This window comes from Leptosomus discolor, chromosome 1 (assembly GCF_034619465.1).
Source record: "Leptosomus discolor isolate bLepDis1 chromosome 1, bLepDis1.hap2, whole genome shotgun sequence".
In the NCBI taxonomy this organism is placed as follows: Eukaryota; Metazoa; Chordata; class Aves; order Leptosomiformes; family Leptosomidae; genus Leptosomus; species Leptosomus discolor.
Window position 1 is genome coordinate 132,777,262 of NC_141391.1, and position 55,806 is coordinate 132,833,067.

Genomic DNA, 55,806 nt, shown 5'->3' on the forward strand with positions numbered 1-55,806 from the left:
ACGACAACAGGCCAATGTGTTTCAGACAAAAAAAACTCAGAACAGATTAGACCCATGATTTTGAAGTTCGAAGGATCAGTACGTCAAAGATGGGCCAAAATATCCTCTGTTGCTTTTGCAAATGCAGGGTCTCACATGGTGTCAGAGTTCACAGAATATCATCTTGCTTGGAAAAAAGCAGAATGTACATCAACATCATGCTGTTGCCACAAATGCACACATCATATCTGTTTGTATGGCTAGAAGGATAGCCTGTAGGTCAGATGAAATAAGCTGTCAGATCAACTCTGTACTACTGTGACTTCAGCACTCACAGCACTGAGTGATGCAGGACCGAGTGTCCAGTTTGGGTACCATGCTGCTACAAAATAGGCAAATGTAAGGGAGTGAACCCACAGAGGGGAGCAACTCACCTGGGCCATCCAAGCAGGAGGACTGAAAAAATTGCAGCGTGTAGTCTAGAGAGAAGAAGGAATTGAGGGAGACGTGGCAACTGACTCCAAGTACAAAGATAGATACAAAGAGGAAGTGAATAATTACCTTATCTGTGGTGCGAAGAGAAGAACTATCAGCCCATCAATAGTGCCTGTCACTGCATGGGCAGTGAGGGGAAGACTGATAAAAGGATTTGCCTTCTGGTCAGTGAAATGGAAAATCAACCAAAGATACCAAGAAGTTGCAACTATTTTTCACTTGTCTTCGCTGTGATGGTGACTAGGTGAATACCTTAAATAGCACCCATGACAAGTGGTAAAATGTCATTCTAGATTTCTGAGTGCTTAGGCAAAGTCAATGCTCTCAGATCAGTGAAGCTTGATTAAATTAGTCCTGTGATGGTTGGAGAACGGGCTGAAGAAATGTCAAGCCCACTGGCAGTTATCACTGAGATCTCTGGTGAATGGAGATGTTCAGAAGACTGGAAAAGGCCAAATATATTGGCTATTAAAAAAAAAAAAAAAAAAGGATCTGAGGAAGTCAGTGTTACTTTAGTTACTTTACTACCTCCTTCTGTGATACCAGAACAATCAAACATTAAGTAGACAACTCACATTTTCCATTTGCCAAAAAAAGAAATCAAGTCAAACCAATCTTTTGTGGTAGACTAACAGGCCTTGTGGATAAGGAAGTAACAATAGATGTTATGTATTTTGACTTCAGTAAGGATTTTTATTCTGTTTCATTTGACAGTTTTGCAAATAAGCTAGGAAACATGGGAAACTGGATCTAGTGAAGTCACTGATAGGAGAGTCTGATGCTGATTAGAAAACTCTAGGACTGGTTTTCATTGGTACGCTGTCTATCTGGAGAAAAGTATCACAAAGGAGTCCTGCAGAGATCTGTTGTCAGTGTGGTATTAATAGTTTCTTCAGTGATTTATACAGTGTACTAGAAAGTGTGCCTGTTAAATTTGCAGATGACACTAATCTGAGAGGGGCTGCAATGTATTTGGAAGACAAAATTAGTATTCAAATGATCTTGATCAGTGGGAGAAATGGCCTGAAAGAGTAGAATGCCATTTAATAAAAGCATGTGCAAAGCTTGGCACTTGGAAAGAAATAATGAATTTCAGAAAGTTAGAGTAGGGAATAGCTAGGCAGAGACCTCCATTTTGTCACTGGTCCCCATCAGGCCCAGGATCTTCAGCAGAGTACTGTCTACCATCAAACTCAGCCTACCTGAAGGATGCAGAGCCTGGAATAGCCTTCTCAGGAACTGTATGATTTGCTTTTCTCAGGTCTCCAAGCGTTATTGAGGGCCCTTGATATTTCAGTTCTTACTGCCAAAATATTTACACTTCACATGCAAGGGTCCATTGACTTTATTCCTTTTCCTGCTGATTTTAGGTCAGACTCTTTGATTTCTACCTACAAACAGGAATATTTATGGCTTCAGCAGGATACTTATCCGCCAACACCTATAGCTGTGGTTGTCTTGGATGCTCTGCCACCGCTGCCACTTCTGATTCCTTTAGCTGCATCACAGTCTTTCGGGACCATAAGGGATAAGTAGGGCCATCCAACTTTTCCTTCTGTCTCCTTTCCTCTAGTTCTAAGACCTAGAGAGTCTCACTCTGCAAGGTCTCTTTCTGTACCTTCAGGTGGAGGGGCACCCATGCTTCCCTCTTAAGCAATGGCAAACTGTTACTGAGCCATGGAAGATGCTTTTTTAAGGCCTCCTACAGGCTGTCTTCAAACTGATGCAAAAGATACCGTGACATTTTCAGTAGGGTAAAGGATTGCATAATGTTGGAACTGGTTCAATGACGAGTGCTGCTTTGCAAGAGCTGTGGTGAGCCTGAAGACAGCCAAGAGCCAGGGAAAAGAAACTGTCTTCCCAGGACAAGGGAAAGAGGGGGAAAGAAAAGAAGAGAGGATATGTTTTTCTTTAGTGTGTCTTGTCCCTGCAGATAGCAGTGATGACCCCAGGTGTGTTCCCTATGGGGGGGCCTGTTATTGCTGCTCAGACTGAAAAACGGAGGCTGTGGGGACTTTTTTTACTCTCACTCTTTCAGAGTCCCTGTCCTGAACCAGTAGGCCAGGCTGGACTGGTATCATAGGCTGGTGTCATGGGCATACCCCAAGACCCTGATACAAATGTGTATAAATCAAAACTGCTTCATCTTGACTTGTTCACTGCTCAGTCTCTGATGGCTTTTGGATTTCTGTCCATGCCTTATCTTGATGCCTACACTCCCCTTCTCCATGTCTTTGTGCAGTCTATTGTTTTTCCTAGGAGCAGCACTGACCATCTGTTCTTGAAAGTAATTCAGGATTCTGCCCAAAAGACTCCTCTCTCTCTCTTCAAGTGCTTTTGCTAACCCTCAATCACACTGAGCATATACAGGATTGGCATTTGGTTATAGCAGGTGGGTCTTGTTTGTCATTCCAAGGGCTTCATTCTGGAAGTGTTGGGTTAGTGCACTCATAGTCCTAAGATGACTACAATTTACGGGCAAGTAGGGAGTAATATCATAAGGCAGACACCCAGAAGAGTGGAATGTATTGTGCCAGTGCTACATAGTGTGTGCAGCCTCGGTCTCCATGTGTAAGAGTGGTTCTGTAAATGCATTGTCGAGTGTTGCCATGTTAACGCAGCTGCCTGCCAGATGTAGGGCACGTCTGCATCAGTGCCCGAATGGATGTCTGAAGTGTGCTTTCAAAGTGAACCTTCCGGTAATCCCTGCTTGCTGGGCTTTGTTTTGTGCTGCAGAACAGTCTCGGTGTGCAAACTAGATTCCTTTCATGTGGCTCTAAGCTAGTAGGTGTGTCCTAAAGAGGAGCACACCTTATGCATTTCAGCTGCTAATTGGTGTGCAGTGCATGGGACCAGGGAAGGTATAATCCAAAGTAAAGCTCCCTCAACATGTTTGGTGTGGGTGTTGGATTTCCAGCCCCAACAATATGACTCTAAAGGTTTGTTCCTGTTGAGCCATACTACTTCCTGGCACAGAACTGGCTGTAGATGTCATATGCATTTCAAAGCTATAAGGAGACCAGTCAAGAAGACTTACTTCCAAAGAATAGTGTCTAAAACAGAACTCAACATCAGTTTTTGGATGGATGAATTGCGTCTGGGAAGTCTGGAGAGGACCCTGCAGAGGAGCATATTCCTTTTGAAGAGGAGATGGAATTTGATTCTGAAAACAATTTATTTATAGTACGCTAATGTCACAGGAGGCAGTACACATCATGCAACCCCCTCTTTGTGCTTTTCCCATTCTTTTAGAGGCTATACAGGAACGAGCTCTGATTTTCCAAGTGGTTTGCTCTTCCTTTGGAATCACATGTGTGGAAGGCTGAAAACTGTAAAGAAGCTGACGTTTCTATGGCTTATCTGAAGCCATTGCATACTTTTCAGCTAAATGCAGGCACTTTTAACCTGTTAACCACCAGCTGCACCATTTTAGCAATCCCAAAGCAAATAATAAGATAGTAGTCCGTCAGACGGATGAACACATGCTATTCACAAACACGTACTTATTGACTCTGTGACATAGTTTTAATGATATAACACTACGGGTATTTGTGCAGTGTATGGACATACCACACACACCGCTTCGCTCCGGCGGCTGGCAGCGGGGACCGGCAGAGCCCGTGCTGCTATGCGCGCCCTCTCCACCACCGGTGCTGGGCCAGCGCGGGAGCGACGACCTCGGGAACCGGCCCGGGAACCGTGGAAGAAGGGCGGGGCGAGGCTGGCTGCCACGCAGCCACCGGGGGGACGGCGCCCGGTGGTGACACAGAGAAGCGCCGGTGCCTCCCCCCTGGCCACACCTGAAGAGCTGAAGCCGCCCGGGCGCTGCTCCAGCTACATCGCCATGTCGCCTGCTGCCGGGAGGCGGCCTGCCGCTGCCCCTGCCCCGCGGGCAGCGGGAGAGACCCGAACGGTCCTGCAAGCACTAGTAGCCTGCGGGACTCTGGGTCTGTATGGCGCTGTGGTGCGGTACTTGCCGGGTACCTGGCCCTTTAAGAGCTGGCCTGGCCCCGCCCCCCACCCCGTGAGCCCTGCGAACCCCGGCAGCCCCAGGTACGGTGCCGGGCGGGGGAACCCCGCCGCGCCGTTCCGTCCCCTCCTGTTCCGTCGCCTCCGCCCGCGCGGGGCGGGGAGAGCCGGGTTGGGGCGGGGGTCCTGCCGCCCGGGCGGCTGGCGGGATGGCGGCGCGGGGCTTGCTGGGGAGGCCGCGGCCTTGCCGTCCTGGCGAGCGGGTGTCCTTTCCTGGGCCGGCCCGGCGGCGGGCTGGGGCTGGGGCTGGGGCAGGGGCAGGGGCAGGGCGGACGGAGCTGGGGGTGAGGGTGCCGGTCCTGGCCCGTGGGGTACCGCTCCCCGGGGCGGAGGTTCTTCCTGGTGATGGCAGCTGTGCCCGCCCAAGTTGCCCTCGTCTGCGCCGGGAGCCGGGACGGGAGATGGCGCCGTGGCGGCATGCCTCTGAGCCCGGCCCCTGCTTGTGCGGGCTCTGGCCCGACCTCGGGGTTTCCCCACCCGGGGGGGGGGGGGCGGCCGGCCTACCCCCGCGGGCTCCTGGGCCCCCAGGGGAGGGAGGGGCTGTTGGGTGGCAGCTGGGTCGGGGCCTGGGGCCCGGCCCTCCCGGCAGCCAGTCGCTCCGCCTGGTGTTCACCCCGTGTCTGTGCCGCCCCGGGGCTAGGTGCAGGCCCGGTGGGGTTTGGTGCCTACCCTCCCTCCCTCCTTCTCTGGCGCCATGGCCATGAGGGAGCTGGTGGAACCGGAGTGCGGGGGCTCCAACCCCCTCATGAAGCTGGCCGGCCACTTCACCCAGGACAAAGCCTTGCGGCAGGAAGGACTTCAGTGCCCGCTGACCTGGCCCCCTGGGGCGTCCGGAGCTGCAGCCGTGAGTGTTGCCGGTGGTTGCTGAGCTGGAGCTCGATGTGGGGCCTGCCCGCAACTGAGTCAGTCATATCATCATGGGATAGGGGTGTGCTGACTGAAGGGGGTGTGGGGTGAGCAGTATGAGGGGACTGTTGGTACAGATAGGTGCAGTGTTGCTTTTTTTCTGGGGAATTAAGCCACGGGGTCACCCGACTTGTGCAGGGTTGTGGGGTGAGGGCCTGTTTGTGGAAGCTGCATTTATGGGCACTCAGAAGATACTGGTGGCTATGGTGAGCTGTATGCCTTACTGTCACAGACCCTATCCCAGAAAGTGGTGGGAGGGGGGTTGGACAGTATCACTTAAGGTATTCCTGCTCCTTTGGCTTCCACATAACCAGGCAGATTGTGCAAGGAAATGCTGAGAGCCTACACTCAAGGAAGAGGAAGATGTAAACTAGTTGGGTCACAGGGTGTATGTGGAGAGGGGTATGGGGTCAGAGCTGTTGGGATAATTGCCCACTGTTCCCTGTAGGTATCCAAACCACTGGGAGTGGCCACCGAAGATGAGGTAAGAACAGACTGATGCATCTCCTTACTGCTTTTCTCATCAACACTGTTTGCTATTTTTCCTCTTACATGATAGTAATCTTTTTTTTCTGAAAAGCCCATTTCTTTCTGTCATGCTCCATGGCTCTGCCTGTTCATTTTCTATGCTGTGATTGTAATCCATCTGTCTTTGGCAGCTGGTTGGAGAGTTCCTGCAAGAGCAGAATGCCCCTTTACTGTCCCGTGCACCCCAGACCTTTAAAATGGATGACCTGTTGGCTGAGATGCAAGAGATTGAGCAGTCAAGTTTCCGGCAGGCCCCTCAGCGAGGTAAGGGGAGCTAGAGTAGGTGGAGAACTGGAAAAGATCTTGTGTTACGGTTAAGCTCCTAGCAGAGTGGTTCCCATTTAGTCAGTGCTTGTGAGATTGTATCTGGGATGTTGTTTCCAGATTTGGGCTTCCTAGTACACTGACGTACTGGAACAAGTTCAGTGGAGATCAGTAAAGGGTTTGGGGACTGGAATACATGGCCTAAGAGGAAAGGCTGAAGGAACTGGGTTTGTACAGCGTGGGGAAGAGGAGTCTAAGGGGCAGGGGAGTAGGGGGCTGGAGCATCTAGTTGCTGTCTTCAGCAGCCATGCCAGGATCTTCACAGTGATACACAGCAAAAGGACAAGGGGCAATGGACACAACTTGTGGAAAGCAGAACTCACTAGATGTAAAGAAACATTTCTGCCCTTGGAGGGTGGTTCAGTACTGGAACAGGTGCTTAGGGAGGCTGGGGGATTGCCAGTCTTGGATGAGTTCAGAAGTTACCTGATGAATGCCTGAGCAATCTAATTTCTAGCTTTAGTCTTAACCTGCTATGAGAACACTAGCAACCTCCAGTGATTCCTTCCAGGTGGAATCTTGCTGTGATTTTATTCTAACAAAGAGAAAGGGAGAGATCAGACATGATGAGGGCTAGCCTGGAACACTTAAATGATGTCTTTGAGTCTTTCAATCCTTACTTCTGTTTTTCTCTTCTCGTAGCTCCAGGTGTGGCAGCCCTGGCACTGTCTGAAAACTGGACCCAGGAATTCTTGGCTGCAGCAGATAGTGCTGGTGATGTCCTTTCAGATTACAATGAGGCTGACTGGTCACAGGAGTTCATTGCTGAAGTGACAGGTGAAGGGTCCCTTTTGGAGTTACTGTCAAGATGTTGCCCAGTCACATGCCTGTGTATAGTGGAAAGTTACTGAATATGAAATTGGAGTAATGCTTTGGGCATTTACTGTAGCAGTTTTAACGGGTTGGGGGGAAGCTGCTTTGCGATGGCTTAACCAAATTGTGAACAATGTGGTGTGGAAAATTTTGTTCAGGTGTAAAGGTCTTCTGTTTTTAGCTTAAGTTACCTGAAGAACTTAGGAGAACCAGACTATTCAAACTGCTTTTATAAAAATAATATGATTCAACTGATGCATATTCTGGAGATGTTCTGGTACTGCTTCTTGCTTACATATTTTCTAATTCCCTCTCTTAAGACTAAATTTGCCTTTGTTACAAATGCTTTGGCCAAATACTTTTTGTCAGTTTCATGGAGGTAGAGGGATGTTGCACCTTGGAAATATGCAAAGTGAACGTTTCTGGACCAAAGGTTAAGCTTTCTGTTTCAAGCAAGCCAGTAGTTTATCTGAAAAACCATCCTGCATTGTGTATAGAGCTGGGACTGGAATAGGATACTGTTACCATCCATGACCTAATCTGGAAGTTATGAGTAAGATTTAAATAGATGCTAGTCTCTTCTCCAGGAGTGGCCCCTGCAGAGAGCCAGGTAGTCCCATTCTTTGACCTTCACTCTTTATACTTCTGGGAATATAAATCAGCATTTACAAAGGTCTTTGAGAAAGTTCTGATTAAGTGCTTTGTAGGTTGTGCTTTTGACAGAGATTTGTAATGCATTGCTAATTTTCTTGACCTGTATAGTATTCCACATGGAGCAGACGAGTAAGTTGTGAAATTAAAGCAGAAAATCATAAGGTTATTTGCGCCACAACGACATCTGTATTAATACACAGTCTGAACCGAAGGGCTTGATTTTTAGATCAGAATAAACAAAGTTAGAAGAAACAAGCATAAAGAATCTTTCTTTGAAGAGGTCTTCTCTGTATGTTAGCTAACAGTGTGTAAAGTGGAGAGAGTAAAATCTGAAGTTAAGATGAGCTATGGTCTGCTTGCCTTACTCTTCTCCCTGTTCTTCCTGATGTCCTATGCAGATCCGCTGTCTGTGTCTCCTGCCAAGTGGGCAGAAGAATACCTAGAGCAGTCGGAGGAGAAATTGTGGCTTGGGGAATCGGAAGACCAGTCTTTGGTGGATAAATGGTAAGTCTGTCTTCTCAAGACTAGTTACTGCTGCTAGGCACTTGGGTGGGTGAAGTTTGGATAGGTGATGGAAATCTGCTATGGCCTGAATGCTTTTGCGTCATTTAACCTAGATTGATGTTCTCAGGCCTTTGGTTTTAGCGAAAGGAGGAAACAGTGCTTGGAGACTAGAGTTTTTAAGAGATCCTAGCTTTTCTGTTTTCTGGTTCCAGGAAGATACTGTGATCATGTAGGCCAAGTGAATCTCATGCCTAATGCAGAGCTCCTTCAGAAAATCCTGATCAGGCAGAACTTTTTTTCCACAACAGATGCTTTTTTAGATTTAGAGATCTCAAGTACTAGACTCTACTATTTGTAAACTTTCATCACTTTATTCTCCCTATCTGACAAACCACATCTGGCCTTTCCTCTGCATATTTCTAGATTCAGCCTTCCAGACATTATTTTCATGTGTTTTTGTGTGGTAGATTAAAGAACAGTCTACTACTACGGATCTTCTCTGTATAGGTACCTGTTGACTACCGTCAAGTTTTTCAATTAAAGAAGTGAAACACAAGCAAGCAATTTGGGGTTCTTAGATCTTTCCCTAAAAGAAATTTTGCGTATTTTGGTTCTTCCACCTGGCTCTTGCCTTTTCTGATACCTTTCTGCAAACATGGACGTTCCTGAGTATTGTCGCCAATTCCAAAGACTTCACCAAGACTGAATGTGGTGGTAACACCTGGAACTGGCCCTATCCTGCTGTAAGCCAGACAACATATTGAGTTGTGTGCTTGTTATGAGCCCTCAATCCTCTGCAGAGTTGATGCTTTTCCAAGACACTGCTCCTCTTCCATGAGCATGACCTACTTTCTTTGTTCCTAGATGTATGACCTTGTTTTTGGTAGTGCTAAAACTTGCAATGTGTGATAGCGTGTGGGCTTGCCAAGGAATCCAGACTGTTCTGCAGAACTGTGCTGTCACTGTAATTGTTTAAATTCTGCTGCTGGTTGTGACAGTCACTCGCACAGTTAGCCTACTAGTAATTTTGAATTTTTACAGATGGATAAATGTACTGAATTACTTAGGAGAACCCCAGAGTCTTTGAGGAAGGGTTGCATCCCTCAGTACTGTTGTCTGGCCTGTAGTGTAGACTGTTGTTAGTGAAAGAGTTAACTGTTGCCTGGTATCAGACTGTCTCTTTCCCTTTTACTGCCTCTGAACACAGGTATGAGGAATATCAACCTGAGGATGATCTTAAGAAAACTGTTGGTGATTTCCTCTCTAAAGTGGATGATCCAAAACTCAAGAATTCTGAGGTAAGAAATTCCCTGACTGGGGCTGACAGATACCTAGTGGGAATAAGGGGTGTGGGGAATTGAGAAGGGGGAAGACAGTAAAGGAATAAAGCCTCCTGCTGTCCTCTGTTTCCGTTTTGTCCCTGATTCCTAGAAGTTGAACCCTACAGTCCACTCTAGATATTATCCATCCTACCACATGACTGGTGAAGTCCTGTCCTCCCCACCTTTTCGGGCCTTTTGTGCTCACTTTGCAGAGAGAAGTCCTTTTAGTGAAGGAGGGGGGCATGGGCAAGAGGGCTTGCTGGCAAAGCATCTGCCCAGCTCCACGCTTGTTTCATTTCTCTGTCACAGTTCCTAAAGTTTGTCCGCCAGATTGGAGATGGGAGGGTATCGATTGAAGCTAATCATGTGACCCACAGAGACCAAGATCAGGCAGAGCAATGGGCAGCTGAGTTTATACAGCAGCAGGTAGGAGGCCCAGCCCTATGCGCTCTGAAGGAGAAAAGCTTTTTGCCACAGTGCCCAGTCTGGGAGGAAGGGAGAATGGCAAGTGCAACTCTCAGCAATGCTCTAGTAATGACTAGGCTGGGGGAGGTGAGGGAGGGGCTATTGGGTTCTTTTCAGTGGAGTCTAGCCAGAAGCTGGGAAGGTATTTGGGCAGCGTGAGTTTTCTCATCTCTTGTAGCACCTGGGAGGGGAAGGGGGTATCCGAATGAACTCTTTTCCACTTTACAGGCCATCAGTTCTTGCTGATGGGGAAGAAGGGTCATCATAGACCCTCCTGCTGTTTTGGGATGTGCCCTGAGGTTGCTAAATTCTAAAAAGAAAGGTGTGTTTCTGTTTCCAAACTCCCAGGGGACATCTGATGCCTGGGTGGATCAATTTGCACGATCTGGGAACATGTCAGCTCTTGATACGGAATTTGAGCAGGCAAAGACTGCTGTGGAGGTAAAGCTGATGGAGGAGGAGGGCTGGGGTACCCGCTGAGAGCCCATGGTAGGGTTACCTCCCTCCTTTGCGTGCTGTGAGGAGGGCTAGAAACATTTAAGAGGGTGTTCTCTGGGGTGTCTGTAGAGCTCAGTTTATGGTTGAGGTATTCTAGTGACATTCTGTTCTCCCTTCAGTCAGATGTGGACTTCTGGGACAAACTCCAGGCAGAATGGGAGGAGATGGCAAAGAGAGATGCAGAGGCTCACCCTTGGCTCTCTGATTATGAAGACCTCAGCTCCTCATCATATGACAAGGTAATAGAGAACTGGGTCTCTGAGCCATAGCACTGTGATGGACTGCCTTGAGGAGACTGGCAGTATGTTTGCCTTGCAGGTGAACTCTGCAGACCTCAAATGCTGCTAGGATTCCTTCTCACACTGGTCTTTTGCTGTCACTTGCTCCCTCATACCAGATCAGCTAGGGGTTAAATTAATACTATTTTCACTTGTGCTTGTTTGCAACTACTGTCTAGTTCTTGTCCAACACCAAATACCAGTTAAAGCTGGGATTCTTCGCCATGAGTGCAAGTGTTGTTGCCCGCCGCCCCAGGCAGATAGGGCGCACACCAGATGTTTAGTCTTTGTGGCAACTTATTCCAGGTCTGTTTTGGGAAATTTTTCAGCACAGAGCAGGCAGGCAGAAGAGCCATTTTTCTCTGATCTGCTACAAATTAGCAGAGAGGAGGAGGTGCAGGCTGGTCTCTAGTTTGCATGTTTCTGATGCAGTAAGACTAGACTGTGCTGTACTGTACAGAGTGCTTCTCTCTCTAAGCCTGTCTCCTTGCATTAGCCCCGTCTGTCTTCCCTGCTAGGGTTACCAGTTTGAGGAAGATAATCCCATGAGAGATCACCCGGATGCTTTTGAAGAGGGGCGGAAGCGCTTGGAGGAAGGTGACCTTCCCAATGCTGTCTTGCTCTTCGAGGCTGCAGTGCAACAGAAGCCAGATCATATGGAGGTGAGTGAGAGCAGAGATAACAGGCCTTGGCCAGGTGTCCTGTTACTTGGATCCTTGCCTTGTAAGGTGTCGAGGTGTGTGTAGAAAACTCACTTCAGTGTTAGGAGCTCTGCAGGGTGTATGAAAACATACCGTTTTTCTGTGGCTCTGGGTTTGTAGCTGATGTATGTGAATCCCCAGGCAGGCTGTGGGCAAGGAGGTTTTGATTACAAAAAGCACAAAGGCTCTGGCCCAGAGCTGTATAAAAGCTTTGGAGCACATGAGACTATGCATGAAGCCAAGACAAGGAGTTCTTATCTCTTAAATTGCTTCTGTGGAAATCTTTGTCATTGCACGTTTATAGGTGCTTATGGCAGATGAAGAACTGCTTTCAATGTCTGTCTTAAAGACTAATTCTGAACAGCTCATTAGACTAGGGGTCCTAGTTAGGACTTCCATCTAGATGCCAGGAGAAGATGTAACCCAAAAGCGTTGAGAGAGATGGCTTGGGTGTCTTCGCAGTCTTCATTTGAAGCTGTGGGCCAGAGGATGTTTTTTGTACTGAAGAGAAGTTTCCAGCTCCTAATCTAGTGAATACGTATTTCTATGAAGCACTTCAGCTTCTGCAGGATGGATTGAGAAATGGAATAGTCTGTATGCCTTTTTTCAGAGGTAGAGGACGTGGATATTCTCAGGAGGAATAGGAAGGATGTAAATACACCCATGTTGTCTGTTTCTGGAGTGCCTGCCTCAAGGATCTGGGGATGCTGAATTCTCAGTGTGTCTGATTCAAGCCCTGCTAGTTGTATATGACTGGAAACACCTAATTTGTTAATCCTGAGGCTTAGATGAGAGTGACTTCTTGGAATAGACGTTCTTGGCCTCTGGGACTACAGGCAGCTAACTTTCTAGGGTACTGGGAGTAGGTGAAAAATAAGCAGAGGTTTTGGAGATCTACATTAGCTTTAAAATGATCAAAAGATGTTGCTAATATTCCTTTAGAATTGGCACTCTCTTCTCCTAGGCAGTGTGGGCTCCAGGCTGAGCATAAAGGTAGTTGAGGTAGAGAGGTAGTTGAAACCTTAGGGGAAGAAATGTTGGGCCAGATCTGGCTAGCTGTATTGAAAACATTCTGAATTCTTCTACTGTGACTCTGCAGAAAGTACAGGAAAAGTCAAGACTTCACAAATAGTACAGTGATCAAATAGACTTAACAATTGCTCTGAAGGAAATGTCATGGTTGCTTTGGTCCAAATCACAGCTTCACCTTGAATCTTGCCTTTTCTGCCTACAGAACACTAGGCAGTCATCACTGGTCAGCACTTCTTGAGTTGTGGTTAGCTGTATGGTGAGGCACTAGAGATTTGAGACAGTAGATTGCCTCTTGCTTGTGGTGGCATGTGCAGTGTGTCTAGGTCTTTGCTAATGAAACAGTTGCCTTCCTTGAGACAGTGGATACTGCATTTTGTGACTTATGTTCAAAAAGCGGGTACTTTATGCTGACAGTCCCGCCAAATGTCTAACCTGTTTTTGAGCAAGAGGTGTGGTTATCAACATAAAGTGAACAGATACTTTGGATTTAGTGCCTTAATTAAATATTCCCTATGCCAACAGCCTGGAGATGGAAGTGGTTTTCATGTACTGGTGTCATGATGATTGAAGATTCAGTAAAGTAACAGCGCTTCTGCTCTCAGGTCTGATGGTCCCAAGATTATCACTTACTAGTGGACCACTGCACAAGTATATACAGCTGCCTGCCTTGGGGGTCTCATTATTAGCACTGCTAATTTTGTTCTTGGGAAATAAGAGATCTGCTTTTTCCTCCTTCCTCTGCAGTTTGACCACAGTTAGAAGTGGAGGTTCTGTGACTTGAAAGTGTAAAACTGCCAACAGTTGCTTTATGATAGTTCTCCAGGTAGATGTTCACTTTTTTAACTATAACAACACCAGTTTTATTGGCCTTGAGAACCTACGTGCCCTAAAGTCTACATGTCTTTTGAGAGAAACTTATACCTCTGGCTAGTGTGTATACTTGCATATATTTGGTCTCACTCTAAAAATGTGTGGGATAATATGGTGGATTTAGTCTCTGCGTTAGTGGTTTATCGGCTCATCTTTTCTCTGGGTCTGAAGAAGTCTGACTTTGTGCATCTTTATCTTCTCCAGGCCTGGCAGTACCTGGGAACCACCCAAGCAGAGAATGAACAGGAGCTTTTGGCAATCAGTGCCCTCAGACAGTGAGTGTTGCAGAAGGGTTTCTGAGCATGGCTCCTTGTCTAGTGCATAGTGCCACAAGGACCATATGGCTACCATAGTGTGCTCTGCCTTGATTGTGTTAGCTCCTGTATGTGGGCGTCTCCCAGACTGATTTAATACTGTATTCACTTCTCTTTCTTTGACCTGTAGGTGCTTGGAACTGCAGCCTGGGAACCTCACGGCACTTATGGCTTTAGCGGTCAGCTTCACCAATGAGTCCTTGCAGAAGCAGGCATGTGAGACCCTGCGGGATTGGCTACGCCATAAACCAGACTATGCCCACTTGCTGGAGAAGGAACCGGAGGAGAGCGTCTCAGGGACAAACCTGGGGCCTTCCAAACGTGTCCTAGGTTCCCTGCTGTCTGAGTGAGTTAGGGATACGAGTTTCAGCCTTCAGCTGAAAGGCTTCTTGGAGGGTTGGGAGTGGTCCAAGGCAGGAGCAGAGGGAGTAATCCAAGGCCAGCTCTCTGCACAGTACACTAATATCCTTGCTCTGTGCTTTTCCAGCTCGCTGTTCATGGAGGTGAAAGAGCTGTTCTTATCAGCTGTGCGCAGCAACCCCTCAACTGTGGATCCTGATGTTCAGTGTGGCCTGGGTGTCCTTTTCAACCTTAGTGGCGAGTATGAGAAGGCTGTGGATTGCTTCAGTGCTGCGCTCAGTGTGCGCCCAAATGTAAGAAAGGGCAGACTGGATGCTGGAGGTAGCTGGAGGTTAATGGGTGAAGGTTGGGTGGAGGTGCTGCTTGTATGAGAGGCACATTTTTGGAGTGGAGGAATAAGACAGACGTGGGGAAGGGAGAGTTGGCTTGAAGCTTAAAAAGATCCAGTTTATTTCAGCCCTTTCTCTCTGCCCCCTCCTCCAGGACCATCTTCTGTGGAACAAGCTTGGTGCCACCCTGGCCAATGGGAATCGAAGTGAGGAAGCTGTGGCTGCATATCGTAGGGCACTGGAGCTCCAGCCAGGATACATCCGCTCTCGCTACAACTTGGGCATCAGTTGCATCAACTTAGGCGCCCATCGGTGAGCACAGGATGGGCAGATCTGCTGTGATCCATGAGTGTTCGTGTGTTTGTGGGAGAGAGACTGCAATAGGTTACTAGGGCAGTGCCACACTGCCTGCAGCCTTCCCTTGGCATAGGAGAGCAGAGCAAGTGTGTGGACTCTACCTGAAAATGGTGTCATGCAGATGCAGTTGGAGTAGGGGCCATCAGGACTTCTGTTTCTGTTAAGAGGGAAAAGGGGGATCTCCAATGGTTCTGGAGCAGGGCAGGATCTGGTGAAGAGGAGGAAACTGTATTGGAGGGGAAGTACTTTAGAAGCAAATGGGGGAGGGAGTACGAGATGTACCATCTTCTCCAGTAAACGTGTGTATGTTCTCATGTTGACAGTGAAGCTGTGGAGCACTTCTTAGAGGCTTTGCACATGCAGCAGAAGAGCCGAGGTCCACGGGGGCAGCAAGGCGCTATGTCTGACAACATCTGGAGCACCCTCCGCATGGCCCTCTCCATGCTGGGGCAGAGTGACCTGTATGGGGCAGCTGATGCTCATGATCTTCCCACACTGCTTCAGGCATTTGGCCTCCAGCAGTGACTCTGGGATGGGCTCCCCTGCAGGTGCAGGGCTGGCCCAGCCCAGCAGTGACCTTCCTTAGAGAGAAAATGTTCGCTAGGGTTCACGCCCGTCTTTGCTCTGGTAGGACAGATTATCGGCAACTGTTTTTTTGGAGGACCTCCTGCTGAAGCGTGCAACTTCCCCTGCCTGTCCGTTGTGGCCTGAGCATCTCTGAGCAGTTCACGTTACCACCTCCATGACTTGGCTGACACTCAGCTGGCAGGCAGGTGATCAAAGTGGGGAAGACAGCAGCATACCAGCCCTCTTGCCAGACTGCACTTGCAGTAATGGCCGGATTGGCTGTGAGGCCTGACGATAGCCATTCTGCAGAGACTACCTGCTGGGTGCATCTTGACTGCAGGTTGCTTTGGTGGGGTGGGATTGCTGTTTGGTGAAAGGGTGAAAAGTTCTGGGTTTTGAGCATGCTTCCCCCATGTATGTGCTTGCATGTGTGTATATGTGGGTTGCTAGGGAAAAGTGGGGGCAGTAGTTCCCTTTTCTGGGTACTGGTAACTTCATGGTACAGCCAGATACACTGTATTTTCATGAACCTTTTAAGAGCAGAGTATTGTACTTATGCTTGGGACGCAGGTGGAGGCCCTTACCCTATCAGGGTGAGGGGAGATCCCAGAGTTTAGACTTGAGGGAATATAATAGAAATGAAAGTCTAAAATGTAACTTCCCCTCCCAGAATATGGTGGGGAAAGGGTCAAGTCTTAATTTTCAATTGATCATCACGTGTTTTCCTTTGTGCAGAAGTTCCTCATCTTGTGTGTAACGGAATCTTGTTAATTATAAATATCTGTATATTGATTCTATTGGGGAAAATGTTTTTTAATTGTAAAGTATTTTGTATAATAAAGGGGGGAGAATTAAAATTGCCAAAATGACATCTTTCTTTGTGCCTCTGTTGAAGCTGCATGCAGTGGGTGGTATAGATCTCTGAGGGTATAATTCCACTGGTTTTCAAAAGAGATCAGAGTCTCTCTTGTTGCTGTCTCCACTATTGACCCAGGTTTTGTTTTATTGATAGCTCATATGTAAATGAAGCTTAAAGGACCTCATTTTGCTGTAGCCTCAGGCTTGAGTTCTGTGAGCCAGCAGAAGACCTTCCTTGTGCCAAAAGCGCTCTCTTTTTTCCTTGCTTAGGTTTAGGGGTCAGTGAAGAATTTTTTTTTTTTTTTTTTTCCTTGCCATCTGCAGCGAGGAAAGTTGTGTTACATTTTATTAGCTCTTTGAGGAACCTGACTGCTGCCATAGTCAAGACTGGGGGCTTAGGCAAGGAGCACTTCTCCGTCTACCAGGCACCTGTTTCTTCATACCTCTACCTCACAGGCTTGCTTTTCTCTCGCTACTGCAACAACCAGGAGTAGAAAGTGTGTGCAGAGAATGGTTCTTGCTGTGTATTTTCTGAGCTCTAGCTTCCCCTGTGTCTCCCATCCAGTCCTGTGGCACTGAAACAGAAATGACTGTTCTGAAATTGCTGTAATGCATGCAAAATGCTTTGCTGCTTTTGCTGTCTAAAAGGAAGGGAAACACTGCTTTTGCGTCCTGCTCACACACACTGCTCCTGGTCAGAGAGGTACCTTCTGTTTTTTACCAGTCTCAGTCCTTCTGTCAAATTCTTCTCTGCTCAGCAAAATAAAACATTAGTGCCTATACTGTTCCTCACCTGCTCTCCCTCTCACCACTGATTTCTTTGCTGCACCACATTTCTCTCTGTTCACACTCCTGTTGTCACTGCTTGGCATTCCCTTTTTCTCATCCTCAAGTGCCATTAATGCTTCTCCTCGGCTTCCTAGTTGTCTCAATTTCCCTTGCCATTTGGCTTAATCTCTTGACTTCGTGCTTGGTGTGTTTCCCTGTCACGCATGCCCTGCTGTCACTGCAGCTGGAGTGGACTGTCAGCATTTGTTCTGTTTCCCTGTAAATTATGCTCACTTTCTTCCCTCCCTCCCACCTTAACCATCTCACAGAATCTGTGCTACCTTTGCTGAGGCCAGATCTTCATCTAGACACTAGTCCCAGGGCTGAGTAAAAATTGAGCTGCCTCTGTCCAGACCATGTTTAACCTTGTCCTGTTAAGAACTGTCTTCTGAAACAGAGTGTTGGTGCAGGGAACAGCAGCTGGCTGATTGTATCTGCATTCTGGTTCCAGCTCACACCTTTTGCAACCCTGTCTCTGTCCACCTCCAAACAAGGCACGTGCTGGGGCTCTGTAAGAATCTTGATCCTAGTTTGCATTTCCAGCTACATCCACATCTTCTGTTGCCAAGCCCCGCTCTACAGCAGGGGTGGGTAGCAGGTACTGAGCGTTTTAGAATGACAGAAAGGTGAAGGCAGTGAGGGATGTTTGGAGGTCCCTAATCCAACCTCCTGCTCACAACAGCCCTGACTTGAATGCTAGATCATGTAGCTGAGGGTCTCATAAATGATCGTGCTCTGCAATTTTCATACTTTCTGTACTTTCTCCTCTTGTAATTTCTCTAATGTACAGAACAGTGGCAGGGCCTGTCATCACTAAAAGCATGTGAGGGATCCCAGCAGGCGCTTCTTTGTTCTTTACCAAATCCATGGGCATCACAGGACACAAACTACTTTTTTCATAGGGCACTGGTTGTATGGTCGAAGGGGATGGTTCAGTACATGTTCTTCCACCCACGCTTCTTGCTATGTTTCTGCCGTATTTCTTCTTTCATTGTTTTATTTATTTGCTGCTTAAGGCCCCAAGAAGTCTTAGAATCTTTTTGTCTATTCATGTCGGCCTTACTCCACACCCAGCTGGTAGGTACCAGCACATGAAAATGTGTGTTTTGGGATCCTTATACAGCTAGCCACAGTGCTCCTCATTAGCTTCCGTACTAGTCAAGAAGGTGGGTGTACTGCTATTGTAATACTCTGGTTTACCACTGCAGTTTCCTCATCTTGAGCTGCTGAGCATCATCATGATCCTGGGTTTTCTTGAGTTACAACCCCCTGATCTCTTGTTTTGGGTCCCAGGCTCCTACCACCTTTGCCTGTGTATGCTGAAGTCCTTCCAGTCTGGAAGGGGCTCAGACCAATCCTTCTCTAGAGGAAGTTCATGGAAAAGAGTGGGTGTTTATGGAAAGAGTGTAAGGGCAAGCATCTAGTGGGTACTCTCATACTCTAGGAATCAACTGCTTTAAAACTACCTGATTGTCTTGGTTTGAAAGACGGGTGTCTGCAGAGGAAGGCAGGAGCCTCCCTTGAAACGGAAAATGCAACCCCCTTCCCTCCAAATTATTATAATTTTGAAATTAACGGGCCTTCAGGCAAAGATATGGGGAATAGGAATAACAGTTCTTTACTAATATATATATATAACACAAGGCAGGGAAAAAAACCAACCCACTGGTTTACACTGACAGAGTCAGGAACACAACCTGACACCCTGTTAGGGTGGCAGTAGCAGTCCGATAAGATGCTGGCTGCAGTCCTCCTGAAGTGATGGATGTAGTTCTGTTGAAGCAGCGATCTTGTAAAAGGGTCTGGTCTTCCTCCGAAGGTCCAGTGGTAGGTAGGTAGCTCTTGTCCTCTGGAACTCCAGTGGGGGGAAAAACTCCTCTGGGAATCCAGTGGAAGAAGGCTGCTAGGGTGTTCGAGCTCTCAGTTTTTATTTGGCATGGACTGCTTGGCTCCTTCCCCCCGGGCGGAGCGTCTCACAATGGGATGGGGAGTCGTGAGGCAGTTCCTTGATGGGCCATTAACAGGAGATAGCCCAGGAGCGAGTTATCGATGGGTCAGGCGATAAGGCATTGTTGTGCCCATTGACAGAAGATAGTCCAGAGGGGGGAGGCAGGGAGCACCGCCCCACCTGGTCTCAACAGCTCCTGAAGATGGTAATAGAATACTTTTTTTGGGGCACATTTTACACTATAACCTAGGACACTGACTCAGAAGGTGCATCAGTATGTTTCTTTAATAGCCTTTGGTGAATTTATTCTCTGCCTGTGTCTTGTTGATTTTTAAACCAGGTGGCGCTTTTGGTCTCTACAATGTCTTGTTGGATGCACAGAACTGTATTTAGATATCCAAAGTATTTTCTTTTGTTTTAAGCATGCTACCTCTTCCTTTGTGGTCTCCTACTTCTGGTGCTAATAATACATAATGAGACATGACAAATAATATTGTTCTAGTACAGTCCATGTGTCCTCAGGGGAAGCCTTTTCCTACCTCTGTACCCCACGCTTCTTATCTTTTCTACTTTTACTGTATTATTGCCAGTGTCTTGCTTATGCCCTCACCTGCCTCGGGGCCCTGACCACACACACCGTGCCCCTTTCTCCTCCTCTGGGTCAGTCACTGATGCTCAGAAATCTTTTGTCAGGCAAGTCTGCTACTGAGGAAGGACTGAAAGCAGCACAGCAGCCACAGAGACAGGCCCGTAAGACAGACCACTTTGTCACAGCAGGCTCTGGCAGCTTCTCCATATGGTAGTCCCTTGTTCACGTAGGCGTGTGTTTCCTTGCTCCCACAAAAGATAAGAAGAGAAACCTTTCACAAGCCACTGTTATGCTTAGTATGCCAAAGCATTGTCTGGTATTTTCTGATGCTTTTGGATGCCTGATTTGAGACGTGTGAAACTTTAAAACTCTGTAACTGTCCGTGAGTTTAAGAAGAGTTCACCTGAAACTCTGGTGCTGCATGGGTAGGTTTTTTTTGAGACTTTACAATTTCAATGTTGCATTTCTTAAGCAGAAGTGACACCTAGTGTTGAGTCGAGGGCAGGTCAGTGTCATTCATACTTGTTTGGACCAGGCCACTAAGGATTTAGGAGCATAATCTGCTAATAAAACATAAGAGGAACAAAATGCTGGATGCATTTTCTGAACGTGTGGCTTCTGTGAGCTGGAGAGGCTTTCCCAGCCAAATGTGGTGCTGTGAAGCTAGGACCTTTTGTGGGTCTGTAACACCTCTTTTTTTGTTTGTTTGTTTGTTTTGTTTCTCCTCTGGTACTAAGCATCTAATTAGCCTGGGCCTTTGTGTTTGCAGAGTGCACATTTATAAAACAGCAAAGACTAAAAGAGGGATGATAGCACCAAAACAAAGAAACCAGCATCCTGCTGCCTTGAGTCCACAACTACCAGACAAAATAGCAACCAGAAACTGGGGCGATACAGTTCGGGTGTGATTTTATTATTTTTTTAACCCTGTTATTTTAGAGTAAGGATAAAAAGAAATGAGTAATTATTGAGATGCAAACTAAGGTATTTAGGGTGGTGGTGGTGAAGGGTGGGACCACAAGAGGATCTGGAGGGGGAAGGAGTTCATTGTTAATTTGATTTTTCTACAGTTTTACCTTTTCCAGCATTGTGAAGTGGGTGCATATGTGACATGCACAGCTTCAACTGAAGTTGTTTTATCACCCTGCAATCTAGTGGAAAATAGACTCTGACATTGCTATGATGATGAAGCCAACCACAAAGGAAACAAAAGTAAATAAATACATAAGAGTATTAATGTATTTATGTATTTGGAAATGATTCTAGGAGAGAACAAAAAAATAAGCTCACTATAAAGCCTTGTCCCCAAAAAAAGAAAAAAAGAGAGAAAACCAGTTTTATGAGAAAGATAAAAATATTTAGTAATTTTTGCTCCAAATCAGAATAAGTCTTCATTTGTTCAAGTGGTTTTTTGCATAATGTAGTTCTGCACATTTTCACAGACTCTTTGTTCATCATTAGTCTTGCTTGTTCTTTTGCTTGTTGTCTGCTGAGGCTAATAGAGGAAGAGGGCCTTATCCTTTTCTTCTTTGAGTTTTCTTCTTTTCACTTTTGTCACACACTTTCTTTTCTGGATTTTGAGATACTGCTATTTCCGTAGGAGGGGGGTGGGGGTGAAGTTTGGGAAACATAATTTCCCCTAAGAAAAAAACACACACCCCCCAAAAAAAACCCCACGTCACCCCCCAAGCTATGAATATTTCCAGTCTCAAACTTCTAGCTGCACCCTGTGGTATTCTGCTTTATTCAGTGGCTTACTTCCTTGTGCATAAAGCGCCATATAAATGAGACGAGTGACAGGGAAATCCATTTAGCATTTAATCCCAATAACACTAGGAAAGATGGTCATTAGAACCAGGAGCTCATTTCTTTCTGTGAGCTTGGGCATGTTTATACAGAGATCCTTTGCCAAGTTTTTGTGTCAACACATCCCACCGTGAACATCTTTCAATTTTTCTCGGCGCCATGAAAAGCCTCACTGCCAGCATTGGATATGGGGGCTTAAGAGTTCATTGTTTGCCTGCATCACTCTAATGCAGTTGAGACACACTCAGAGTCACTCTTTGTGTTGCCTTCGTGGCTCGTACATTTGTCCAAAGGGCTTTTCTGTGTCTGCAGGTGCTGAGAAAGATGGGAATGTTTAGTTTGTGATGAATTGTGTCATTATATATATATATATATTATTTTTTTTTCAGAAACACTACTAAGTGATTTAATGAGTAAAATATACTAGCAAGCTAAGAAGAATGAATGTTGTTCAATGGCAGCATAAATCCATCTTATTCTAGGCTGTTTTAATCCCACTTCCAAACATTCCTTCCATTGGTGTGCTCATTCTCCCTTCTTTTACCAGGTGGTGGACACCGTGGTTCAGGAGCGGAATATGGCCTTCCCCTGTCCAGCAGCACTGTAGGGTGAGCTTACTGCAACACACGAAACCATGCCATAAAAGTGCAATTTGGCAGTACAGCAAAGCTGATTTCACATCTAGCTGCTGCTAGAAAGTGAGATCCTGCTTCTCTCCTCCAAATCCCAGAATACAAATTTCAGTTGTTCTGTTTTCAGCCTCTGCAGAGCAGCAGAAGAATGAACTATGTGGAAAAAAACACATATAATTTTGTGCTGGCTTAGTTCTGTGATCTTTCACACCATGAGCTCAGCCAAGCACCAGTGAAAGAGATGCAGCAGGAGGATTTGGCTGGAGCTAGCGTCCGGGCTGCCTGTGTTGGCAGGGGTGAACTCTCTCCCTTCCCAGCTCCCCATCTTCTCCAGTAACATCCTATCTGACAGAGCAGGGGTCACAGAAGCATGCTGCAGCTGGGCCCGTTGTGACAGCGACCTTGAAAGAAGCCCGGGTCAAATGTTGCCCCTTGAGGTCATTATGTTTAATGGCAGCCTAGAGCAGCACCTGCTTTGTAGCTCTAAGCACAACTACATATTTTCTCTCAGGAGTTCTGGTGTATGAAAAACTGGCCAGTATCCCCTGCCTCCTTGGTTTCTCTCAGGGGATTGCATGTAGTGCCCACCCAGTCTGTCCATATCTAAGGTGTATTTGAGGTCTACTACTCCTGAGCTTGTGGGTATTTGATTTGCTTGCTCCAGTAACCACTAAACCGCCTCTGGGTCCTTATTGCAAGCTTTCTCACGCCTGGTGGTAAAGGAGGAATACTTTCTTCTGAGAGTGGTTCAGCACGCAGAGAGGCTAGGCAATTTCCAGCCTTGGAGATATTCAGGAGTCACCTGGGCAAGGTGCTGAGCAGCCCCAGGTAGGTTTATATTCAGTCCAGCTATGAGGAGCGGGGGTTGACTCAAGACTTCCATAAGTCCCTTCCCACCTATATCTTTCTGTGAAGCTAAACAGTCACTCATTTGATTTCACTGGCAGCGCAGCTTGTTCTTTTTCTTTCTTTTTTTTTTTTTTTTTTTACATGGGTGTTACCGTTCATCAGACTGTTGCTTGATTTCAAAATTTCGAGATGGCTAAGGCAAAATAAGCCTTTAAAGGAAGTCTCTTCTTTTTGTTCCTGTGGGTATTTGCAGGATCTGAATTGCTCTTGAACTGACAAAGATAACATTGTTTTCTCCCACTGTAGTACATCTTGCCAACATGCTGGCCAATTAATGTGGCTAAAAATATATTACAGAGTAAATCTACAGTATGAAAATGAGCAAAAATACTGCAACTGCAGCCTTGCCTTGCCCTGCTTTATCACCTCTGTATCCCTGGGCCTGCTCAAATAGCTATGTAGGTGAGAAGAGGGAAAATGAATCTAGAAAAGAGTGACTTAAATGCCACCTCTGTCACCTGAGTATCTCATATAGAAACGTTTTGGAGAACTAATGTTGTGTATTAGACGTGCTTCCCTGCTAAGCAAAAACGTAAACCGCAACAAGCGAAAAAATTCTACAGCCCATGTGTCACGAAATACTTTGATGTGTTTTCATTGCTGTGATTCAGCTGGCTTCTGGAGACTAAAGACAAACAATAATCAAAGCTCTCAGGTTTATCAAGATGCTCACTCTTCAATGGACTTTTGAACCGGAGCAACGAGATGGCTGGTTAGAGGAAGATAAAAACCAAAATAAAATAGTTAATAATTTTTGATCCCTGAGGGTAACATTAGGCAGTTCCTCAGTCTGTTGAATGGGGTGTTTCACAAGACTTCTGTGCAAGATATAAATGTAGGTGAGTTGCCTCTTGTAAAGAGCAGCACGGGGCTGGAGGAAGTGCCATCAGCTCTCACCATCCGAGAAGCTGACATCAAGGTGAGGTGCATACTTTTCACATGGAAACTTTCAATGGCTTCTTGGGCAGCTACTGTGAAATGCACTTGAAGAGAAAGAGGTTTGAATGTCGGGATGAAAGCTGCAACGAGTATGCGAGGATCTGATGTCTGTATTTGCAGAAACATAACACGTCTTTCAGGCGATGAGAAGACAGATGCAGGATAAACATACCTTACAAAGGGAGAGGGTGGAGAGAGCTATTGCTACTAAATTCCAAGGGATGAAAATGAGAGTATTTTACAAATCAATGTTAGGCATAGTATCTTTATGTGGTGTCAGCAAAATTAACTGGCTTATTATTATTATTACTTTTTCTACAAGCAGAAGATCATTATACTAGTGCTCGATCAATCAGTAAATTAAAGTTCAGGTAGCCACAGACTCCATAAATTTAATTATAACTGTGAAAAACCATTTAAATGTTTTTAATCACATAATGAGTTTTTTTTAAAAAGTGAGATTTAAGGGAGGGTTTTTTTTTTTTTTTAAATGTTGATTATGTTTCTTAGGTCTTGCAGTTTTAGTCTGACTTTTAGTATTACTTGTACAGATCTGATCTTCCATCCCTTCCCAGAATCAGCTAGAGTAACTGCTTCTTTCCCTAAGATCTATTTGCCCTAAAATCTAAAACTTCACTTCAATGACTGTTACGTGATTTAGAAAGGGAGCTGTTATCGTAGCTGACTGCTTGTTTCTGTTCCTGCAGCTGTCACTAATAAATACTGTGGTTCTTTATCTGATTCCAGATGACTTTGTGTGGAATTAGATATGGGTATTTGTAACAGGGCTACAAAAAGACATTTACAACCTGTAATTTAGTCTGACTCAAAGAGCTGATGCTTTGAACTTGATTGTTTCTCAGCTTATGTCAAGAATGGGAATCTCTTGATTTCAATAGAGTTTCATATAAAAAGAGAAATAAGGTATTTCATTGAGTCTGAAAGTTCAGCTCTGGCCTTAACAGAACAGATTTTTTTCCTAGTTATGAAATGCACTTTCATTCAGAAATTAATTGAGTGTCTCACTACCTCTTTACTTGTAATATTATGTAGATCATAAAATCTAATACAAACAATCAATGCCTATTTCTAAAATAATCCTCAAATGCAGTGTCAATTATCAAATGAAAGATTTATCACTAGTTATATATTTTATTTCATTATTATTTAGGATATACCAATAAGATGTTGAACTAAATGCTCAGATGTCCCTCGCACATAAACCAGCATACACAACTAAATAAAACTGGACAGTTTTGGTGTACATATCTTATTTTACTTTTTTCTTCCAAATTCACAATTCTATGCCATGCCCTCACTCTTTTCCAGCTGCTGCTATATTTATCATCTGCTAAAAATGTTTTACTTTTCCATTTCCCCCCCCACCTCCAGCCTTTTGTGTCTGGTGCAAAAAAAGGCTTCTTACAGGTATTGCTTATTTTCTGTTTTCCTTTTCTGCAGGATGTCATCCAGCTCCTACAGCAAGAAATCCAAACCACAGAGGTCCTACTGAGATGGGAAAAATCATCATTTATGAGTATGTCAGGTTCCAGGGTTACTCCAGCGAATTCATCAGTAACATTGCCAGTCTAAAAGGTGTGGATTGGAATGACTGAATCTCCTCAGTGAAAGTAACTGGCCAGCCTTGCGTGGCTTATAAGCACTGCAACTATACAGGACAGTTACTGGTATTTGAGGAAGGAGAACATAGCTTTGATGGCAAACCGATGAATGATAAGATCACCTCTCTGCAGGTGATCACTGAAAATCTGCACAGTCCCCAGATTGCTGTCTATGAACATGCCCAATATCAAGGGGAGACCAGGATGATAAGAGAGGCAACCAGTCTGAGTAGGGGACACGACAGTGCCACTGTATCTTCTCACAAAGTCCAGAGAGGTGCCTGGCTGTTGTGTGAACACAGCGATGGAAGTGGTTGTCTTTACATTGTGCAAGAACACAAACATCTTCCAAATTACTAGGCAATCAAGTTCAGTGACAAGCTTTCATTTCTGCACCCCCTTCTCTCCAGCAAGAGCTGTAGCTGTTAGACTGCAAATCCTGCAATGCTGTGGGAAGGTGTTGCCCTAGCAAGAAACTTGAGACCTAGCTCTCTGTCTATGCTTGTATCGCTTTTTTCCCCTGTGTCACAGAAGCACAGAATAGGAGATCTCTCTTTCACACTACACTGCAGATCTGTATTTCTTGATCCTGCCTTGCACTGTTGTCCATCCCCGTAATCCCCACGAATGCAAGAACTATCATATTTGGTCAAATGAAAGAGACTCAAAGATAAGGGACATGCCAGGGGTGTGTAACTTATTGCACCTAGAGTTGGCATTCCAATGTCCTGTACCACATAATGTAAGAGCATTGCATGTTGCTTCTGTTGCTAGATGCATAAACAAAATATGAGTATATAACCAGCATCGCTTAATTCATCATTTTACAATGGTCTTGCTTTACCATAGCCTCTGCCATTTTTGTATTCCATTTTGTGTTGTTGCCATTAAAGAAGCTATTGAAAGCAACAATGTGTCTTTTTAATGTATTGTTTGTGGTTTAATATAGATAAATATTGTCCTTTCATGATGAGATATCTCTATGTATTTAGAGAATGGTTCACACAGTCACTTGTAAACATTTTTCATGGATCTTTCCTGAAAGGTTTTATATCCTTTCATTCTTACTTGTCAGTAACATTTGGTTCAGGCTTGACTCAACCAGATTTAAAATCTCTGTAAGCATGCTGGGTATTGCTGTGATCCTGGCCAAACTCTCACCTGAAGACTTTACTTAATTATCACAAGATTGATTATATCTCAAGGTTTTGATCATACTAAAGATATAGTCTTCTACTGCCCTAAATTATACAATTGAACAGAAACTTTTGATAAATTTTAATTGATTGCTTGGTTGATTGCAATACGAAACCTGTCTGACTTTTTTTTAAACCTTTGTTATCTTGATATGAGATGAGGTATCCTTTTGAAATTACAGTGTTTCAATCAGAATGGAAAATCCCCTTCTTTTAAAGTTACCTCCATTGTAATGGTGTTCTACCATTGTAACAGTCTCGAGAGCCACCACATGGTATGTTCTATCACAGGCCAGACTTACATGCTAGCTCAAGTAGCTCAGTGCCCTCCAACACACTAGGCAGTGCCATCACCGCTACAAGCATGTGAGGAATCCCAGTCCTTTAACAAATCCATGGGCATCACAGGCCACAAACTAGATCTTTCATAGGGCAAAGAGGTAAATGGAGGATGAAGATGCAAGCTGCAAGAAGTGGCAAGCTGCAGGAGAAGGGTTGCTAAAGCATCTGTAGTTCAGTGTTTCAACAATCCCCAGAGGAGCTTGGAGAATGACTTACCGTTCAGTGTTCCTTCAGGATTTTGACTCTGTATGTTTACTCTTTACCTCCAAAGCAGCGCATTAAAAGCTACATGACAGTCAACTTCAAAATAATTACATTTGGAATATGAACTATGCAAGGCTTCTTGCAGATGTGGAATCACTAGCTATTTCAAGAACTGTTTTGCCATCTGCAGGTTTATCTTATCAGCACAGAACTGCAGTTCTGCATTACCACTGTCTAACAGTAGCTGCACTCTTTGAGCCATGTATTGTGACAGCTGTCATGCAGCTCTGCATTGCAATGTTTATCTAGATCTGTGCTGAGTTCCTGTTTGCCACGATTTTCTTGTATTTATAGCCAAAAATGAAGCCCAGAAATTGCTGTGCTATCATCTCTGGGCTTTGTTCCCATTTTGAAATAAACACTGCAGGCTATGCTGACAAATCAGCCGCTTGTGTTCCTCTGCTAGGCTCGTGGGCAGACACAATGGTGCTAGCTCAGGCTCCATGTGGTTTTTTTGGGACAGTTCTTAGTGCTTTGTAGACAATTTCAGGTTTCCTTGATTCACCAAAGATCTTCTTTTAACGGGATTTCAAAATTCAAAGAACATGGAACATTCTCCTTACTGCAGGCCAAAATGTGGAAACACTAAGCACTCTCCAGATAAAGCCAGCTGTGCCTGAAGAAAGGAGACAGTGTATTGGGAGGGGGAAGGCAAACACTGCTATGTTGTGATGTGGGCTGTAGCAATGGTGGTACAGGGGGTACGTGGTACGCAGTGTTCTCAGCCTTCTCAATAAGGTAAATTAGACTGTGCAGAGCTCTGTATTGTCACCATTAGACTTCCTCCAGAAGGCCCAAGCACAGCATTTTGCTCAATATATAACAAAGCTGCAAAACACCAATGCACACTATGTTTTTGTTCCCTGTATTAATGCAACTCTCCACCTTCTGGAGTGGCAAATCAAGCAGCAAATGTCATCTTCTGCCCGAACCAATTTGTGGAAGAAATGATTTTGGAAGTCCTATTGAATAGCCTTGGTCATGTCTGAGGGATCTCTTTCATCATCTCAGCTAAATAACAACATTACATAGGTACTGTTAATAGGAAAGAGATTATTTAGGATGTCTCTAGTCATCTTTCCTAGGAAATACACTGAACGATATTTCCTTTGTGAAAAATGCCATTTCTTAAAGAAGGAGGTATTATTTTTTTTTTTCCTTGGCATATATAACTGAAAATTTATTTACAGCCAGGATGTCTCTGAATCAGATCATTGCTAGATCCGAGTTTGCTCTCCCTTTCTCTCGGGCAAAGAAAAGATTACATTAATTCCCAAAGTTGCTGCTACTCTGTGATTTTAACCAGCTCATATTCCTGTCTGTCTCTTGTTCTCCTGGTCACCAGTGAGGGCATTTTCTTTACTTTGGGGATGATGGGTCTAGTTGCTTTTGGGGTGCAGTGCGCTGCAGACTAGCAGGCAATGTCTACGCTGCTCAGCACTACCCTTGAAATCATATTCTCTGATCACCCTCACCCATCACCCTTGCAGCAGGCTTTAAGAGGTATCTCAGAAGGACACAACACCCTCACTGGCATTCCCTACTGTACTTCTCACATGATGTGCATCCCTGTACAAATGCTTAGGAAAAACTAGAGCATTGGCATCTCAAATCTGCCTGTCAACGCTGGGATAAACAGTCTCTGGGGGTCCGAAGCACTGTTAAACTGCGGATGATACTAATACAGAGTAAAAAACTGCTTCCAAAACAAGCAGTCACTAAAACACTTTCACAGAGGGGATTATTACTAATCCACAGAGAAATGCAAATGGACACTTGAACAGAATGCTGCATAAGGAAGGCTTGCAACCTGTGATATACCAAAAGATGTCTAGAGAAGAAGGCTTGAACACCATGGGTATAACTAAAAGATGATACGTAAACAGACTGAACTTTTCTCTGCTTGGTTAGAAATGTCTGCAGAACAAGTTCAGGCATCTTTGGGTAACCACAGAATATGAAATTTGAGCCTAAGGTTAGATCTCGTCTACCCAGAAACAGGGTGATGATTACACAGAATCACAGAATGGTAGGAGTTGGAAGGGACCTCTGGAGATCATCTAGTCCAACTCTCCCACCAAAGCAGGTCAGCCTAGAGCAGGTCACACAGGAATGCACCCAGACTGGTTTTGAATATCTCCAGGGAAGGAGACTCCACAACCTCCCTGGGCAGCCTGTTCCAGTGCTCTGCCACCCTCAGAGTAAAGAAGTTCCTCCTCATGTTCAAGTGGAACTTCCTGTGCCCCAGCTTGTGCCCATTGCCCCTTGTCCTGTCAATGGACACCACTGAAAAGAGCCTGGCCCCATCCTCTTGGCACCCATCCGTTAGATATTTATAAGCGTTGATAAGGTCTCCTCTCAGTCTTCTCTTCTCCAGGCTAAAGATACCCAGGTCTCTCCTCGTAGGAGAGATGCTCCAGCTCCCTAGTCATCTTAGTAGTCCTCAGATGGACGCTCTCCAGTAGTTCCCTTTCCCTCTTGAACTGGAGGGGCCCAGGACTGGACACAATACTCCAGGTGTGGCCTTACCAGGGCAGAGTAGAGTGGGAGGAGAACCTCCCTTGACCTGCTCACCACACTCTTAGTGCATCCCAGGATGCCATTGGCCTTCTGGGCCACAAGGGCACGTTGATGGCTCATGGGTAACTTTCTGTCCACCACAACTCCTGGGTCCTTCTCCGCAGAGCTGCTCTCCAGCAGGTTGACCCCCAGCCAGTACTGGTATGTGGGGTTATTCCTCCCCAAGTCCAGGCCCCTACACTTGCCCCTATTGAACCTCATTAAGTTCCTCTCTGCCCAGCTCTTAGCCTGTCCAGATCTCGCTGAATGGCAGCATGGCCTTCTGCTGTATCTGCCACTCCTCCCAGCTTCATGTTGTCAGCAATTTTTCTGAGGATACGCTCTGTCACTTCATCTAGGTCACTGATGAAAATATTGAATAAGACAGGCCCTAATACTGACCCCTGGGGAACATCACTAGTCACAGGCCTCCAGCTGGACTCAGCACCCTTGATCACAACCCTCTGAGCTCTGTCCTTCAGCCAGTTCTCAACCCACCTCACTGTCCACTCATTTATGCCACACTTCCTAAGATTACCTATAAGGATGTGATGGGAGACAGTGTCAAAGGCCTTACTAAGGTCAAGGTAGACCATATCCACTGCCCTCCCCTTATCTACCCAGCCAGCCATTTTATCATAGAAGGCTATCAGATTGGTCAAACACGATTCCTCCTTAGTGAATTCATGCTGACTAATCATGATAATCTTCTTTTCCTCCATGTGCTTAGAGACAACAGCCAGAATGATCTGTTCCATCACCTTTCCAGGAATTGAGGTGAGTCTGACTGGCCAGTAGTTTCCCGTGTCCTTCTTGCCCTTCTTGAATATTGGAGTTACATTGGCTATCCTCCAGTCCTCGGGCACCTCTCCTGTCCTCCACGACCTTTCAAAGACAATGGAGAACGGCTTTGCAATGGCATCCAACAGCTCCCTCAACACTTGTGGGTGCATCCCATCAGGGCCCATGGATTTGTGGGTGTCTAGTTTACCTAAAAGATCCCAATCCTCATGATGGCACCAGTCATGTAACCCAATCCTCCTTGACCAAGCGGTAGTCCTCCTTTCTTCTGACTTCTTCCTCTACTGCCAGAGGCAGGGATTCCTGAGGGCCAGCTTTAGTAGTAAAGACTGAGGCAAAGGTGGCATTGAACAACTCCACCTTCTCCATATCCTCTGTCACCAGGGTACCTGCCTTATTCAGCAATGGGCCCAACGTTTTTCTGGTCTTTCTTTACTGACAATGTATTTGAAGAAGCCCTTCTTATTGTTTTTGACACCTTTGGCTAGATTCAATTCCAAGTGGGCCTTAGCTTTCCTCATTGCATCCCTGCATTGTCTGGCAGAGTTTCTATATTCCTCCCAAGTGACTAGCCCCTTTTTCCACCTGTTTTAAATTTCTTTCTTCACTTTGAGTTTTTCCAGAAGCTCCTTTCTCATCCAAGCAGGCCTCCTTTGCCCGACTTCTTCCTCATAGGAATGCACCAATCCTGAGCTTGGAGAAAGCGCTGCTTGAATAGCAACTAGCTCTCTTGGGTCCATCTGCCTTCTAGAAGTCCAGGGTTGCAATCCTACTTATTGCCCTGCTTCTTCCACGCCGGACCCTGAACTCCACCATCTTGTGGTCACTACAGACAAGGGTGCCCCCAGCCTTCTCTGACCAGTCCTTCTTTGTTTGTCAGTACGAGGTTGAGCAGCACCTCTCTCCTCATTGGTTCCTCCACCACCTGTGTCAAAAAGTTATTGTCAATGCTCTGTAGGAGCTTCTTGGGCTGTGGCTGCTTGGCTGTGTTGCTTTTCCAGCAAATATCAGGGCAGTTGAAGTCCCCCATGAGAACCAGGGCCTGTAATTGTGAGGCTAATTTCAGCTGGCTGTAGAAGGCCTCATCAATTTCCTCCTCCTGGTCAGGTGGCCTGTAGTAAGCACCTACAATAGTATCACCCATATTAGCTTGCCCCTTAAGTCTCACCCGTAAGCTCTCAACTTGTTCCTTCTCCTCCCCAAGGCAAAGCTTGATATATTTCAGACCCTTTTTCACATAGAGGGCAACTTCCCCACCTCACCTGGTTGGCCTGTCTTTCCTGAAGTGCACATAGCCATCCATGACAATATTCTAGTCATGTGAGCTATGCCACCATGTCTCCGTTATTGCATGGCCCTGCAACCGCCCACATATCTCTAACTCTTTGTTTCCCATGCTGCATGCATTGGTGTACAGGCATTTTAGGGAGGTAATTGAGCACACAGGTTTCCCTGGAGTGATGAAGGAGGATCTACCATAGCTATATGTGCCCTTGAGGCAGCTGGCCTTCTGGTTTTCTTCAGGAGAGGAAACTAAGGAACACTTGTTGCTGCTCTGCTTGGCCTGGTCTATTCCCCAGTCTAATGCAATGGCATGGGCATTGCCACCCTGGACCCTGCTCCCAGCCACATTCAGTTTAAAGCCTTCCTTACCAAGTTCACCAGCCTTTTACCAAAGATACCCTTGCCTCTGCTATACAGGTGAATTCCATCCCTCCCTAATAGGTTAATGTCAAAGGATGCCCCATTGTCATAAAACCCAAAACCCTCATGATGGCACCAGTCATGTAACCAAGAGCTGATAATTCATTACCCGTTAATTTGTGCTGCCTCTTTTCCCCTAACCAGTAAAATGGAGGAAAAGATAACTTCAGTGCCCGAATTTTTCACTGTTGACCCTAGGACTTCGTAGTCTTCTTTGATTCTACACTGGTTGTGGCTTATTATATCATTCATGCCCACATGAAAGAGTAACAGTGGGCAGAAGTCCATGCTCTTGACAAGCTGTGGTACCTTCTCAGCTACATCTCAGATCTTAGCTCCCGGAAGGCAGCATACCTCCCGTGACTCTCTGTCAGGTCGTCAAATGGGCCCTTCAGTGCCTTTTAACAGAGTCACCCACTACAAGAACTTGTCGTTTCTTCTTCTGGTTCCCACTGTGTGCTGCTGGTATTGATTTCTTCTTTCAGTGTCCATTGTGCACTGCTGGTGCAGATTCTCCATGCAGGCCTTGCTCGTGGGTGTCTGTATCTGTTAAAGCTTCATAGTTGGGATTGGACTAGATGATCTTTAAAGGTCCCTTCCAGCCCAAACTATTGTGTGATTCTACGATTCTGGGACCCGTAAGTTTAGCAATACAGTGAACTTTGCCCTAGTTTCAGGTCAGGTTATCATAGTTTCGTATTATTATTTCCACATCTACAGTAGTTCCATTGCAACAAGCTAGTAATATACTTAGAAATTCTGTATATCTGCAAAAAGAGTCTCTAAAGCTCCAAGTATCAGCAAAATGAACATTTAAAATTTTGTGCTATCCATGGATGACTAAGGAGGAAATCTACTCTATACTAAGGCGTAAAGCTGTGTAGACTCAAGTATGTCTCTGGTAAACCTTTAAGATTGTTACAGCTAAAGCTGGAAGGCTTATGGTTGTGGTATTAAAGGATACAAGAATAATGCTTTTGTAGCTGTTTTTACAGCAAAAATATTGAGGGTTTTTTTAAAAACATGAACATATTTTTAAGGACTGGTTGACCAAGTCTATTTAGCCTGAAGGAGTTAACAAGAAGAGTTGAGAACAGTCTTCAAACACACAAAGAGGAAAGGAGTCTATTCTCTGTTTCCCCACTAGAGAGAATTATTGCTGGAAGAAGCTGTGGAGTTTTTAGAGATCTTACACGGATTTCACAAAATTTCCATCCTGTCATGAGCAGGGTCTTGAAGTAGAAAACCTTAGACTTCCCTTCTAGCTTATATGTTTCTATAACTCTATAAATCTCTTTTCAGCACGTCATAGACACAGCTACTCATGCACCAGAAAGGAGTGTAATCCTTTTGAATTCAAGAGCTAAATATTGGAATTTAAGTGAGGCACATAACGGGGCTGTAGGCTGGTGTTAGCACTGTAGCAGTAAATATTGTAAACTCCTAAGTTTTAAGAGGGATATGGATGGGGATGTGTTGGAAACTTTGTATCTGCTACTGCAGAGCTTTTTTTTTTGACCAAAGTGACAGAATATAAACAAATGCAAAAGTATCAGGTCGAAAAATCTAGCAAAGGATTATTGAAGGTTTTTCAGTAAGAGGAGGAGAAAGTAAAGGTGGTGATGGACTTTGACCCTTAAATGGAACCCTGTGGACTACATTTGATAAGACAGCAAGTGACAGCCTGTGGAGGAATTGGGAGGGAAGACTAATATCAGGGAAATGGACTTCATGAAGGCCAAACCAGTAATTTCCAAGTTATTGTACATATGACTTGAAATGATGATGAAACTTTTCTATTAAAATTGAACAAAGGATCAAATTTGCCACAGAATGACTAAGACTTTTTCATCTTTATTAGAATTACTGACAGAAAGATTTAGCCTGGAAGGGACATCTCTAGTCCAAGCCCTTGTTCACAGCAGAGTTACCTCCAAACATGATCAGGTTACTCAGGGCCTTCTCCAGGTGAATTCTGAACAGCTCTAAGGGTGGAGATCCCCCAGCTTCTCCAGCCTCTCTGGCAGGGCTGAATGACCCTTAGGGTGAGAATTTTTTTTCCTTATTTTCAGGCAGAGTTTCCCTGTTGCCAGTTAAGACCATTGCCAGTTGTCCTTTTGCTGTGCACCTCTGAGGCTGAACAGAACCAGGTCCCTCAGCCTCTCCTGATACATGGCCAGTTCCAGTCTTGCATAGTGGACTGTGCTGGGCTCTCGCCATTTTGTCACCATTTCTTTTGTAATGAGGCATCTGAAATGGATGTAGTATTCCATGTGTGGCCTTATCAGTGCAGAGAAGATGGGAATAAACTCTTCCTTTACTCTGCTGGCTACTCCTGTCCTCATTCTGTGCAGTATGCAGCTGGCCTTCTCCAACACACTGGCATAATTAGCTCATGGTCAACTTCTTGTCCACCAACAGGATGAAGTGAGAAAGAGAAGACTCGGAGACAACTAAAATTCTTTCATTTCTCTGTGGCTGCATATACTAAATACTATTAAGCTTGGGGTAGGGTTAAACCTTTACAGCAATAGTGAGTGCAACAGGTACTCTTCAAAATGAGTATAAAAAAGGAGTAAGTTGGGTAGAAAAGAGCAGAAACAAGAGAATCCTCTGCTCAGACACTACATAACAGTTGGACCTAGGTGGCCAAGATGCTTTTTTGTTTCCTCAGAGCACTCTGTGAACAGCTTAGATGTGTGACTCAAGTCTGCAAGTATGAGAGGGTAAGTGGTTGAAATCATTATGAAAGCAAGAAAGGCTGAGCAACCTCAATGTTGAGAGAAGCACATGAGATAACATCAGTGAAATCCTAGACCCCTTCTGCAATTTCAAATCCCAACAGAATTGATTTTCAATATTCTTATGCTTTTCTTGGGTTAGCAGCAACATGTTCTCCTAACTCATGACCCTACAGTGAAATTTCACTTAGAAGCTGCAATCATTAATGAGAAGGAAAGGGACAAAGAATGGCGAGATACAGTGCATACATACAGTGCATACCTGTTAGACCTCCAAGGATTTAAACAATTAATTGTTCTATGCAGTCAAATATTAGTAAAGCTACTGTATGCAAATAGAAATGTGGTAACTTTTCAAGAGAGGCATAGAAATTTGTTATGAGGCAATGCAACTGCTATTTTCTCTGATCCTTTCACAACACACAGGGTACATTTTCTTTCACTGATAGACAATTTTTCAGGAATTCTGAAAGCAGGGCTTGACCAGGAATTAAGTTGTGGATAGTACCTGTGATGTGTCCCAGATGTATTTCCTACCCTAAATGGGTCAGAAATCCAGAAGGCACTGGGGGGGGATGTGGGGGTAGGGGCACTTGGATGTTTTTCCTGAGGAGCTATCAAGAAAGAGAGAAGGAGAGAGAGATTTCTGTAACAGACTAGCCAATAAATTTGCTGTAAGTGTGCACATCCATAATGTGAGATAGTCAGCTGAGACCTGGTTTGCCTCAGTCAGGTTCAAATACTCAAGTGTGAATCAAATGTTCAGCTTCTCCCACTCAGGTGTAGGCAATCATGCATTTGACGTCAAGTATGTTCTTCCCCAGGGGAAGGTTTTCCTGGATGGTGTGGTATACAATCAGTTCCTGTCCTAGCCTCCTCTCTTAAACCCTGGGAATATGCTCACATTTAATATCATTAAGCTAAGGAGGTCATTCAGAGCAACTAGCATATTCTGCATTTCCCTCTGACCTATTGCATGCTGACTTTTCCATATAACCAGCTGAATGTTGCTCCTCTCAAGACCAGGTCCTCTGTCTTAAGACCCCTCTCGTTCATCAATATATGTCTGAACATGTTGTGGAAAAATATAGTTTCATTCCAACTGTCTCTTCTAACTCATGGGATCATTCAAGTTGTCAAATCTGACCTTGTTGTCAAAAATGTATTTGAGGTACTATTGCTTCAGTTATCATGCATCATGTATTCACCCGTTGAGCTGGGAACCAATATTGTTTGAGGAACTGGCTCCAGAAAACAAACTATTCCAAAGAACTTCATTTAGAAGAGGCTTTCTGAAAAGATCATTTGTTCAGCAAATGAATCAAAACAAAGTGGTGCAAGTACTTCACAAACGAATTTTTCAGCTTAACAAGAAGAAAATAATCTAAATACTGAAACTTTAGTTTAAAATGCTAGAGGACAGTAACAGGGGTCCAGCCATTTCAGTGTTGTGTTCTGTCCACGCTTTAGTCATTAAATAGTGAGGATGTGAAGACCTCATTATGCCTGCAGGTGGAACCTTAGCATTAAAACCAGCTCAGTGGCAAGGCAGCACTGCTTTTGATAAATTCTCTTTCAGTACCTGATTATTACCATCCTGCACATATAATACAAAGTTAAGGTAAGTGGGTATGCCGATTTGTCATCCAGTTTCCTGTCAGGCAGATCTGACCTTGAGCCTAATTTTTATATTTGGTGGTAAGCAACACCAGCCTGATTTGTTCTGTGCTTGGTTCTACCTGTGAAATATTAATTCTTTTTACCACCTTTCTGAGGACAGGTTATCTGCAGGGTGCTGTACAGGCTTAACAGGCTAGACAGGTTCAAGAGTTCCCCTGCTAAGATACCAATGGAGACACTCTTATAACTCACCCAAGGTAACCCTGCAGGCTAGGGAGCATACACGATTTGGGAATCTGGCCTCAGTGGTGTTGATGAATTTGCTTCTACATGGCAGTGCAACATGGCATAAAAAACCTGCTCTGGAGCCTAAATTGATGTAATGTTGCCAGCGTAAGGCTGCACCTGAGTTAATTAGCCCTGTTGTAAATCAGCTTCTCCTAGCACAGTGACTGTGCTGTACTAACATGTATACATAACTCTGGGACCCAAGCTCGTATCTTTCTTTAGCACAGTGCTGTGCCCTATAGATGTAGCAGCTCATGGTGGCCCCTTGTCAGATGAACACAACAGTGTGCACAATGACTGGCCTTTGAGTGGGCAGGTGAACAGGGTGATTAGTGTGTGAATTGTCAGTTGGACTGAGGCAACAGACTGCACCTAAATCTTGCGTTAGACCTCTTAACCCCATTTGGATGTAAACCTAAGTGACGTGGGATCTTATCTGTCACTTTTCAAATACTGGATTTTTCAAATGCTAGTCTTAGTCAATCTTATTTTTTATTAGGGTTAGTGTTGAAATTTGTGGAAGTTTTGCACATATGCATGTTTTGCATGTAAGAGAGGGAACCTTTATCCTGGAAGAAGAAGGTGTTGAGGAAGACATCTGGAAAAAAATCTGGGTTTGAATATCATGGCTGAGATGTCTTTCCCCTGGTGGCTTATTACTAATGACTCTGACAGTTCGAGGAACTCCCTACATGTTCTTAACAACTATGGATGATTGACAGTTTTGAAGAGTATAAACCGGTGCACTTCCACCAAGCTAGTGTATTGCCACCTGGATCTTCCTTTTTGTTACTCCATAGACCAGCAGGCTGTCATCTGCTGCTAAAATAGTTCAGATATTTTAATCAATGATTCTTTAGCATAAAAAGGGTAGGTCACCCCTGGGCCAGAGTGCTGACACTGCTTCTTGCAGATTCACCCCCCTCTCTTGGCATACAGGATCATTACCCTTTTCGACCTGCCCTTTTCCAGCTCCATGGATATCACATTTTTGGTTGCATATTCACTAGGATACTTCTCATGCCCCTCAGATGGAGACTTGCAGCCCCCACATATTTACAACTGAAAGACATAGCCTGGAGGAGGTGATGGATTGCTTGTTAACCAAGTTTGCCTGACACCACTTGACAACAGGGCTGCCATCCAAAGGAATCTAGACAAGGTGGTGGAATGGCTGAAAGGATGCTCATGAAATTTTACATGAACAAATACAAAGTCCTGCATCTGGGAAGGAAGAACCCCTTGCAATAACACTGGCTGGGGACTGACTGTCTGAGGAGCAGCCCTGCTGAAAAAGAGCTGGTGGTATACCGACACTGACTCAAGTGGGTCTAATGAGTTTCTTTGCTTTGTCCTAGCACTCAGCAATTAATTTGTCCCTGCAGTTTCTCTCTCCTCAGTTTTCTGTTTTGGGCTTTTTGTTGCTACTCATTTTTTTGGGTGAAACTAAATTTTCAGGATTTTTTTCATTGCTTTTGACATAGCAGAAGTAGAAGAACATCCTACAACAACTGCAAGAAAAATAAAACTCAATATCTGCTGACGTGCAAGATCTCAACATGCAAGATGCTCTTCCAAGACAGCCCATCATCATTCCTGTAAGCAGTTCCATCAGCAATAATGAACCAAAGAGTGAAAACATATCACAGAACAAGGCCATAAAGTAAAAGCAATGAACAATTAAGTTGCACAAGCTAGTTTTCCTGGGAGAAAAGACCAGTTCCAGAGTTTCTTTTTGGTCAACTCACTTTTCAAGTTTAGTGTGTAAGTATAGTTAAGGGATATATGGCAGGCTTCAGCCCTGGTAACTCCTCCTGCTTAGCTGCTGGAGCCCAGCCAGGGTCTCTTTGTTGAAGGCTGGTGGACATGGCTGCTGCCTCCCAGATTGTAGGTTGAGCCAGTAGTGAGGTTGGGTATGTAACCCGGAGACACACACACGCATGTCCATGCAAAGGACTGACATGGCCAACCGCACAGACTGCCACAGGCAAGGTCCTGCCTTCAACAACCCCACATATAACACTACCACGACACACATAAAATGTAAGTGTGGACAGCTAAGTCCTCCATTTAAAGGCAGTACTAATTACAACTGCAAAGTTGTGATATCAAGAACATCCTACATATTTTCTACACTGGTGGCTGAGTTATTTACCAGTTCTATTGTTGTCATTCTCAGTTTGGCTTTATGTTTTATTGGAGACAAAAAACTTGTGTTTACCTTTTTAAGTAACATACTCCTTCAAATCCATTCCTGGACTGAGGTGTATTTCAAAAAAATTCATCCTAACAGGGGAGATTGTTTCTATGTAGAGATGTGAATGCCTGCCTAATGCTGCCCACACACCAAACATCACAGACTCAGTTGACTACAGGGAAAGATTTCTGCTTCTGTCTTACATTCTGAATTTTTAGACTTTGGGTTTTTCTTTGTCAGTGTAGTGGAAAAAAGACCTTGGTTCATTTATCTGCCTGGATGTCAGCATACTATTCTGACTATTCACCTTCCTCTGCAACAGAGTTCTCAAAATTCACATTTTTCCCCAGGTTTTCTCCTTTAAAGAAATACCCCATGAGACAAGAAGCAGTGCTTAGGCTTGGTCTGCTCCCAGTTTTATCACTCTTGTTTTGACTAGGGCCTGATGTTGTGAGATATTTACAAATCTCTATTACCAGTGACTTCACTGTTTGTTTTTAGGGTGGCCTTTTATCCTTTTTACTTTCCATGGCATGTGTAGCTATTTGACAAGTAGAGACATAATTTGCATCTTGTGTTCTACCCACATGTGGCATTTTCATTGCTCCACAGTCCTCTACTTCTGACACAAAATGGATAGCGTTAAGCCTAATATAAACAACGCCTCCTGAAACAAAATATTTGTAGGAAGGCTGTTCACTGGGAATGCAATGGCGCTTCTGGAAATAGTCAGCGAGCTTCCAAAATCAGACAGCAAATGCAGTGATTTGAGAAAGTATGGATAATGTTGCTCCATCTTGGGTAAAAGTTAAAGCCTTGGTTTGGAGCATCTTGAAAAAAAAATTGTTTAATTGTTAGATACAATTACATGCATTACTTAATTCCAATAAAGTTGATCTTCTGATTTTAGTGTCCAGCAGAAGTGTTGAGAGCCACATGTCATGACTCCTGACCCTCTGACCTAACTTATGTGACATTAACACTATTCTAAATGTCAGGCAACAAAAGGCTGCTCTATCCATCAAAGCCCAGAACAAATAAAAATCAGCTTTTAAGAACATGAAAACTTTGCAGAGTTTCATCTCTGGTATTTCCAACTGTCATTTAACAGATTTGTAGAATTTCATATCCTTCAAAGCCATGGGTGGCCCATCCTCGTCATAACTAAGGTTGTATTCAAGTGCATGAGGCTGGTGAGTATGGCTGTATCTGTTACAGTGTAAATTAGGATCATCTTTTCTAGTTGACCACTCACCTCTTGAGACCGTAAGAGCTGTTGTAGGATGATCTTGATTTGCCCAGATCCTCAGCACAGAGAAAACAGTCTACATTAGTGCACTTCTAATGACAGGAAAAAAAAATGATTCCCAGCTTCCCTTTAATTTATCTCATTGACAAACTTTCATATCTGCAGCCCGTTTGAACTGACTGCTCTGTTATTCTGAAGTCCTCACCACTGGGAACTGAAAGTAGTGAATAAGAGAGATATGATGACTGATGAGCTTATGGAGGAAAAAAAGCAAACACAAAAGAAAAATTATAAACAAAGCTTTGCTATCAGTGTCTTCCGGGAGTACAAGATACTTGTCATGCACAGACTCAGTTGCAGTAGGACCTCCATGCATCTGTACGGGAATCAAATAGGAAGTGGGGATATACGGGAAGCTGAACTCAATTTAACTACACAGCTACCTACAGTCAGCTCAGTTCAAGCCATTAGCAATGCAATAGTCAACAGGTTCTGCCTGCCAAGCTCTTGCCCCATACCACAGAAGACAGTAGGTTTCATGCTTTTCATTTCAATACAAGTTCAAATGCTGTTGCTTAGCACAGAAAGACAGCTGGCTAATGAGCACAGCAGTTCAAAGGAAGGCATTGCATTTACATGGTGCTTTCTGCAAAGGTCTGTCTCTGTTCCTTCAACTCTTTCACCTTGTGACTTCATGCAAAAAAGAATAAAGAAGGCTACTCCTTCTTTATTCTGTTCTAAGGCTGTTTTCCAACATGGTCTTGATGTACTGATCTTGATTTTCCTGTCCTTTCTGTCCTGTCTCTCTCTCTTCCCCCTACCTCCCAGTCCCAAGTAGCAGAGGTTTATGACAGCTCCATCAAATCAACAGTAATGGTCAATGGCTGTAAATCACAGCTTGCGAGGTTCTAGCTGGACATTAGGAAAAACTTTCACCAAGAGGCAGCACAGCACTGGAACTGGTATCCAGAGTGGTGAAATAGTCTCCAGCCTTGAAGTTAGACTCAGACAAGGCCATGATGATGTGATGTAGTGTTCTGTGATTCCATGAAGAGCTTCTGTGGGGCTGGAGAGCATTTTGGTATCACATCCACTTGATGCAGTTTCATTAAATTACCCATTCATCAGCCTGAAAGAACATCTGAGTACTTAGCTTGGTTTGTTGCTCAGGCTGTCGCAAGATCTTCAGCCTATGTTCCCTAATTAGGGAAAATTACGTTTTACTAATAAAAGAAAGTTGCTAAAACTGAATATGAAGAAAGCTCTTCTCAGTGTTTGAACATAAAGGAATAGGCATAGATATGCTTCTCAGCTAGTATGTGCTCTAACAAGCAGTTTATTTCTAAATACAAGTCTTTGCGCCAAACAGATTTATGAAAATACAGCTTGGAAAACATTAGGGGCACTAGAGGTATCAGGCTTTTGTTTGCCCGTAGAAGGCCCAACTCTGCAATATTGATCAGTAAACATGTAAACATGAGCATGGTCTCTTGCTAAATGTAAGTGTGCCACAGGTCCCCTGCCCAGGACAGGGTTCAGGACTCTGACAGCCAGAGGTTGTCACTTAGTGCAAGGTGCCCCACAAGATTCCAGACAGCCTGGCCAAGCACAAGTCCTCTGTTACTGCCACAACTTTACCGAGACTCCTAGAAGGTTCAGTGTCACCTCACCTGCCAGTTATTTGTGCTAGGGGAGTCCCAATAACAAAACTGAATGGAAATGGGCAGTGAAGCTGACTGGTATAGATTGCCTGCTCAGCAGAAGAATAGTAGGGCTATTGTCCCCTTCTTCCCCCTGTTCCTCCATGCGGCTCGTTAGTTCGTTGTGCCATGTGATGTCTCCTTTCAGATAAGGGCTTTGGTCATCCATGGAGCACAATGAAGAAATTAAATATATGACACATGTGTAGACACATGTCTCTGCAGGCTGATGTGTCTCTCCCCTATCTCTAACAGGTCCTCAAGCAGAAAAGCTATTAAAAGTCTGTCTCTTTTGCATCCACTTATCTTGAAACTATTTCCTGTAAATCTGTGTTCATGGGCACCTGCACTAGTATCATTTTACTGCATCTCACCCTGTATTCTGCAGTGGTACTGCAATGCCTGGCTTTGCATTAAGGATAGTTTGCTGAATTCTCACTGAGTTGTTTTAATTTTTGTTCTTATGCTGGATAAATATATAGAGATGTTGTGAACACAAGAAACAGAATAATAGAAGTAGATAATGAGTACGTGGTTGTGTGAGACAAGTAGAAATGACACTAAAGAATGCTGAAGTCAAGAGCTGGATGACTCTTTGACTAAGCATTTGCTCCCTTACTATGCAGTCCAACAAGCAGCTATATATGGTTTCTAAAAGATAGGTTCTTTCCACCATTAGTGACTGTCGCGGTCGAGACAGACAAAATGACAAGACAACAAATCTTTGTAAAAGCAAGCTAGTACAAAAGCCTTTATTGCTCTCTTTCTCCGTTCATTTATACTCTCTTTTCCCTTAGCTTTTCCAGATGTGTCTCTTTCTTATTGGTTCAAAGTTGTTAGGCTATCTTATCATTTGTTAACATTTGCACAGTTCATTACAACTCAGCTCTTCTGCCAAAAGGACATGTACGCCTTGTCTTGTGGTCAACACTTTCTCAAAACTTGCTTATCTTGCAGCTGCAGCTCTTCTTGTTCCTGTTTGTTCTCTCAAGGGTAGACTGGAATATTCTCAAGGTCAAAGTCGCCCTGTCCAGGGGTCTCAGTCCAGCTGAGGTCCCCCACAAGTGACAGATTACTCTTTTCTTTCACCTCCAACTAACTTGCTTGAAACATAGCTTGAAACAATCTCAAGAATTCAGTGCTAGAATGGATTCTGCGGCCCACCTGCTTTCTCTGACCACACGAATGTTGACTGTCTACCACAACTTCTGTGTCGAAATGAGCTCCAGTTCATCGGGAGTGTGTTCATTCAGTCTGGGATGCCGGTTGCCAGAATTAACTTTCTGCAATAAGCTTCTTTGGAAAAACATGTTGGTCTAGTAGTTACTGGCCTCTCTACCCTCAAAATGAGCCTTGGGTTCCTAAGTGATGTTGGTGCAAAATGTTAACCCAAACATGAGATGGGAGGAGGAGGAAATGAGCGACAGCCTGGGTACACTGGGGATGGAGTGTGTGCAGTATCACCCTGGGATGGTGTCTACTGTGGAAAACTTCATAAGAAAATGAGATTTTCTGCCATTCCTCCCATGAGCTTCAGTTGCATCAGATCAAATTAAGCAAAAACAAATGATGTCCCCAGGTGGAGTGTCTCAGCCACTGTCACCCTAAGGAAGAGCTCAGGTGGGACAATGCCTCATTTACCATTGCACAGGGAACAAAAGGAGGTAATAAAAACATGATTTTCAGATGTCAACACCAGTGGTTCACAGCAAGGTCCCAGGGTGCTGTGATCCCAGTCCCAAGAGGGGCTGAGCACTTCTGAGTTCCTTCAAGGACTATGAGAGATGCAGCTATGCCGTTGCTTTCCAGATGAGCCCCTCTGGCTGCAGGCTGTAAGCTGGCAGTTAAAACCCAAACTTTTAATTAGATCCACAGAGACATCCACAAAGTTGTCCAAATGAATTTGAAACTAACTTTCAGTAACACTAAGAGTTGCATTCTCCAGATATCTCCTCGAGTCAGCAGCTCATTTTGAACAACTGGGAAAGGCTTCAAGGGTAAACCTGAAGGGGATTGCAGCCCCCATTAACATTGCCTGGAGTCATATATGTACTCCTTTCACATGACTGGGGTGGACTTTCTCACTTCTTGGTCTCACAGTGATCCAGCTTCACATTTCTCTTCCTTATCCCTATGTTTCTAAGGTCCTTGTTATTCCACCAGCATTTTTTCACACGTGTATATTTTCAGTTACTGATATGCGACTATGACATGCTTCTTCTCTTGCCCTACAGCATTATGAGGCCAGGTCATTTTGTGTCACCACGTCCTGCCATTTTAGGCTCATGGGATTATCTTGTTGAGAAATTGACTGAAGTTGTAGGTAAGCTAGAGTGGTCACAATGTGAGACTAACATGATAGGCTGTCACATGGTGAGGGGAAGAGTTGAAAAGGACAGCTAACAGGCACCTCAAGTTTTTCAGAATCAGCAAAGGGTGATGCCTGTAAGGACTGTGAAGGGCTGAGGACATCTGTACTGATTACTTCACAGAAACAACCAGATTCCCAGGACAGATGAAATCCTAGAATAATAATGAATTTCTCAATCAGATAAGAAAACTTAGATCTCTCTCCAGAATGTCAGCCTTCCTTACTACCTTCACTTTTTTTCTTTTCTTAACTACAGGAGTTCAAGTTAATCCTTTCCAGGGTTTGCAGCTTAATTTTCAGTTTGTCCATCTTTTTCATTTTCACCTGCTGTTTTCCATTTAAACCTTTTCATCCTCTGTTTCATGACTCTCCTTTTTAGATTTGTCCTTTCTCTCTCTAGTTCTAAGCCAGTTCTTTCAGTAACTTCGTTTTTTTTTCTGAATAAGAAAAGTTTGCATGTTTATGATAGTATTAGCTGATATATGCAACCATTTTCTCAGCAGAGATGCAAGACAATGCCTTTGGCTGGGTTAGAGTATGAGTAAGTCCAAGGAGGTGAAAGAAATGCCCTACATTTAACAAAGTATGAGCAGAAGTCAGCTACCAGGCTGCTTACCCTTTTTTTACAAAACTCTGTTTTGTTTGGTTTGTGGTTCAGTATCTTTTGCAGAGTGAGTTCCCAGCCACTGTTTATCAAGCCAAACAACAAAAACTCAACGAGAGCAGGGGGATGATTTTTCTCACCATGACAATTTGATGCCAGTCATCCTGCTGTTACAACCTCAGCCAGTTTCAGCTCCTGGTTCCAAGGAAGCTCTGAACATTACAGGAATAAAGAAACACTGCTTCTCCTAAACGCTACGCACAACTTTTTCAGTATCTTGCTTCTGTACAAGGCAGCATTTCTTGACTCCTGTTGACTACAGAATGAGGATCCAGTACCTGTTAAAAAGTCTCTGTTGAGATGCTGCAACTGCCAGCCCCTGGCCCAGCTACATCCTGATCATAATCATCCCTGGAGTCACAAATGTACCTTCTCAAATGATATTAACATTTATTTTCACATTGCCACTGTTACATTTTCATTAGAGTGAATCGTGCATTTCATCAATCACCAAAATCAATTCAAGCAATCTACCTTAAAACTGCCTTAATTTCTTTAATTAGAAAAGTCACCATAATGTTTCTGAACAACAAAGTAGCTTCTGCTTGTGAACATACCTTCAGCAGAACATCAGTGAAGCTGCTAAAGTCTTTGCTTTCTACAATATGATAACCCAAGAGGATCAATATCAGCATGCTTTTGCATGCAAAGATCTTCAATCTTTCTTACCCTCTTTGTTCTTTTTTACCACTGACTGGCTACTTTATGTTGCTCAAACATTATTTTCAGCCTGCTGAAAAGTTTTGCATCTCTCTATCGTGTCAGAGCTGCAGGGTTGTCTGGGCTGAGAGTGCTGTTCCCTCAGCTGTCGCTAGGACTGGCTGTCCCTCTCCTCCAGGCCTCCTGGTACATGCAGTTCTATTTCTGTTCGGGTTGCTCCAGATTAGGCTAGGCTTCCCAGTAAGGCTTCCTGGGCAACTTTATTGTTTCTCTTGCCCTCTTTGAAGCAGGCTGGCAATTCATGGGTGTGGATAGGCAAGCCCAGTGCTGGTCCTTTTTCTGAAGACCAGGGGGAACATCCTCTGAAGTATGTTGCAATTGCTGATAGAAACTGATATGATGTGATTCATTAACTGTAACTGGATTCCAAGAAACTCTTTATACAAATTTGGGCTAAGGCAGACCAGTCCCAAAGCCTTTAGGCGTGTACCGGAAAAAAAATCACAGTTAAGAGTGTGGGGGAGGAAAGCAGGTTGAACTCTGCAGCAAGGAAGAAGGTACATCTCTCTAACACACTGCAGACTTAAGACATGCAAACACTAATGCTAACATGCAGCTTTTATTAATCTATTATGAATTTGGCTGTAAGCTGATGCAATGAAATGCTGGGAACCTGCAAGGTGTGGGCTAGAGGAGGAAGTATGGAGTCGCTTTGACATGCATATTCTTATCCTCTCTGGCTCGTTGTTTGTCTTGTTGCTGTATGTTCTGGCACTGGGATGCATACCTCACCCCAGCTAATGCTCTTCTGTTTGGAGAACCATGTTTTGGAGGTAATGTGTAGGTGTGTGTTGAAACGTTGCGGGGGAGCAGTAAGTTGCATGTTAATAAATGACAGCTTATCTACACACACAAGAACTGAAACAATAGTTTGCCTTACTTACTCCAGTGTAAGGCTGGGCACTATGGTAAAAAAAAAAAAGGCATATTGCTGCTGACTGTGTGGTATTGGTTACTGAGTACGTGCTGACTCACCTAGGTTCATCTCCAGTCCAGCAGCAGAAAAGGACCATCTGAAGACGAGAAAGTTAGAACACACTTCTTAAAATAGCTCCTTGTAATTATTTTTGCATTGTTACTGAGGTAGATTTTCTCCTGCAGTTCAGGTTAAAGAAGAGGATAAATATAAATTAAAGTAAGAAAGGGCACTGAAGCCCCTGAATTCTATTTTATAACACAAAGAGAAACTACACATAAGTTAATCAGCTGATGTTCTGATATTCTCACAGAATTTGCTAGACAGAGCAATCTTACTCTGCAAAGCCTTTGACTAAAATAGGCTCTTCACTGTAAAGATTTACTTCCACTTACAATCCACCCAGTTTGCTAGGTGGAATTATAAAATAACCATCTCCTTGATTTTACTCCTGTTACAGCTGCAGAGACAACGTGCCACAGAGAGAGGCTTCAGGGTTTTTGTTTTACTTATTATTATACAACAGTATCCAGAAACTCCAGCCAAATTCAGTTTTGTAAATGCTTTAAGGACATTCTGTGCCCTGAATTTTTGCAGAATCTTAAACAAAAAAACTGTGGTGAAAAAAGTTGAAATCAAAAAAATTTTCAGAAGTTAAAAGTTAAGGAAGTGAATTGAGAGACTAAAGAGGACTCCACTGTCGTAGCTCTAATTCCAAGAAGTTATATAACAGGTTTAAAAAAGAGTAAAAATACTTAAATACAACTTTGGCATTTAAGTTCTGCCTAATTTTAAAATTGTGACACTCCAGAATCGCAATTAGCGTCCTTGGAGGAGCCAAAACTTCATAAGTATTTCTGTTCATGACAGCAAAGCTTCTCAGGTGCACACAGTTCTGCTCCTGTCTGTACTGGACGTCTGACCAAGGCTGAACAGAATCATAGACTCAAAGAAGTGTTTACATGGGAGGAGATCTATGGAGGTCTTTAGTCCAACACCCTTCTCCCAGCACAGCTAGCTTCAGAGCTAGATCAGGATGCTCATGGCCTTGTCCAGAAAAACATGTGAACACCTTCAAGGAGAAAGACCTCCCAGCCTCTCAAGACACCTGTTCCAGTGCTGAACCACCCTTGTGAGAAGAAGTGGTTTTTTGTTTATGGCCAATCAGAATTTTCTTTTATGCAAATGTTGTGACTATTTCACTGTGCCCCTCTGAGAGGACTCTGTCTCTGTTGTCTCTATAGCCCCCCAGTAGCTAGCTAAAGTAATCAGTTAGATCCCCCTTTGGCCTCCTCTTTACCCGGCTGAACAAACTCCCTCAGCCTCTTGGTCACCATGTGCTCCCCTTGAGCTTGTCATCTCTTGTATGGGTGACTGCAACAGTGGACAGAGTGTTCCAGATGTGACCTCATGTGTGACAGATAAAGGGGAATAATCACTTCCCTTCACCTGCTGGCCACATTCTTGCTATTGCAGCCCAGTATGTGGCTGGTCTTTGTTGCCTGTTCCTGGCTTACGTTCATCTTGCTGTCCACTGGAAGCCCAGGTTCATTTCTGCAGAGCTGCTCCCAACACAATTAGACTGTATTCATGCATGGGGTAGCTTTGTCCCAAAATGACATATAGATAAAATATTATAGAAGAATATTTTGAAAGGTAGACTTCCTCTAAACTATGTCCTGGGAAAAATCTTAAAGCACCACATTTACATGTTTCTGCCAAGCTGGGTTAATGGAAAGCACCTCTATTTTAGCGATCAAAAATCTTGACTTTGCCTCTCTTTTCTGCTTACATAAGCCTACAGATCTCTTTAATTATTTCAGTGGAAGTAGCCAGGAATTAATGTAACAATAATAACAAAAATAAATTTGGCCTGAATAATCTCAGTCCAAGCCACTGCTGTACAGTGATTTCATCTGAATCTGTAAGAAATAATGGATTTATCTGGACTGGTGAAAACTCCACACACAGTTCTACAGATGGGTTTAAAGTTTTTATATCTGTTTTGTTTTGCCTTTAAGCGTGAGTTTGGTTTAAACTTACTTAAAGACCCACAGATCTTTAAGAAGAGCAGCAACGCACTTTTTTAATTAAATCGTTGCTATTTTGGGTACAAATCAGCCCAACGAATAATCCACTCCTTTCAACTGCTTCAGTGAAAGGAGCAAGAGCCATCTAGGAGGGTGTTACAACATTGCCTTCCTCTGAAGATGCAATTACATCCTGCTGCTTGATTTACAGAAAAAGTGCAAACCCCCTTTTCTTGTGGGGAATGGAACTGCCTATCATTCCTGCAGGGAGGGCAGAAGGCAGAAAGGAAGAGGAAAGACCTCTGTGTCATATTGTATATAAGGAACTGGGTCCTGCAGAAGAAAAGAGAGGATGATTATGAGATGCTGGAAGAAAACATTGGCTCTAGGGACACTCACAGCCAGAGGGACTCCAGACTGGACAAGAAACAGAATCTCAGCCCAGACTGAACTGCACACATCATCAAGAGGAAGAAGTCTCTATTTCCTTACCTTCTAGCGCAAAGAAGGTATGTTGTCACTGAAGTGATCAGCTCCAAACAAAAGGAAGGGAAAACCCTGTTTCTTCCCCACTCTTTAGCTTTGTCGTGTTTAGTAGAATCCTCTTAAAGTCTCAGTACTTGGAGTGACGGAAGCCCCAGCTGGTCCCCAGTGATTGAGTCCACAAGCTTGAGATTATGTATCAACCCATTACTCCTGTTTTCTGTGAAGACCCATTACTTGTGTAAAATGTCAAGAAAGCTTTATAGCCAGACCGTTTAGAACAGCTGTCAGGGAGGTCCTGCAGCAGCAAAAGGTGGATGCAGGAGTTAGACATGGCTTTATAACCACTGGGAAATGTGTCTAGCAGTAGTCCTTGTTGAGTTACCTGCTTTTGCAGGATCACTGTTTCCTTTACATTTTTCTAAAGAGCTTCTTCTTGGTCTTCACTGACTGTCCACTTTTTTTGTCCTGGAGCTATGGTAAAGTTTCTTCCTAACTTGGTCATTTTGCTGACCTATGCTCTGAAGCACAGCGATTTAATTCCTAGTTTTGCATCTCAGGTAACATAATTGTGGGTGTTTCCATTAGTCACCTGAATCCCCAGATGTTTTGAATTCTGCTGAGATACTGGATCACAAGGAAACTTTGGGGCAGCAAGTTCCAGTGATTGCAGTGGCAAAAATAAAGGTAAAGGCATGTAGGCTTATCAGATTCACCTCCTCAACTTTACTGATTAATTCTTTCTGAAGCTTTTTTGAGATGTCTTCTTTTCAGGAAAATCCCTGTCTCCACCAATATTTTTTTTCCATCAACTTCCCATTCCTTCTATTTGCTCTTGATGGTATTGGAATATTTCGTGTAATTTTCCAGCTTCTTTCATACTTAAATATTGCTGGGTTTTTGATGTGAGCAGAAGTCTTCAAGGAATCTCTGCTTTTATTCCTGGTTTACAGAAAAGTGTAGATAAGAGTTGGAATTATTCCTTGTATAAATATTGCATTACATGGTGAACACATGAGCAATGAGCCCTGTTCGCCTGTGACCAGTGTATGTAATTTATTATTATACTGCTCTCTATGTCCTTATCTTTTCTAGATCTTTACAACTTAAACAGTTTTGCATCACTCCCAGGAAATTTCCATTTTTCCTGTGACAAGCAAGATCTCATTGTCTCTAAGTCCAAGATATTAGCTTTGTATTTTCTTTAAAAAATCGTTATACAGAGTATGTTGCCATGGGCATTTTTAGGTTTGAGTTTGGAAGTTTACTTTAACATAGGGCTGAGCCAGGCATAAAGATGCAAGCAGCCAAAATGTCAGCTCTAATTTTGGAATCCTCATGTCTAACCACTGACCCCTTCCATTTGAAACCCTGTTTCCATATGAACTTTGAGGCAGATCCATTGTGGTGAAGGGAGAAGCCAGTCAGCAAACACCTCAAATTCCCATTTAGTTGGAGTCAGATTGTAGAGCAGAAGCTCCAGCTCACTCTCTGGTTGTCCTTGTACATCTCTGGCACAGATGTAGAGAACTGCAGTAGTGTTGTGGATAGAAAGTGAATGGGTCTGCCTGGGAGTGGAAGCACCAGAAGAAGCAGTAGCACGATGTCTGCAAGACTTAGGTGTTGGTGGTCATCAAGATCCCAACACATCCATCTGCAGCTTCTTAGGACACTCAGAGCAGGAGGGAGAGTCCAATGATGACTCTCAAAAGCAGGACAGGATGGAGAGGCTAATCAGTGTCAATCCCTAAAGGGTTCCTAATGCATGTTCAAAACCTGCACATGGTCACCAACCTAAGAGCAACTCGGAAGAAGTGATGAAGACTCAACAGCTCACATTCTTTGTCATCAATGTCATGGCAAAGAATCCTAGGCATATCATCTGGGCACAAGAACCTTGGTGGCTGGGAGAATACGGGTCTGAAAGTGTGTTGACTGTGACTGAGTGAAATAAGTTTTGTTTTTAAATGAAATCACCTTCCTCCCCACGCAATGAGCTTCACTACATTGGTTCTACAGTACTGCAACATTATTTCCTATATGGAACTGATTGCCAGCCATCAGGTCAAATTCAACGGTCCCTCTTCTGTTTCTTTTCCTGTAGATGCCATGTGAAGGCTGCATGGAGTGGGACAATAAGAGCACTGATGCAACCATGGAGTTCCTCCTGCTCGGCTTCTCCGAGCAGCTCTGTCTGCGGGTCCTCCTCTTTCTTATCTTTCTCATTGTCCATTTGGTCACATTGGCAGGGAATGTGATGATCTTCACGGCAGTGGTTATGGAGCCTTCCTGTCCTCCCATGCTTTTCTTCCTCTGTCAGCTCTCTGTCATTGAGCTCTGCTATACCTTAGTCATTGTCCCTAAGGCACTCCTCAGCCTGATAGTGGTGGACGGCAGCACCATTTCTTTCATAGGTTGTGCTGCACAGATGCACCTTTTTGTGGCACTCGGCGGGGCTGAATGCTTCCTCCTGGTAGCCATGTCGTATGACCGTTACGTTGCCATCTGCCAGCCACTTCACTATGTAGCTGTCATGAGTGAGAGGTTCTGCCTCAGGCTGGCTGTGGCATGCTGTTTGGGAGGCTTTGCTGTTGCCCTGGGGTTGACAGTGGCTGTTTTCCGCTTACCTTTCTGTCAGTCACATCGTATCAACCACTTCTTCTGTGACATCCCTGCTGTGCTGCACCTGGCCTGTACACAGAGTTACAGCCCTGAGCTGCCCTTGCTGGCTGCCTGTGTGCTCCTCCTGATGTTCCCCTTGCTCCTAATCCTGACCTCATACATTTGCATTGCTGCTGCTTTGTTACGTGTCACCTCCTCCATGGGAAGGGGCAAGGCCTTTTCCACCTGCATGTCACACTTGGCTATCACCTTGCTACACTATGGATGTGCCACCTTCATGTACATTCGTCCTAAGTCCAGTTACTCACCAGCTCGAGACAAGATGGTGTCTCTGGTCTACACCAACATTACTCCGTTACTGTATCCCCTCATTTATAGCCTGAGGAACAAGGAAATCAGAGGGGTCCTCAGGAAAATGTTGAGGAGGAAGAAAATAGCTCAGATGAACTGGGGTACTATGAGAGCTGTGATGTGTGTGTGTGGTAAATTTTAGCAGAACAAACATGGGTTTGTTGGAAAACAGCCCCATAACCATGTTAGGACCAGATTCTCTGTAGACTTCACTATGGCAAATATCCAGGCAGAATTCAACATGCATCGATACATTCATGACAAAAAGACATCTCTGCTAAAAAAAAGGTCTGACCAAAAAAGTCTCTAACATAACACTTTACCTTAAGGGAAATGCTTTAATGACTTGTGAGGAAGAAGAGCTTTCATCAGTTTGTGGTCTTACTTCCGTGATCACGTGCATACATACTCGTGCTTACATTCATCGTCACCTCAGCACAATGAAAAGATCAACAGAAAATTATTTAAAGCTGCTGTATTGGTTTAATTATTTTTCTATTAAGACAAAAGTAGAAACTGAAAAGTGGGAACTCAATAAAAAATTTTAGACTGGTAAGTTTATCAGCACAAAAAATCTAAATAGGGTTATTGGAAAATTAGAAGAAGAAAGCCTGTGCCTAGAAAGACATGGAAATTAAGCTGTGGTCTTCTCCATATTTAGCAGAAGGCTGCACTCCAACATCCCATCACAAGTCACTAGTGTAAACTCATCTTACTTTGAATCATTCTAGATAATGAAAATGAAAGTGCCATCGATTTGACAGGAGTCTGACTTTTCTACGCCTGTCTTGCAGGAAGCAGTCTTTCCTTTTATAGGGACATGCTTTAGTTTTGGATTGTTCCTATGGCAACATGAAGGCTAAGATATTGGTCTTATGTGCCTTTTCTTAGGAAAGACTGCATCATATAAAGATGCCTGAGGAGTGTTGAAACCCTAAGACTAATAATACCACTGCAGTTACTGTAATTTTTTAGCAAAACCAGTAATAGTTACAGCACATGCTGGACTGCAGCAGACATGTCTGAAAGGTGCAAAGCAGTGTTATTTTGTGTGTTCCCTACACGTAGGCAGAACAAGATGATTCAGACAAATTAGGAACAGGGGGGAAAGAAGCAACTTCATTATTTTATTTAACACTTCCCTCCCCCATGGCTCTTTAAAGCTTCAAACAGACCCTATGATTCAGAACTCACCTCTTACATATCAAATTGTTCAGAAAAAATTAAAAGGCTTGCTTCAGTTTCTCTGTCTAATCCAAAGGAATTTCAACACCCCGGCTGCCCTCAGCTCTCTCCCTTGGCAGATTGAGAGAGCAGAGTGACATTTGCTTTCTCTGGGCTACGATCATTAAAAATTATAGTAAGTGGATCTGACTAATGTAAGAAATTGGCACTGTAACTAAGGAAGTTAACTTGGAGCCATCTGACAAAACAGAAATGGGGAATTTAAAACTCACATTAAAAGCTGTCTTCAAGCTGACAGTCTATCCAGCCTAAAACACAGAATTTTGGCTCTCATGTCAATGAATACCTAATTACTGCTGTGAGCAAAGGTTTAGCTACATTATTTAAAACGATCAAAGTTGTAGTGAACATTTTAATCACCTGCCAGGTCTTCCAAAAATAAGAACAGGAAAAGTACTTCAGAAGTACATTAGAGAAGTACTTTGAATCAAATACTCTTAAAGGATTTAAAGATAGTAAATAACTGTAATGAGCATAGGACAAAACTGAAGCATCAATTGCACATATTGTCAAGTCAAATCAAGCTTTGAAGTTAATCCTGCTACAAGCGGTGGGCTGGACTAGGGACCTCTAGAGGTCCCTTCTTAGATTAGTAGGATTCTACAGCAGAGGTTTCTAACCTGCCTTCTAGGAGGTATGGATATGCTCAAATACTTGGCAATAAAACTAGGGGACAGAAAGACACTGAGGTTTATAATACTGATCAAAACCTTGGCAGAGGCCCTCACATGTTTCTGGCAGCTGTGGACATGGGATAGCAGAGATATAACTATCATCTGTTGCTAGCTGTGAGAAGATAGCAGGGCTGTGTCTTGAACTAGAGATGTTCCTCACGAACAACTGCTGACCAGAGGCACCTTGGCAGACCTCTCCTCACTGTAAGGACATGGATGATGCCTTTGGGAGGAATGACATGACTGAAACAGCAGCCAGGGTAGACTCCCACCTCTTTAGTTCTGAGATAAATGTGGGAAGCACAACAAGCAGTGGAGGCTTTCTGCAAGGACACTGTCTCCACCCAATGTCATTGCAGATGAATAAAATTAGGAGATATCCCAGAGCCCAAGACTATCCCCCATCCTATCCCCACCAGTACTCCCACACCTATTTACAGCACCCTCAGCCCCTTTCCTATGCCCAGCTGTGCTGAGTGCAGGGCTTTGTGTATAGACCTGTGGAGAAGACTGAGGGATGAGTAGGAAGAGGGAAGCTTATGAGGTAAGAGCACCAACAATGAAACATCAGAACCACTTTATTTTTAAATGTTATCTTTCAATTGCCAGAAGCTGCTTGAGGTCCCTTTTCCACCCACCTCTACCCACATTTACAAGTGGCCGTTTCAGTCCTGTTGACCCAATATGCTGTATGCTGAGAGCTGGAAAGTGCGCAAGTGAAGTAAGACAGCTACATCCCTAATGTAGGGCATGAGCACAGAAAAAAAGAAGAGAATTTCTAAGTCCTTTTCAGAACTTCACAGGGAACAGCAGGATCCAGTTAGGCAGTGCAGAATTAGACAAGTGCATATTCCACCTCCAACCAAAGATGGATAGGGCAAAGATCTTTCCATGGGCATCATAACTGTTTGGGCTGGGTAGGGTCTCAAGACCCCCCAGTGTATGAGTATAGCTGGGGAAACACAGGTGTCACGAAGTTTTCCAATGAAACCAGCTACGATATTGCTAAGAATACCTTCATGGTTTACCCAGCCATAAACCCAGAGTATTCATCCTTGCAATTAATTTTGTAAAGGCTGCCCTTAGCAAGGCACTGGATGAGAACACAGATATCGGTGGCTGAGCACCAGAGCTCAACCTGTAAACCTGTAAAAGCTCAACTTATAAGGCCTGTAAGATCATATCAGTGCTGTCCATGTGCTCAAAAATGAAGAGTTTGTAGCATGATGGCAGAGACACTGAGTAACGTTCAGTGTACTCAAGATCCAGTACCTTGAATGGTACATACCATTCAAAGATGTACCCTCACTCAAGGAGATACATCAAGGTGGTATCTTCAATGCTACCTACCAGTACCACTGATACTAGTAGGATATCAGTGAAATCTCCTTTTCACTGTAGAGAAACCAGTGGAAGCTCCTTTTTTTTGGTCATGTTTTTCTGGCAATGCAGGCAAGACATTTCCTAAAAATTGTTTGTACAAATAATCAGTCTCCTAAAAAGAATTAAATGCATTGGCATTAAAAATACTTCCTTACTTTTCTAGGAGTCTACATACAAAAAGTTTACTAAAGGAATGTGTTTCTGCTATGGGTTAGGGAAGTTGAAATTCT

At 44.1% G+C, this 55,806-nt stretch overlaps 2 protein-coding genes across 4 annotated transcripts; both read left to right on the forward strand.

The window, feature by feature from the left end:
* Positions 1-5,197: 5,197 nt before the first annotated feature.
* PEX5 (peroxisomal biogenesis factor 5) lies at positions 5,198-15,955 on the forward strand. Of its 3 annotated transcripts, none has more exons than XM_009957913.2 (15): positions 5,198-5,347; positions 5,858-5,893; positions 6,069-6,201; positions 6,904-7,038; positions 8,127-8,232; positions 9,440-9,530; positions 9,864-9,980; positions 10,368-10,460; positions 10,637-10,756; positions 11,314-11,457; positions 13,603-13,673; positions 13,843-14,058; positions 14,200-14,365; positions 14,556-14,713; positions 15,082-15,955. In XM_009957913.2, exons 1-15 carry the CDS (start codon positions 5,198-5,200, stop codon positions 15,281-15,283), a joined length of 1,938 nt encoding a protein of 645 aa, XP_009956215.1. In that variant the 3' UTR covers positions 15,284-15,955. The 3 variants fall into 3 exon arrangements, with proteins under 3 accessions (XP_009956215.1, XP_086321013.1, XP_009956216.1); XM_086464887.1 differs by having other exon boundaries at positions 11,323-11,457; XM_009957914.2 differs by lacking the exon at positions 9,864-9,980.
* A 34,294-nt stretch (positions 15,956-50,249) lies between these two features.
* On the forward strand, positions 50,250-52,416 carry LOC104343976 (olfactory receptor 10AC1). The gene is made up of 2 exons (XM_009948004.2): positions 50,250-50,258; positions 51,406-52,416. Exon 2 carries the CDS (start codon positions 51,406-51,408, stop codon positions 52,414-52,416), a length of 1,011 nt encoding a protein of 336 aa, XP_009946306.2. The 5' UTR covers positions 50,250-50,258.
* Positions 52,417-55,806: the final 3,390 nt, after the last annotated feature.

What these genes read in the sequence shown, in the direction of transcription:
- PEX5 (XM_009957913.2), top strand. Translation starts at nt 5,198, where the DNA reads ATGGCCATGAGGGAGCTGGTGGAACCGGAGTGCGGGGGCTCCAACCCC. An exon ending in GGGCGTCCGGAGCTGCAGCC is followed by an intron (nt 5,348 to 5,857) that starts GTGAGTGTTGCC and finishes TGTTCCCTGTAG; the next exon opens with GTATCCAAACCACTGGGAGT. An exon ending in CTAGGTTCCCTGCTGTCTGA is followed by an intron (nt 14,059 to 14,199) that starts GTGAGTTAGGGA and finishes GTGCTTTTCCAG; the next exon opens with CTCGCTGTTCATGGAGGTGA.
- LOC104343976 (XM_009948004.2), top strand. Translation starts at nt 51,406, where the DNA reads ATGCCATGTGAAGGCTGCATGGAGTGGGACAATAAGAGCACTGATGCA.